Source organism: Macaca thibetana, chromosome 16 (assembly GCF_024542745.1).
Source record: "Macaca thibetana thibetana isolate TM-01 chromosome 16, ASM2454274v1, whole genome shotgun sequence".
Lineage (NCBI taxonomy): Eukaryota > Metazoa > Chordata > Mammalia > Primates > Cercopithecidae > Macaca > Macaca thibetana.
The window spans coordinates 65,302,930-65,372,379 of record NC_065593.1 but is presented as its reverse complement, the minus strand read 5'-3'; the positions used below and the strand labels follow the sequence as shown (position 1 = coordinate 65,372,379).

General features: G+C 52.7%; 2 protein-coding genes and 1 long non-coding RNA gene across 9 annotated transcripts in view; 2 read left to right on the top strand and 1 right to left on the bottom strand.

The window, feature by feature from the left end:
* Window positions 1–28,245: 28,245 nt before the first annotated feature.
* On the bottom strand, window positions 28,246–33,724 carry LOC126939291 (uncharacterized). Of its 2 annotated transcripts, none has more exons than XR_007720330.1 (3): window positions 33,398–33,724; window positions 31,090–31,289; window positions 28,246–30,853 (listed from the first exon to the last, which is right to left on the bottom strand). It is a non-coding gene; the product is annotated as an uncharacterized LOC126939291 (long non-coding RNA). The 2 variants fall into 2 exon arrangements; XR_007720331.1 differs by having other exon boundaries at window positions 28,249–29,492.
* On the top strand, window positions 29,326–53,354 carry GPRC5C (G protein-coupled receptor class C group 5 member C). Of its 5 annotated transcripts, none has more exons than XM_050764298.1 (6): window positions 29,326–29,364; window positions 41,822–42,904; window positions 45,874–45,968; window positions 48,525–48,674; window positions 50,510–50,602; window positions 51,022–52,267. In XM_050764298.1, the coding sequence occupies exons 2-5, from the start codon at window positions 41,854–41,856 to the stop codon at window positions 50,567–50,569; spliced, it is 1,356 nt and encodes a 451-aa protein (XP_050620255.1). In that variant the 5' UTR covers window positions 29,326–29,364; window positions 41,822–41,853; the 3' UTR covers window positions 50,570–50,602; window positions 51,022–52,267. The 5 variants fall into 5 exon arrangements, with proteins under 5 accessions (XP_050620255.1, XP_050620256.1, XP_050620253.1 ...); XM_050764295.1 differs by lacking the exon at window positions 29,326–29,364 and adding an exon at window positions 34,175–34,582; XM_050764296.1 differs by lacking the exons at window positions 29,326–29,364; window positions 50,510–50,602 and adding an exon at window positions 34,147–34,582 and having other exon boundaries at window positions 51,022–53,354.
* A 13,138-nt stretch (window positions 53,355–66,492) lies between these two features.
* Window positions 66,493–69,450, top strand: part of CD300A (CD300a molecule) — a 16,769-nt gene continuing 13,811 nt past the window's right edge. For both annotated transcript variants that reach the window (XM_050764406.1, XM_050764405.1), the window contains exon 1: window positions 66,493–66,845. In XM_050764406.1, coding sequence (XP_050620363.1) covers window positions 66,806–66,845 — 40 coding nt within the window. In that variant the 5' untranslated portion in view covers window positions 66,493–66,805. The remainder of the gene's footprint in view (window positions 66,846–69,450) is intronic.

The window sequence follows — 69,450 nt, the reverse complement described above, 5'->3', positions numbered from 1 at the left end:
TGCTCTCCAGCCTGGGCAACAGAGCGAGACTCCGTCTCAAAATAATAATAAAAGTTAACATTTGAGGAAGGTACGAGGTTTAGGTTGAGGTCCCCCCCTTTTTTAAAATATGGATGTCAATCATTGCAACCATGTGTTGAAAAGATTGCTCTCCTTCGTTAAATTACGTCTTGTCAAAACCGATGGAATTGACATCTTTGTCAAAAATCAGTTGTGTTTACTTGTGCTTGGTCTATTTCTGTGTTCTCTACTCTCTCTCATTGACTGCTGGCCTCTACCCATTTGCCAATACCACATTGTCTTGACGATTGCCACTTTATCATAAGTCTTCAAGCAGAGTAGTGTGATTATAAGTCCTATTGCTTTATTATTCTTCTTTATCAAAATTGTTTGGCTTTTCCAATTCTTTTGCCCTTCCATAGACATTTTAGAATCATCTGTCTGTATCTACAACCTTTCCTTGTTTTTAACTCATTTTTACAAGGCATAGGCTTATGATGACCCAGTTTTACTCTTTGTTCTAAGTAGGATTTTGACACTCAGAGTTCTAGGTAGAACCTTTGGGTAGGTTCCAAGGAAGGGAGAACTGCTGATTTTATAGAAAACTCAAAAAAACAGCCATTCGCCTGCTTCTTGGGAGAGAGAACAGATTGCCTTTTGCCTAAGGAATATGAAGTGTGCAGATTTGCTTTCTTTTCTCACTGTGGAGTTGGTCTGTGCATTTTGTTCTCCACTAGTTTCCGAGGCCAAGTTATATTCACTTTTTTGACGGCAAAATGGTAAGAACACTTCTGACTCGTCCTGGAAGATATGACTTATCCTTTTGAAACATGTTTTTCATCAGGTCAAATAGCTTGCCTGAAACTGCACATACAATTTCTTCTAACGGTGGAGCGAGAGTTCATCTTGTCTTGTTCTGGGATTGTCAGATCTGAACACACTGCCCTCCACTTCTCTGGTTTCTAGAATAGACAAGGCTGCCACTCAACACCAAAGCTAAGAGAAGGACTGAAGTGAGTGGGAATCACTAAGAGAATCCTACTGGCCTTCTTCCTGGGACTGGGGGGCCAGCTGTCCTTTGCCCTTCCACTCCCAGCTCCCTGGTCCTGGGCCTGGGAAGACTCCTCTGCTCCGGCCCTCCCGGCATCCCTGAGAGGCCTGGAGAGCAGAGGCCTCTAGAGCTGGTCACTGTCTTGTTTACTACCTGAAACAAGGCCTCTGAGTTTTCTGTTTGTGGAACGAGATGATCTGCTTGGGGAAGAGAAGTCATGGACCACTCATTAGGACAGCCAGTCCCAGGGGAAAGAGAGATGGGCGAGGCCTGGGATGCAGGAGCTCCCTCTGGCTCTGTGGCTGGCTTGCTGCTCTACCTGGGACAAAGAATGACTTCCTCAAGCCCCTTGTGCTCACCTATAAACTGGCAGCTATGCAATCTGACCTGCTCATCTCATAGAATTGTTGCAAGACTCAAATAATCAAGCAAGTTTTCCAGAAAACTTCTGGAAAGAGGCAGCCCAAACTGTTCAGAATGGCTTCTCTAGGGAAGAGGATATGGGGGCGAATGGAGGGAACTGCGGTTATTCTGTGTTTGTCTTCAATTCATTCTGATCTTGTTTCGAAATGGTTTAACAAATACGGATTCCTTTTGTGATTGAAAAAGTTTGTAGGCCAGGCATGGTGGCTCACACTTGTAATCCCAGCACTTTGGGAGGCCGAGGCAGGAGGATTGTTTGAGCCTAGGAGTTTGAGACCAGCCTGGGCAACATAGCGGGACCCCATCTCTAATTTGAATAATAAAAAAATTGGCCAGCACGGTGGCTAATACCTGTAATTCCAACCCTTTGGGAGGCCAAGGTGAGAGGATCCCTTGAGCCCAGTAGTCTGAGAACAGCCTGGGCAACAGAGTGGAACCCATGTCTATACGTAATTTTAAAAATTAGCTGGGCATGGTGGTGCACACCTGTAGTCCCAGCTACTTGGGAAGCTGAAGTGGGAGGATTGCCTGAGTTCAGGAGGTCAAGACTGCAGTGAGCCATGATTGTATCCCTGCACTCCAGCCTGGGCAGCAGAGCAAGACCCTGTCTCAAAAAAAAAAAAAAAAAAGTTTGTAAATGTTCACATGTATGGTAATGTAATAATGTGTTTTGTAGTCTTCAAAAGTCTCCAGCCCTGCTAAGCTGCCAGTTAGCCTTCTTAGCCTGTGTTGTGAGTTGCTTAGCTCGGAGTCACTCACATTGGTTTCACAGCATGACAGGCTGAGCCCAGGGATATTTGAAACCTGAGGGTGTTGATGAAATCAGCTAGGATGGGGACCTGTGTTGAGGTCCCCTCCATGGCTTCTGTTGACTGCGAGTCTGGCTCCTGCCTCCTCTCTCTGAGCCTCCCAGGGATGGGGCATGTGTTTCTCCCTGGCTATCTGGCCAGCCCAGCCTGCAGGCAGGCACTGTGGTGCCAGAAAGAGCACTGCTGCTGAACAGAATAGAGTCAGCACAAAACACATTAAAAAATCAATCACTGGGGAAGCAGCCCACCAGAGTAAGGGACCTGGGCGCAGAGGCCATCCTCCCAAGGAGCTGGTGCAGCTGGGGGCTCAGGGCATGCCAACGGCTCAGCAGGTGCAGTGGCCAGCCTGTCCAGTATTCCAAGCACAAAGACACAGCCAGGGGCTGGCACAACTTCACCAGGCAGCAAGGGGCAATGGGGTCGCGTGCCTCTATACGTGCTTACTTGCTGTTTGGAAGCCGCTCGCAGGTGGAATGCGTGTTCTGATCCCCCCATGTGGCTGAGATCCGTCCAGGGCAGGCCTTCCTTTCCCCAGAGCCCCTCCCACATCTGAGAAAAGAGCTGCAGATGCCAGGATACCCCAGGAGCAAGGAAAGGCACCCAAGAAAGAGACCACCGCTGTTCCTAATGGGGCAGTCCTGACTGTCACTCTGACCAATGACAGGAGGGCAGAACCCCTAGGACCTCTCTCTGTGGAGTGGGGAGAGAGGGCAGGGAAGGCAGGGAGCCCAGCCTCTCCAGCCAGCCACACCAATCAGGTCGCATTCACAGATGAGCTTGTTAGGGGCGCACTCAGGAATTCACCTCCCGGCCCCAGGCTCTGCAGACATTTTTGGGTATGGTGGGGCTGGGATTCCTTGTGTGCTGAAAACAAGTTCTGTCCTGTCCTCCTGCCACTACCTGGACCTGCAGGGGAGGGGGTACCAGTTGTCCTGCGCTAGTGGCTGTCCCAAGCCTGAGGGGGGCTGCAGCTGTTCAGTGAGCAGGGTGGCCCCTGAGAATCAGTAAGGAGGACCCAGTCCTGAGTCAGCACCACTCCAACCCCAACCCTGCTCCCCTCCCGAACAAGTCCAGTGCGCAGGGTTGGGACACAGACACGAATACCGCATCCAGTGAACTATCTCTGATTGGAAACACAAATCTCTCCCCTCTTCTATCAGGAGCCCAGACAGAAACCATCTCACGCAGAGAACATCCTGAGGCCCCACCGCCTCCCCAGTTCAGGGCTCAGCAAACTTTTTCTATAAAGAGTCAAATAGCAAACATTTTCAACTTCGTTCATGACCACATGGTCTCTATCACTATTCAGCTCTGCCAGTACATCATGAAAGCAGACAGACAACAAGGCAAAGAATGGGGATGGCCGTGTTCCAATAAAACTTTATTTATACAAACAGGTGGCAGGCTGGATTTGGTTTGTGGACTGTAGTTTGCTGACCCAGCTGTAATTTGCCAGGCACCTCCTAGGGCAGGTCTGAGCACTCTTTAGGATCAGCTGTCCTCCGGAGTAGCTGGGACTATAGGTGCCCGCCATCATGCCTGGCTAAGTTTTGTATTTTTGGTAGAGATGGGGCTTCAGCATGTTGGTCAGGCTGGTCTCGAACTCCTGACCTCAAGTGATCTGCCCGCCTCAGCCTCCCAAAGTGCTGGGATTACAGGCGTGAGCCACCGCTCCTGGCTCCGTAGTTTCCTTTTGACTACAGCTAAATCTATGTGCCCTTGGGCAAGTTGTTTCTCTGAGCCTCAGTTTCCTCATCTGTAAAATGGAGATAAAAAGAGCAAACTCAGGCAGGGCCTTAAGGGTCACGCCTATAATCCCAGCCCTTTCAGAGGTTGAGACAGGCAGATAGCTTGAGCTCAGGAGTTTTAGATCAGCCTGGGCAACATGGTAAAACCCCATCTCTACAAAAAGTACAAAAATTAGCCAGGTTTGGTGGCACGTGCTTGTGGTCCCACCTACTCGGCAGACTGAGGCAGGAGAATTGCTTGAGCCTGGGAAGTTGAGGCTGCAGTGAGCAGGGATCATGTCACTGCACTGTAGCTGGGTGACAAAGAAAGACCCTGTCTCAAAAAATAAATAAATAAATAGATAAAACTAAAAAAATGAGGCAGGAGAATTGCTTGAATCTGGGAGGCGGAGGTTGCAGTGAGCCGAGATCGCGCCACTGCACTCCAGTTTAGGCCACAGAACAAGACTGTATCTCAAAAACAAACAAACAAACAAAGGAAAATATGAAAGCCAATATACAAGAATAAAAGGACAGGAGTGGGTGAGGAGCCTTGGGAACCTCCACAGACAAAAGGCAGGTAAGAAGCTTTATTGGGATAACTATGGTTTCATGTTTTGCAGAGGAAGAGGGCAGTGCCTCTGAGCCACCATGGACTCAGCTGGGGGCCTGTCTCTGGTACAGCTGCTGGGCTTTCCCGGGAAGCTAATGGCCCTTGGTGGAAAGGCTCCTCGGGGGTTTATGGGATGAGCATCCCAGTGGCTGCACAAGGGGTTGAGTAGCATCCCTCACTATTTAATAGTCTACCTGGAATCTCAGAATGTGACCGATTTGGAAATAGGGTCTTTACAGATAGAATTAAGGTAAGGACCAGGTGCAGTGCCTCACACCTATAATCCTAGCACTTTGGGAGGCCTAGGTGGGCAGATAGCTTGAGCCCAGGAGTTTGAGACCAGCCTGAGCAACATGGCAAAATCTTGTCTCTACAAAAAATACAAAAATTAGGCAAGTGTGGTGGTGCACACCTGTAGTCCCAGCTACTCAGGAGGCTGAGGCAGGAGCATCACTTGACACCAGGAGGTGGAGGCTGCAGTGAGCTGTGACTGTGTCACTGCACTCCAGACTGGGCAACAGAGTGAGACCCTGTCTCAAAAAAAAAAAAAAAGGAAGAAGAAGGTAAGGACCTAGATAAGATCATACAAGACTAGGATGGGCCCAAAATTCAATGAAAATGTCCCTATAGGAACCAAGAAAGGACATACTGAGACTTACAGGAGAAGGCCCCGTGACAATGGGGCAGAGATTGGAACACTGAGGACTGCTGGGAGTCCCCAAAGCTAGAGGAATGGAACTGGTTCTTCCCCAGAACCTCCAGAAGGAACCCGCCCTACCCACACCTTGATCTTGGACATCTGGCCTGAGAACTGTGAGAGGATAAATATCTCTGAAGTCACCCAGTTTATAGGAATTTCTTTCATCAGTGACAGGAAATGAATACTTTATGTGTGAACTTGGTTTTGTTTAGTTTTGTTTTTCTTTTTGAGACAGGGTCTCACTCTGTCACCCAGGCTGGAGTGCAGCCTCCTGAGTAGCTGGGATTACAGGTGTGGGCCACCACATCCAGCTAAGTTTTGTACTTTTAGTGAAGACAGTGTTTCGCCATGTTGGAGGCTGGTCTCAAACTCCTGACCTCAGGTGATCCACCCGCCTCGGCCTCGCAAAGTGCTGGGATTACAGGCATGAGCCACCGCGCCCAGCACTTATGTGTGAACTCTGGAGGGTGGTTCCCAATGTCCCTGGTCCCCAGCCACTCTGAGGTCCCCAACGATGATTGTAGAATGAGAAAGTGGGCAGATAAACAAAGAAAGACAGAAATCAGCTGGTGAGGCAGGGGATGGCTTGGAAAGCCAGGGAGCAGTGCCAGTTTAAGGGAAGCCACTGCAGGGGGCCAGGAGGAGGGGCGAGGCCAGAAAACACACAGGAGAGGCGAGGCTGGCTGCGCATGGCACCGGCTCCTCTAGGCCTGAGAAATGCAAACAGGCGGAGCTGTGGCCAGAGATAGCCAGTTCAATGAAAAGTTTGTTTGGTCGGCTTTGGCGCCTGTGCCTACACAGCTGCCCACTGGACAATCAGAAGCCACCCCCCATGTAGCCACGCAACTGCCTGGTCAGAGCTGTGGTCAGGATGTGGGAGGGAGGCCAGGCTGGATGGTGGCCAGGGACAGGCCTCTGTATCTTGGCCCTGACCTTGGTGGCCCAGGGCTCTAATTCCCATTGCACCGGGCAACCCAGCAGCACCTGGACAGCTGGGGACGGGCTAAGGTTGCTCAGCGGCTTTTCTTTTCAGGGGTCTCTGCTGCTCCTCACACTCCCCAGCCAAAGCCAGGACCCCTACATTGTCACAGTGACAAAACTTCTAACCTGGGCAGCTGAGGAGGCTTAGAATTGGGACTGGCCCTCATTCCGGGTGATAGTGGGCATCACTTCCTTTCCTCCCTGTCACTGTCCCATTGATGGGTAGAGTCCCTTTCTCCACCACCCCATTTAATCTGGGGTGTCTTGACCAAAAGAATATGGTGGTATCAGCATGTGACTCTGTGCCAGGTATGCCTGGAGCCCTGGAGAGAACTGGCAATATCTACCTGCTCTTGAAGCCAGGAGCTTACATTTAAGAAGCCTGGGGCTGGGTACAGTGGCTTATACCTGTAATCCTACCATTTTGGGAGGCCAAGGCAGGAGGATCATTTGAGTCCAGGAGTTGGAGACCAGTCTGGGCAACAGTGACGCCTCATCTCTACAAAATATAAAATTAGCTGGCTGGGCGCGGTGGCTCAAGCCTGTAATCCCAGCACTTTGGGAGGCCGAGACGGGTGGATCACGAGGTCAGGAGATCGAGACCATCCTGGCAAACACGGTGAAACCCCGTCTCTACTAAAAAGTACAAAAAAAAAAAAAAAACTAGCGGCCGGGCGTGGTGGCTCAAGCCTGTAATCCCAGCACTTTGGGAGGCCGAGACAGGCGGATCACGAGGTCAGGAGATCGAGACCATCCTGGCTAACAAGGTGAAACCCCGTCTCTACTAAAAATACAAAAAACTAGCTGGGCGAGGTGGCGGGCGCCTGTAGTCCCAGCTACTCGGGAGGCTGAGGCAGGAGAGTGGCGTAAACCCGGGAGGCGGAGCTTGCAGTGAGCCAAGATCCGGCCGCTGTACTCCAGCCTGGGCGACAGAGCGAGACTTTGTCTCAAAAAAAAAAAAAAAAAAAAAAAATTAGCTGGGTGTGGTGGTACACACCTGTGTCCCAGTTACTCAGGAAGCTCAGATGGGAGGATTGCTTAGGCCTGGGAGGAGGCTGCAGTGAGCTGAAATTATGTTACTGCACTCCAGCCTGGGCAACAAAGCAAGACCCTTCCCTCCCACAAAAAAAAAAAAAAAAAAAAAGGCAGCAGCAGCCAGGCTGTACTGCTGGAGAGGCCACATGGAGAAGCCCTGAGTCACCATCTTGGACATCCAGCCCGGTTGAGCCTTCAGATGACCACAGCCCCCGCGGCTATCTGCTTGCAGCTACACAGAGATCCCTGAGGAAGAACTGGCCAGTTGAGCCCCATCAACCCACACAACCATGAGAGAGAAAAATAAATTGTTGTATTAAGCCACTAAGTTTTGGGGTAGTGTGTTCACACAGCCGTCTCCTTTCCCAACCTCATTCACTGGCTACTTGGGGGCCACAAGGACCCCCAAGCCCCAAAATCCACAGCCCCTCGTGAATGATTTGACCTAGTGGTATCCCTGGTGAGACCAGCCCAGGTGACAGGGTAGAGTTGCTGGGTGGCACCTCTTCTGGGGTTGATAGGAAATCTTTACATTAAAATCTACAAATATTTGTAAAACAGCTGGATGTTTGCAGCACTCTGAGGAGTAAAACAGCACACAATACCTTTTATTTAAAGAGCAGTAACGAGTGTTCCAAGCACTCTAATATAGTTCATCACATTTCACCCATGATAACCATGAAAGGCAGCCGGGCAGGCATCCTCCCTTTTGTGATTGAGCAGGAAACTACATTAAGGCCACACAAGCAGAAATGGCAAAGCCAGGGCTGGAAGCCAGGTTGTCCGGCTACCGGTCCACAGGCCTCCTTTCATTGCATCCCTGTTGTCTTCCAACCATCTGGAGAGCAGTTTTCTTTTTTTTATTTTTCTTTATTATTTATTTATTTTTCTTTCTTTCTTTTTTCTTTTTCTTTTTCTTTTCTTTTCTTTTTTTTTTTTTTTTTTTTTTTGAGATGGAATCTTGCTCTGTCACCCAGGCTGGAGTGCAGTGGCATGATCTCACTGCAACCTCTACCTCCAGGGTTCAAGCGATTCTCCTGCTTCAGCCTCCTGAGTAGCTGGGATTACAGGCAGGTGTGCCACCACGCCCGGCTAATTTTTTTTGTAATTTTAGTAGAGACGGGGTTTCACCATGTTGGCCAAGCTGGTCACGAACTCTTGACCTCAGGTAATCCATCTACCTTGGCCTCCCAAAGTGCTGGGATTATAGGCGTGAGCCACCACACCCAGCCTATTTATTTATTTTGAGATAAGGTCTCACTCTGTTGCCCAGGCTGGAGTGCAGTGGCACGATCTCGGCTCACTGCAACCTCTGCCTCCCAGATTCAAGTAATTCTCCTGCCTCAGCCTCCTGAGTAGCTGGGATTACAGGTGTGCACCTCCATGCCCAGCTAATTTTTTGTATTTTTAATAGAGATGAGGTTTCACCGCCAGGCTGGTCTCAAACTTCCTAGCCTCAAGCGATCCGCCCACCTCAGCCTCCCAAAGTTCTGGGTTTACAGGCATGAGCCACCACACCTGACCTTATTTTATATTTTAGAGAACGGGGTCTGGCTATATTGCTCAGGCAGGCCTTGAACTCCTGGGCTTAAGCTATCCTCCTGCTTTTGCCTCCCTAACAGCTGGGATCACAAGCGTGAGCTACCACGCCCAGCTGGAGAGCAGTTTTCGACTCGGACAGGCGCCCTTTCCCAGGCTACAGGAAGGACAGGCAGTACCCATGAGCCCTGGAGTCGGCTTCCTGGATCCAGCTGTGGCTCTGCCCTTAGTTAGGATAACTTGGCAGCTAGTTACTGAAGCTGTAAAGGGAGATGCCATTTCTCCAGCTGTAAACGGAGACTTGCTGCTGGAGAGAGCTCTACTGCTGAGACTTGGTGAAAACCCCGGGGGATGACAGGCTTTGGGGGCTGTCTCAACTGATAGAGCACAGCGGAAGTGACCCTCTGTGACGCTGAAAGCCAGATCAAAGAATGCATGCTGTCTGCCTTGCTCTCCGGGAAGCAGTCGGACTTCCCTAAGGCTGCCCCGCTGAGGAAGCCCTAACTACCCACAGGGAGAGGCCCTGAGGCCACATGAAGGAAGGAGGACACACAGATGCCTGCCAGTCCCCTGTTACCTCAGCCCCATGCTGTCCCAGCAGCGTGCACTGCCTGACTGCACCTGTCTGAGAGACCCAGAGCTAGAACCTGATCTCTACAAAAAACAAACAAAGTCAGCTGGGAGTGGTGGTGCACACCTGTAGTCTCAGCTACTCAGGAGGCTGAGACAGGAGGATCATTTAGGCCTGGGAGGAGGCTGCAGGGAGCTACGATCATGCCCAGCCAGGCCCTGCCTGGACTTCTAGCCCAAAGAAAGCATGGGAGGTAATAAGATGGTTGTTGCTGTTTGAAGCCTCTATGTCTGGATGTTATTTGTTCCACAGCAACGTCACACAACGGGGACAAGGTGGCTGGGGCAGAGTGGGTTGAAATGTGTCCCACCTGCTCCCCTAAAAGAAAAAAGAGGGAAAGAGAGAGATGTTCACCTGGAACCTCGGAAAGTGACCTTGGTTGGAGTAAGTGTCTTCACAGATGTAATTAAAATGTGGATCTTGAGATCAGATCATTCTAGTTTAGGATAGGGCCTAAATTCAGTGACCAGTGTTCTTATGAGACAGAAAAGGAGAAGACACGCGGAGACACAGAGATGTGGGAGGCACAGAGATGAGTCCACGGGAGCACAGAGGCAGAGACTGGAGTGATGCAGCCACAAGCCAAGAAACACCTGGAGCCCCCAGCAGCTGGAGGAGGCGAGGAAGGATCCTCCTCTCGAGCCTTCAGTAGCCTGGCTGACACCTTAATTTCAGATTTCTGGCCCCCAGAACGGTGAGAATGAAATTTCTGTTGTTTTCACGACAATTTGAGTTTTTTGGGGTTTTTTTTTTTTTGTTTGGTTTTTTTTTTGGACAGGGTCTCGCTCTGTTGCCCAAGCTGGGGTGCAGTGGCATGATCTTGGTTCACTACAATCTCTGCCACCTGGGTTCAAGCAATTCTCCTGCCTCAGCCTCCCAAGTAGCTGGGATTACAAGTGCCCACCACCACACCCGGCTAATTTTTGTATTTCTAGTAGAGACGGGGCTTCATCATGTTGACCAGGCTGGTCTCAAACTCCTGACCTCAGGTGATTCACCTGCCTCAGCCTCCCGAAGTGCTGGGATTACAGGCATGAGCTACCACACCTGGCCAGTTCATGGTAATTTGTTATGGCAGCCCAGGGGAGTTAGCACAGGGGGCTAGAGGTTTCCGGGCTGCTGTCATCACAGTGACTGTGTTTTACAACTCCTAAGTCAGATGCAGAACTGCAAAACAGGATGCTCCCCAGAGAAATAAGAGGACAGCAGCTTTGTAATCAGGTCTCCTAGGATAATGGAAGATGCCTACCGGCCACAGCTAGAGTGAGGCCCAGAGGGCCAGAAGGTCCAGGGCAAGAAACACACAGGAGAGGCTCGCCATCAGGATGCAGTGTCTCTCACAGCGCCTTACAGAACAGCTCGAATGAAACAAAAATAAGCAAAAACATGATTGACCCATGGTGGGGCTTCAGTTTCTTCATCCTAGAGTTTAGATCATCTCTCTCCAATACCCACAGTGCATCTTTTTGGCAGAATGTAGGTAGCCAAAAACTCTTCCCCCAAATATCTTGTGTGGATTTGGGATTAAATCCCCACCTGGATGGAGTTGGGTTTTTTGGTTTTGTTTTGTTTTAGAGATGGGGGTTTCCCTTTGCTGACCAGGCTGGAGCACAGTGGCATGATGCTAGCTCACTGAAGCCTTGAATTCCTGAGCTCAAGCTATCCTCCTGCCTAAGCCTTCTGAGTAGCTGGGACTGCAGGTGTGCACCACTGCACCTGGCTAATTTTTAAATTTTTTTGTAGAGATGGGGTCTTGCCATCTTGCCCAGGCCATTCTCAAACTCATGGGCTCAAGTGATCCTCTCACCTGGGCCTCCCAAAGTGTTGGGATTACAGGAGTTAGTGAGCCACCGCACCCGGCACTGTGGAGTTGGTTTAACCAAAATACAATTCGTCACAGAAGTATGGACCTCTGCAGTAGCAACAGGTCTTGGAAAAGGAGCTGCACACTTCAGTGCTGACAGGGGCCGGGCAGGCCGCACACATGAAGGAAGAAGGCTGCATGAGACACACTAGGGAATGATGAGGAGTGTGGCGAACTAGACAGCCCCAGCTGACGGCTGTTATGTAGGAGCATGGCCTTGGAGCTGCCACATGTTCTGGTTTTCCACAGGAAGCTAGAAGTCTAGATTTTTGTGTAAAATCTTATTATTAAATTCTAGCAACCAATTCAAATTTAAAACATTGGGTTGATAAAATCAAATGTATATGTAAGCTGGATTGGGCCCCATGCTGTTGTTTGTGATGTCCACATTTGTGATCATCCAAACCAGCCTGGAGCTTGTAGAGGCCTTGCCTGTCTCTCTTCATAGCCTTTGCAGGGGTTCAGCCTCCAATTCGGGAGGTTCCGAGTCTGCCTTGCAGAGAGGTCTTATATCTGACTTTTCCTCTCCACCCTGAGTGCCACTACAGTCTAGCCTTCCCCTCCACTTTCACCTCGACCACCAACCCCAGATCCTAAGAGGCGTCCGCTTCAAGGGCAAGGTCAAGGCCTCCGTGGCCCCGCCCCACCCTCGTTGCCAGCCTGCAATCTTCCTCTCTCCCTCTTTGGTCCCTTTCTGAAGCCACACTGGGTTCCTCACTGCTTTCTGAACCGAGACCTTGCAGCCTCCACGTCCTTTTCACGCCGTTCCCTCTGCTAAGACTTTCTTTCCCTCCCGCCTAGGAATTCCTACTCAGAGACCAAGCCCAGCTCAAATCTCACTTCTCTGACTCTATTCCCCCATTCCGGGCTCACATGGGTCCCCGCCCTCTTGTCTTTGTTTCCATGCACTTTGTGTACAGGAGGTCCCTGACTTAATGATTATTCAACTTAGAATTTTTTTTTTTTTTTTTTTTTGAGACAGAGTCTCGCTGGAGTGCAGTGGGGCAACCTCAGCTCACTGCAACCTCTGCCTCCTGGGTTCAAGCGATCCTCCTGCCTCAGCCTCCCCAGTAGCTGGGATTACAGGTGCCCACCACCACACTCGGCTAATTTTTGTATTTTTAGTAGAGATTGAGTTTCACCATGTTGACCACGCTGGTCTCGAACTCCTGAGCTAAAGGGATCTGCCCACCTTGGCTTCCCAAAGTGCTGGGATTACAGGCGTGAGCCACAGCACCCGGCCTCAACTTAGAATTTTTCAGCTTTAGCCGGGCGCGGTGGCTCAAGCCTGTAATCCCAGCACTTTGGGAGGCCGAGGCGGGCCGATCACAAGGTCAGGAGATCGAGACCACAGTGAAACCCCGTCTCTACTAAAAATACAAAAAATTAGCCGGGCGCGGTGGCGGGCGCCTGTAGTCCCAGCTACTCAGGAGGCTGAGGCAGGAGAATGGCGGGCACCTGGGAGGCAGAGCTTGCAGTGAGCCGAGATCGCGCCACTGCACTCCAGCCTGGGCAACAGCGTGAGACTCCGTCTCAAAAAAAAAAAAAAAAAAAAAAAAAGAATTTTTCAGCTTTACAATGACGTGAAAGCAATGTGCATTCAGTAGAAACCGTCCTTCAAGAATCCATACCACAGTTCTGTTTTTCACTCTCAGTACAGTACTCAGTAAATTATGTGAACTATTTGACACTTCATTATAAAATAGGCCTTGTGTTAGATGACTGTGCTCAACTACAGGCTAAAGTTAAGTGTTTGGAGCATGTTTAAGGTACGCTAGGCTAAGCTATGATGATTGCTAGGTTAGGTTTAACAAACGCATTTTTTTAGAGACAGGGTCACCCAGGCTGGAGTGCAGTGGCATAATCATAGCCCACTGTAACCTTGAACTCCTGGGCTCAGGCGATCCCCCGCCTCAGGCTTCAGGGTAGCTGGGACTACAAGTGCGCTCCACCACACCCAGCTAATTTATTTTTAAGTCTGTATAGAGATGGAGTGTCTTTTTTTTTTTTTTTTTTTTTTTTTTTTTTTGAGGCAGAGTGTTGCTCTGTCACCCAGGCTGGAATGCAGTGGCACGATCTGGGCTCACTGCAACCTCTGCCTCCTGGGTTCAAGCAATTCTCCTGCCTCAGCCTCCTGAGTACCTGGGATTACAGGAGCACACCACCACATCTAGCTAATTTTTTCTGTTTTTGATAGAGACAGGATTTCGTCATGTTGACCAGGCTGGTCTCAAACTCCTGACCTCAAGTGATCTATCCACCTCAGCCTCCCAAAGTGCTGGGATTATAGGCATGAGCCATCGCGCCTGGCTAGGTGTCTCTGTCTTGCTCAGGCTGGTCTCAAATTCCTGGCCTCAGGTGATCCTCCTGCCTTGGCCTCCCAAAGTGCTGGGCTGTGAGCCACCATAAATACATTTTTGACTTAAAGATATTTTCAACTTACGATGGGTTCATTGGACTATAACCTCTTTGTGAGTTGAGGAGCATCTGTTCTTCCCCTGAAACTACAATCCTGTATGTATCTTAATGACTAGTTGACATTTCTGTCTCACTAATTAGATGAGTGTCTAGGGGGCAGAGATGGTGACTCAGTTTCCCTTGTAACTTGTGCCTGGCTTGCTGGGAGTATTCATTTAGTATCTGTAGAAATGGGTCTGACACGTCGGGAAGCTACACTATGAAGGGCCAAAGGGACTTACCTGAGCTTACCTAGCTCACTGGAGGCAGAGCTGGGACTAGCAACCAATCCCCAGTGCAGTCTTTTCCTGGCATGCAAGTGCCTGGTTTGGCGGAGGAGTCAGTGAGCACCAGGAATGAGGGGGCGGGGTGGTGTTCCTTGGAGGGGTGCCAAGGCTCTGCCTAGAAACAGAGATTTCAGAGAAATGGTGGCTTCTGAAACATAGAGGAAGGCATGGGGCATAGAGATGTTTGGGATAGTCAGGTGGGAAAGTTCTGGAGCTGAATCGGCCTTAGGAGGATAAAACATCCAAGGAAGAAATCAATGGAGACAAATTCTGTGGGCAGAATCCAGAATCCACTGAAAGCCATGAGGACCCTCCAGCGAGAGGGCATCCGCAGCTTGGAAAAACGGCCTCGGTATGAAGGACTTTCAAAGTGACTTAAGGAGCTGGGTGTGGTGGCTGGTGTGTGCCTGCGGTCCCAGCTACTCAGGAGGCTGAGGCGGGAGGATTACCTGAGCCCAGGAGTTCAAGTCTGCAGTAAGCTATGATCATGCCATTGCACTCCAGCCTGTGTGACAAAGTGACACCCTGTCTCAAAAAAATAAAAATAAAGGCCAGGCGCGGTGGCTCATGCCTGTAAACCCAACACTTTGGGAGGTTGAGGCGGGTGGGTCACTTGAGGGCAGGAGTTTGAGACCAGCCCGGCCAACGTGGTGAAACCGCGTTTCTACTGAAAATACAAAAATTAGCCGGGTGTGCTGGCGGGAGACTGTAATCCCAGCTACTCAGGAGGCTGAGGCATGAGAATCGCTTGAACTCAGGAGGCGGAGGTTGCAGTGAGCCAAGGTCGCACCACTGCACTCCAGCCTTGGTGACAGAGTGAGACGCTATCTCAAAAAAATAAAATAAAATAAAAACAAATAAATAAATACACAAAGTGACTTAAAAGAATTGCCCGCCTATGCTGCTATCTGCTGATTATGTCACTGACAAGGCAGGCCAGTCTAATCATCACTCTTTCCTCAGCTTGCATGATCGTGATTTCTCCCAGCACCGCAGTAATGAAAGTGACACTGACTCATATGTACACAGGGCTTTTCATATCATAAAGCCTGGGTTGTAGGTTAAATTGTGCTCCTCACCGCCAAAGATACCTGAAGTTCTAACCTCCTGAAACTGTGAACGGAGAAGTTCTAACCCCCTGAAACTGTGAATGTTATCTTATTTGGAAATAGGGTCTTTGCAGATAAAATCAAGTGACAATGAGGTCATAGTCGGATTAGGGTGGACCTAATCCAATAGGACTGGTGTTCTTGTAAGAAGGCCAAGTGAGGAGACACAGGGCATAGGGAGGCCGTGTAACAACAGAAGCAAGCAAGCATGGCGGCTCATGCCTGTAATCCCAGGACTTTGGGAAGCTGAGGCAGGAGGATCGCTTTAGCCCAGGAGTTCGAGAGCAGCCTGGGCAACATGGTGAAATCTCGTCTCTATGAAAAACATAAAAAGCAGCTGGGTGTGGTGGTGTGTGCCTGTGGTACCAGCCACTCGGAAGGCTAAGGCAGGAGGATCACTTGAGCCAGGAGCCTGAGGCTGCAGTGAGCTGTGAATGTACCACTGCACTCCAGCCTGAGCAACAGGGCAAGACTGTTTCAAAAAACAACAGCAAGCCGGGCGCGGTGGCTCATGCCTGTAATCCCAGCACTTTGGGAGGCCGAGGCGGGCGGATCATAAGGTCAGGAGATCGAGACCATCCTGACTAACACAGTGAAACCCCGTCTCTACTAAAAATACAAAAAATTAGCCAGGTATTGTGGTGAGCGCCTGTAGTCCCAGCTACTAGGGAGGCTGAGGCAGGAGAATGGTGTGAACTCGGAAGACGGAGCTTGCAGTGAGCTGAGATTGCGCCACTGCACTCCAGCCTGGGCAACACAGTGAGACGCAGTCTCAAAAAAGAAAAACAACAACAACAACAAAAAGAGACTGGAGTGATGCTACTGCAAGCCAAGAAGTGCCAACCAATTGCCTGCGGCTACCAGAAGCTGGAAGGGACAAGGAAGGATTCTTCCTGAGAGACTTCAGAGGGAACATGGCTTTGCTGACACCTTGATTACTGGAGTTAGCCACCATGCCTGGCCAATAGTTGACTTCTGTTTCTCCTTTTCATTTATTTTTTTGAGGCAGAGTCTTGCTCTATCGCCCAGGCTGGAGTGCAGTGGTACAAACATGGCTCACTGCAGCCTTGACCTCTTGGGTTCAGGTGACTCTCCCAAATAGCTGGAACCACAGGCACATCATGCCTGGCTAATTTTTGTATTTTTAGCAGAGACGGAGTCTCACCATGTTGCCCAGGCTAGTCTTGAACTCCTGAGCTGCTGACATGCGTTAGCCACTGCACCTGGCCAGTTGACATCTTGACTACAGCTTCATGACACCTTCATCCAGAACCCTCACTTAAGCCACTCCCTCATTCCTGATCCACAGAAACTGCATGTTATCCTACATGTTTATTGCTTCACACCACTACACTTTGTGGTAGATAGCTAATACATTTGTCCTATCCCATCAGACACAGCATGCATAGTGGTTAAAAGTCAACTACTGGCTGGGCGCAGTGGCTCACGCCTGTAATCCCAGCACTTTGGGAGGCCAAGGTGGGTGGATCACCTGAGGTCAGGAGCTGATCTGAGACCAGCCTGGCTAACATGGTGAAATCCTGTGTCTACTAAAAATACAAAAAATTAGCCGGGTGTGGTGGCATGCGCCTGTAGTCCCAGCTCCTCGAGAGGTTGAGGTGGGAGAATCACTTGAACCCGGGAGGAGGAGGTTGCAGTGAGCTGAGATCATGCCATTGCACTACAGCTTGGGCAACAAGAGAGAAACTCCATCTCAAAAAAAACAAATCAACTATTGGCTGGATGCAGTGGCTCATGTCTGTAATCTCAGCACTTTGGGAGGCTGGGAGGCAGGAGGATCGCTGGAGGCCAGGAGTTCAGCCTGGGCAACATGGCAAGACCCTATCTCTATAAAAAAATTAAAAATAAAAAATTTAGCCAGGCATGGCATGCCTGTGGTTCCAGATACCCAGGAGGATCACCTGAGCCCAGGAGGTCGAGACTGTAATGAGCCATGTTTGCGCCACTGAGCTCCAGCCTGGGTGACAGAGCAAAACCCTGTCTCAAATATTGGCTGGGCATAGCGGACACCAGTAATCCCAGCACTTCGGGATGCTGAGGCAGGAGGATCACCGGAGGCCAGGAGTTCAAGACCAAGCTGAGCAATACAGTGAAATCTCATTTTTACAAAAGAAAAATCAACTATCACTTACTAGCTATTGACCTTGAGTAAGTTGCTTCAGCCTTCTCTGAGTCTCCTCATGTGAAAGCAGGTAACATAACTGTATCTGCCTTATAAAACTGCTGGAAGGCCAGGTGTGGCAGCTTATGCCTGTAATTCCAGCACTTTGGGAGGCCGAGGTGGGTGGATCACTTGAGGCAAGGAGTTGGAGATCAGCTTGGCCAACATGGCAAAACCCTGTCTCTAATAAAAATACAAAAATTAGCCAGGCCTGGTGGTGCACATCTGTAATCCAGCTACTTGAGAAGCTAAGGCAGGACAATCGCTTGAACCCAGGAGACAGAGGTTGAGTGAGCCACTGCACTCCAGCCTGGGCAACACAGTGAGACTCTGTCTCAAAACAACAACAACAACAAAAGGACTGCTGGGAGGACCAAAGGAGTTAATATTTAACTTCTGATGGTCCCTGTGGCGTAGTAAATGTTAGTCATTATGATTTGCATGGGTGACTAAGGAGATCAAAAGAGGTGAAAAGACAACTCCAGGGCAACACAGCCCGTGACTCATTGGTCAGGCTGAGTCCTGAACCTGGGTCTCCTGGCTCCCTGTACAGAGCTCATGGTTTAACTGAAACCTGGAAGTAGAATGGCCAGTGAAATCCGATGCTCTGCGCGACTGTAACTTCTGTTATTCCCTCCTGTGTGGCAGGCTGTTTCAGCAGCCGTGCACTGTCTCCCATCTAAGTACTAATCAGGCCCAACCCTGCTTAGCTTCCTAGATGAGATGAGATCAGGCGCGTTCAGGGTAGTATGGCCGCAGACGCAGCCATGCACTGTCAACAGCTGGCTATGCACCTGTGCTGCGGTGGGGAGGGCAGCCAGTTGGGTCAGACTGTGGCTCTGGGCCTGACCCTGGGAAGAAAGAGCCCCTTGGCCCCTGCAGGAGGGGTGTTAGGAAGGTGTGCCAGGGCAGGCAGACAGCAGGCTGCATAGCCTCTGAGAGGGGCTTTTCTGGATCACATTTCATTGTCAGAGCAGGTCCAAGGACAGGGAAGGAGCCAAGCTGCTGCTTGTAGCCCTGGTTAGGAAATGGCCAGGAGAGCAGGACAACTGTTTTGAAAAGCAATACAACATTAGGGCGAAAGGGCTGCTGGGAGTAAATCCCTGTGGCACAGGCTGCTTTAGTTTAAGCCGACCAAAATGACCTAGGACAGGCCGGGCACGGGCGCTCATGCCTGTAATCCCAGCACTTTGGGAGGCTGAGGTGGGCGGATCACCTGAAGTCAGGAGTTCAAGACCAGCCTGGCTAACATGGCAAAACCCTGTCTCTACTAAAAATACAAAACTTAGCTGTCCATGGTGGCGGGCACCTGGAATTTCAGCTACTTGGGAGGCTGAGGCAGGAGAATCACTTGAACCTGGGAGGCAGATGTTGTAGTGAGCTGAGATCCCGCCACTGCACTCCAGCCTGGACAACAGAGTGAGCCTTCATCTCGAAAACAAAAAACAAAAAACCCCAAAATGACTTATGACAAGCGGAGGCCCAGGAGCCACAGTTCCCCTGGAAGTATCTACTCCTTTCTTCTAAGTCTGTGGCACCTGCCCCACATCTGAGAGCAAAAAGTAGTGAATGGCCAGAGTGATGCAAAGAAAAAAGAGCAGAAACAAGAAAAGCTAGTGGCCTGTGCAATTCACCTTTGAACGGGCGATAATCTCTATGAAAATTGGATGCAAAGAACCTCCAGGTGTGCTTGTAGCTTTCTAAAGACTCCTCATGGCTAGGTTTTCCTTAACGCAAAACATCAAGGAAGGTTACTGAGTGTGGTTTTTCTGAAATTGCCATCAGGACCTAAAATGTCCCATACCTAGGAGCTCAGATCATTTAGGCTGATTTACTTTTTCTCCGGAGCCTTACCATTTTCTAGAAAGAGGAAGTTAGGAGTGATGGGGCAAGACCAGACAACAGCAGATGAACATTCCATGATAATTGCCTTTGATGTCCGGGAAGAGACAACGTGCAAAGAGTCAGCTCCCAAAATATCTTGATAAAATCTTGCCTTTGGGGTTGGCTCATTTTCTCTGTGCACGCTGCCCCTCCCTCCCTAGGGCCTTCTCTCTGTGTGCAGCTAACCAAGGCTTCTCACAGCAAGCCTCCCCACTAAGGATTCCATGCTCTCTGACTCTCACTGCTTCTCTCCCCATCAAACCTCCCTTCCCAGGAGTTGGTTTAATAGGATTGCCATCCTACCACACACCATCCAATCACAGCTACAGCTCCTCAGCCCCCAGACTCCACTTTAACCCTCCTGGGAAGCATTTGCTTGTTTTGAAAATTGATTTGGGCCAGGTGCGGTGGCTCAGGCCTGTAATCCCAGCACTTTGGGAGGCCGAGGTGGGTGGATCATCTGAGGTTGGGAGTTCGAGATCAGCCTTACCAACGTGGAGAAATCCCATCTCTACTAAAAATACAAAATTAGGCTGGGCGCGGTGGCTCACGCCTGTAATCCCAGCACTTTGGGAGGCGGAGGCGGGTGGATCACGAGGTCAGGAAATCGAGACCATCCTGGCTAACACGGTGAAACCCCGTCTCTACTAAAAAATACAAAAAACTAGCCAGGCGAGGTGGCGGGCGCCTGTAGTCCCAGCTACTCGGGAGGCTGAGGCAGGAGAATGGCGTGAACCCAGGAGGCAGAGCTTGCAGTGAGCTGAGATCCGGCCACTGCACTCCAGCCTGGGCGACAGAGCGAGACTCCGTCTCAAAAAAAATAAAATAAAATAAAATAAAATTAGCCGGGCGTGGTGGCGCATGCCTGTAATCCCAGCTACTTGGGAGGCTAAGGCAGGAGAATCACTTGAACCCGGGAGGCAGAGGTTGCAGTGAGCTGAGATCATGCTCTTGCACACCAGCCTGGGCAACAAGAGTGAAACTCCATCTCAAAAAAAAAAGAAAAGAAAATGGATTTGTATTTCATTGGCTCTCAAACTTTATTAGACGTAACAGTCACCCGGAGAACTTGTTAAAATATAAATTATAAATTCTGGCCGGGCGCGGTGGCTCAAGCCTGTAATCCCAGCACTTTGGGAGGCCGAGACGGGCGGATCACAAGGTCAGGAGATTGAGACCATCCTGGCTAACACGGTGAAACCCCGTCTCTACTAAAAATACAAAAAACTAGCCGGGCGAGGTAGCGGGCGCCTGTAGTCCCAGCTACTTGGGAGGCTGAGGCAGGAGGATGGCATAAACCCGGGAGGCAGAGCTTGCAGTGAGCTGAGATCCGGTCACTGCACTCCAACCTGGGTGACAGAGCAAGACTCCATCTCAAAAAAAAAAAAAAATATATATATATATATATATATATTCTGATAGACAGGTTTGGGTGAGTGTCAAGAACAGTGCAAGGTTAGAGATAACCAAGTACACACGGGCTTATGTCTTTCCACAATGTCAGGCTTTTACTGATGCCATTTCAATCACAAAAGTCATGGGCTACATGGAGTTCCCAAGGAGGCAATTCTCCTTAGTACTTCCTGTTCAGTTCTCCTTAGTACTTCCTGTTCAGTTCTCCTCAGTACTTCCTGTCCACCTGTACTCAGAGCTGCACATAGGCTCAAGCCACTCCACGGTCTATCAATACTGCAAACCATACGTAATAATATACTTAAGCAATATATACATGTTATACATTAACCATTCCACAACAAACAAAGTAGCACTTAACATCCAGAGGAGAGAGATGGGAGAAAGAGTTAACAAACCAGTCCAGCAGGAGCAAAGAAGACAAAAGCAGTCCTGGTCTGGGCCCTGCTCTTCAGTCTTTCAAGGAAGAGTCTTTGATGTGGTAGAGCCTTTGAAGGCAGAGACTGGGTTCTTACTATGAGGCAGTGCAAGGCTGTGCTAGAACCACTAGAAGGTCTGCTCTTTTTTTTTTTTTTTTTGAGATGGAGATTTCGCCCTTGTTGCCCAGGCTGGAGTACAATGGCGCGATCTCGGCTCACTGCAACCTCCACCTCCGGAGTTCAAGCAATTCTCCTGCCTCAGCCTCCCGAGGAGCTGGGATTACAGGCATGCACCACCACACCCAGCTAGTTTTTGTATATTTAGTCAAGACAGGGTTTCTCCATGTTGGTCAGGCTGGTCTCGAACTCCTGACCTCAGGTGATCCACCCACCTCAGCCTCCCAAAGTGCTGGGATTACAGGCGTGAGCCACTGCACCCGGCGGAAGGCCTGCTCTTTTAATGGTTACAGAATCATTTGGTGAGAAGTGATGGTGAGAGTGTGCTTGTTTGTCCATCCTTATCTGGTTGGATGCAGCCGTTGTTTGTTGATTTATTAAGCAAAACTTTTCTAGAGGTTGGGAGACAGGGTCTCACCCTGTTGCCCAGGCTGGAGAGCAGTGGTGGATCTTGGTTCATTGCAACCTCTGCCTCCTACACTAAAGCAATCCTCCTGCGTCAGCCTGCCGAGTAGCTGGGACTACAGGCACACGCCATCACACCCAGCTAATTTTTATATTTTTGGTAGAGACGGGGTTTCGCCATGTTGCCCAGGCTGGTCTTTGAAGGGGTGGCCTGCCCCTCCACACCTGTGGGTGTTTCTCGTTAGGTGGAACGAGAGACTTGAGAAAAGAAATAAGACACAGAGACAAAGTATAGAGAAAGAAAAGCGGGGGCCCAGGGGACCGGCGCTCAGCTTACAGAGGACCCACGCCGGCACCGGCCTCTGAGTTCCCTTAGTATTTATAGATAATTATCTTTACCATCTTAAAGATAAGGGAGTGGCAGGACAATAGGATCATTTTTAGGGAGGAAATTAGCAGTAAGACATAAGAACAAGGATCTCTGTGACATGAATAAGTTTAAAGGAAAATCCCGTGCCTTGAGATAAACCTTTTAGCAACGTTGTTTCATCCTATCACATGGGGATAAACCTTGGACAATACCTAGCTTTTCTAGGAACAAAGACGCACCCTGCACGCCCAAAATCCATTAAACCTTGAGTTACCACAGCACATGTCTCTTGCAAGGACAAGGTTGGAGGTAGGGTCACGATTAACAGCATCTCAAATACAGAACAAAATGGAGTCTCTTACGTCTACTTCTTTCTATATAGACACAGTAACAGGCTGATCTCTTTCTTTTCCCCACAGTCTTAAACTCCCAGGCTCAAGCAATCCATTCTCTGAGGCCTCCCAAAGTGCTGGAATTACAGGCATGAGACACGGCACCTGGCCAAGCAAAACATCTTATTCTCGTTGGGAAGGTACTCTATGAAATATAAAATGAAATGTTTGTCTAAGGTGGAGTTACTTATATTAAGGGTGTTTTGTACAGTGTTTTATACAGGCTTTTTAAAATTCATTCATTTTTTGTTTTTTTGAGACAAGGTCTTGCTCTGTCACCCAGGCTGGAGTGCAGTGGCAGGATCTCGGCTCATTGCAACCTTGACCTCCTGGGCTCAGGCGATCCTCCCCTCTCAGTCTCCCAAGTGACTGGAAACACAGGCATGCACCATTATATCCAGCTTATTTTTGTATTTTTTTTAGAAATGGGGTCTTGCTATGTCACCGAGTCTATTCTCAAACTCCTGAGCTCAAGCAATCCTCCTGCCTTGGCCTCCCAAAGTGCTGGGATTATAGGCATGAGCCACCGCACTGGGCCAGGTTATGGTCTTAATAAAGCTCGCAGGAGATTGTGAAGGAGGGGAACCTGTAACTCCCAGGAACCATGCCCTCACGGGGATGACTTCAGACAGGCACGGGAAGTATTTGGGGAAGGGGGAAAGAGGGCACAAGAAAGGAGGAGATGCCTAATCCTTTAATTACCTTTCAACAGAGGTAGGGCAAAAAACAGGGAAGAATAGAGAAAAAGAAATGTAAGACTCTCGTTTTCTTTTCTTTTCTTTTTTAGATGGAGTCCCACTCACTCACCCAGGCTGGAATGCAGTGGTATGATCTCGGCTCACTGTCACCTCTGCCTCCTGGATTCAAGCGATTCTCCTGCCTCAGCCTCCTGAGTAGCTGGGATTACAGTCACCTGCCACTACGCCCAGCTAATTTTTATATTCTTAGTAGAGACAGGGTTTCACCATGTTGACCAGGCTGGTCTTGAACTCCTGGCCTCAAGCAATCCACCTGCCTTAGCCTCCCAAAGTTCTGGGATTACAAGCGTGAGCCACCACGCCCGGCCGAGGCTCTAATTTTCTTTTCTTTTTTTTTTTTTTTTGAGACAGAGTTTCACTCTGTTGCCCAGGCTGCAGTGCAATAGTTCGACCTCAGTGCACTGTGACCTCCACCTCCCAGGTTCAAGCAATTCTCCTGCCTCAGCCTCCTGAGTAGCTGGGAATTACAGGCATGCACCACCATGCCTGGCTAATTTTGTATTTTTAGTAGAGATGGGATTTCTCCATGTTGGTCAGGCTGGTCTCGAACTCCTGACCTCAGGTGATCCGCCCTCCTCGGCCTCCCAAATTGCTAGGATTACAGGCGGGAGCCACCGCACCCGGCCAAGGCTCTAATTTTCTAGGTTTCATTGTGGACCCCTCTGGGCCACCTCACCTTGGCCCTACCCTATGCTGATTCCTCTTTCTCCAAGCAGCAGCTGACCTGAATTATTCTTTATGGGGCATCCACACTGTTTGTAATGTGGCTGTTTCTCCTTTCATTCCTCATAGTTAACATCCACAATTCTTAAACTTGCCTCCCTCATTCCCAAGGCCAGTGTGCATCACCGCATTAGTCTGTTTTCACGCTGCTGATAAAGACATATCCGAGACTGGGCAATTCACAAAAGAAAGAGGTTTGGCCGGGCGCGGTGGCTCACGCCTGTAATCCCAGCACTGTGGGAGGCCGAGGCGGGCGGATCACAAGGTCAGGAGATCGAGACCATCCTGGCTAACACTGTGAAACCCCGTCTCTACTAAAAATGCAAAAAATTAGCCGGGCGAGGCGGCGGGCGCCTGTAGTCCCAGCTACTCGGGAGGCTGAGGCAGGAGAATGGCGTGAACCCGGGAGGCGGAGCTTGCAGTGAGCCGAGATCGCGCCACTGCACTCCAGCCTGGGCGACTAAGCGAGACTCTGTCTCAAAAAAAAAAAAAAAAAAAAAAAAAGAAAGAGGTTTAATGGACTTACAGTTCCACATGGCTGGGGAGACCTCACAATCATGGTGGAAGGCAAGGAGAAGCAAGTCACACCTTACATGGATGGCAGCAGGCAAAGAAAGAGAGCTTGTGCAGGGAAACTCTGCCTTATAGAGCCATCAGATCTCATGAGACTTATTCACTATCATGAGAACAGCATGGGAAAAACCTGCCCCTATGATTCAATTACCTCCCTCCAGTTCCCTCCAGCAACACTTGGGAATTCAAGATGAGATTTGGGTGGGGACACGGCCAAACCATATCAATCACTAACCACATTTGGGGGATGGGGATGTGAAACAGGCTTGGAGGCTCGTCAGCTAGATTCAGATTCAATGGTCCAGAAAGGGGCCCAGGAATCTGCTGTCTAAACAAACAGTGTAACTGGTTCTGAAGCTGCGCACTGATGCTGGAGGAAGTCGAGGGGCCAGTTTCATTACCATTTTTGCCAGCTGCTTTCCCCTACCACAGAATTGTAGAGCAGAGGATAATGAGCCCAGAGCTAGCAGCACCCAATCACTGAGCTCCGCTACCAGGGGCTCTGGGATCTGTGGTTTCACTTAAGCTCCACAGCAAGTCCCAGAGGCAAGGGTCATTCATTGCCCCGCCTTTTTTTTTTTTTTTTTTTTATACGGAGTCTTGCTCTGTCGCCCAGGCTGGAGTGCAATGGCACAATCTTGGCTCACTGCAACCTCCACCTCCCAGGTTCAAGCGATTCTTCTGCCTCAACCTCCGGAGTAGCTAGGATTACAGGCACCACCACCACGCCCAGCTAATTTTTTTGTATTTGTAGTAGAGACAGGGTTTCACCATGTTGGTCAGGTTGGTCTTGAACTCCTGACCTCAAGCAATCCACCCACCTCAGCCTCCCAAAGTGCTGGAATTACAGGTGTGAGCCACCGCGCCCAACCCATTGCCCCATTTTATAGATAGGCAAGTTCTGTGCTCTTTGGACTCCTCTGCTGCCCCTCTGGCTCTAAAACTGTGATTCCATGCGGGGAAGTCAAAACCCAGGCTTAAGGCCAGGCACAGTGGCTCACACCTGTAATCCCAGCACTTTGGGAGGCAAAGGTGGTTGGATCACCTGAGGTCAGGAGTTCGAGACCAGCCTGGCCAATATGGTGAAACCCCATCTCTACTAAAAATACAAAAATTAGCTGGGCATGGTGGCAGGCACCTGTAATTCCAGCTACTCGGGAGGCTGAGGCAGGAGAATCGCTTGAGCCTAGGAGGCGGAGGTTGCAGTGAGCTGAGATCACGCCACTGCACTCCAGCCTGGGTGACAGAGCAAAACTCTGTCTCAAAACAAACAAACAAAAACCCAGGCTTAAGCTTTATGTCCATCGCCAGGTGACCTTGGTAGGCTCCTCCCATCCTCCCACCCTGGCCTCCAGCTTCCCCAAGAGGATAACGAAGTCAGTCCCATTGTCTGGATGGGGGCGAGGAGGGCTTCTCAGAGGCCAAGCCTGGGGCACTTTGCTTTGCTGGAAGTTGAGATGGATTACACCTCGAATCATTTGTCCTCCAAACTCAACTTTCTTTTATTGCCTACACTGCAGAATCATCCAGTCACAATTAAAAAAAGAGATTCCACATAGTCTAGTGGTTAAAAAAAAACTTTTTTTTTTTAATAGGAAAAAAGACCCTCAGAGGCAATTGGTCACTGGGTTTAACTGGGAGGGATTGTTTCGTGCCTGTGAATGGGTTAATGTACCAGGGTGGGCATGAGGACAAATTATAAAACTAAAGGAAAATGCCGAAAGGCCATGTGAGTGACGGCAAGAATGAAGCCCTTTGCATCCGAGGGTTGAAGTATAGACCCAGGTCCCACTTTAGCATAACCACAGCTGCTATTAAGACCCTCAAACGCACCATCAGTGGTTCTGAATTTTGCATAATGATTGAACTCTGCCGTATCATCAGAGGGGAGGAGAACGGTGTGGAAACCAAAGGGCTGAAATTTCAGCCTCTGCCAAGCCTTCTGGGGCTCCATCACACTCCCAGAATAGTGCGGCTAGGTTCCCGGCAGCCTCGGGCTGAGTCAAGCCCCAAGCACTGCCGGGGACAGCTGGGGCTGGACACCGCCCAGAAGCCAGCTGGCTGGCCCTGCCCTGCCCTGCTGGAAGCGCCATCTCTGGTGAGTGGGAGCATGTCTGGCTCCCCTACGGCTCTCCCACCATTACCTGGGGCCCCAGCTGAATCCAGTTGAGTCTGGGGTGGCCTCAAATCCCAGGCAAGAGGGTGGCATTAGTGAGTGGGTCTCCTGAAGTCTTTGGTGGCAGTGGCTGGAGAAGGTGTTAAAGGGCTGAATGGTCCTGCAGGCAGGGGAGGCTGCAGTGTGTGCCAGGCAGATGTGACCCTAGGAGGCCGGTGGCCACCTGCAGAACAGGGATGGGAAATGAAGATGGGCGGGCAGGGAGACACAGCCCTGCCTCAGGCCAGGCCATTGCCCCGTGCAGCACGGTCTTGAGGCTGGCTTCTGAAGGTGAAGGGATTGTTGGGAGAAGGGAGGGTGGCCAAGCCCATTTTTGACTTGACAACAGTTATGTGTTTTCCAGTGGCCTCCTTCATTCATTTATTCCCTTGCAAGTATTAACTGAGGCAGGGCCCAAGGGTAACACAAAGATGGGTCAAGCACACATCTTCCCTTCCCAAGAGCTTATACCTTGGTTGGGGACATAAAGCATGATAGAAATAACCATCAATAAGGTAGAAAATGTCAGGGCTATATAAGAGATAAGAGAAGTGTACTGGGGAGCACACGATAGAGAGGTGCAAGTCCAGTGGGCTAAAGGAAGATAGTTCTAATCCACAGCTAGCCACTGAGCCTCTATGAACCTCAGTCTTTAAATATAGAAGATGGAGACAATAACATCTGCCTTATGGTGGCTTATAAGGTTGTAAGCATCAAATATATATAAAAGGTGCTTAAAATTGTAGAGCACTATACAGAGGTAAGCTATTATGGCTATTGCATTATCCAACTAGCCAGCATCTCTCTGAACTTCTCCACCTGGAATTCTGGGAGCCACAGGAAGCCCAGGATCTGAGTACTGGTTTCTCATCAGCAGCAAAGCAAAGTCTAGACCCTGAGCCCTTCTTTCCCCTTACAGAAGGCTAACAGCCCCTCTCAGCTCTTGGCCAATCAATCCAATCAACCCACAGATATGTGGTGCCATTTTTTGGATGTATAAAGCACTATGCTAGGGATTTCATGGAGAGGCATGAAATCCAGAGTCTATTCCCTACAGACCTATCATAAGCGGTAAGATCTCTGTTTATAAGATACACGGGGCCGGGCGCCGTGGCTCAAGCCTGTAATCCCAGCATTTTGGGAGGCCGAGACGGGCGGATCACGAGGTCAGGAGATTGAGACCATCCTGGCTAACACAGTGAAACCCCGTCTCTACTAAAAAAAATACAAAAAACTAGCCGGGCGAGGTGGCAGGCGCCTGTAGTCCCAGCTACTCAGGAGGCTGAGGCAGGAGAATGGCATAAACCTGGGAGGCAGAGCTTGCAGTGAGCTGAGATCCGGCCACTGCACTCCAGCCCAGGCGACAGAGCGAGACTCCGTCCCAAAAAAAAAAAAAAAAAAAAGATACACGGGGCCGTGCACGGTGGCTCATGCCTGTAATTCCAGCACTTCGGGAGGCCAACGTGGGCAGATCACCAGAGGTGAGGAGTTCGAGACCAGCCTGGCCAACATAATGAAACCCTGTCTCTACTAAAAATACAAATAAATAAATAAATAAATAAATAAATAAATAAAAATTAGCTGGGTGTGGTGGCGGGCGCCTGTAATCCCAGCAACTCGGGAGGCTGAGGCAGGAGAATCACCTGAACCCAGGAGGCAGAGGTTGCAGTGAGCCAAGATCAAACCACTGTACTCTAGCCTGGGCAACAGAGTAAGACTCCATCTCAAAAAAAAAAAAAAAAAAAAAAAAAAAAAGGCAGAGCCATGTAAGAGTAGCAAATGCACACCAGTGGTGGGATCCCAGGAGAGCAGAGGGAGGAAGAGGACTACGGGGTGGCGGGCACCAGCAAAAGCTTCTGGGAGGAGCCAAGGGTTTTAAAGGGGGATGGAATCAAGGGGCCGAGGGGAGGAGAGAGGCATCCTGGATCGAGAATACAGGACATGTGAGCGAAGTCACAGGAAGGCAAGTGCGGGGGCGAGGCAGACTCACAGCAGGCTTCTCAGGCTGGAGTGACAATTTCCCGTGGGGGAACAGGAAGGAGAGGAGGCTGGAGCCAAGGCTAGGGTACCTACAGGTTGCAGAGGCCTTGAATGCCGGGCAAGGGAGCCTGGACTTTCACATAAAGGCACCAGGAGCCAGTGAAGGTGTTAGGAGTGAAAGGTGTTGGGGTGAAGTCAGTGAAGGTCCTGCCCCGATGGGGGTTTGCAGGGTGACTAGAGGAAGACTGCCACCAGAGGCCGTCAGTCTGGGGGCTGCTGTAGCCACTGCAGCAAGGCAGAAGGAATGCTTCCCCCTGACCTGCTCACGGATTGGGGTGAGATGCTTCCTGAAGGCAGGGGAACGAATTGCAGGGCTGGCTACATGTTTCTGTTTTGATTTTGATAGAGGTGGGCAGACTGAGTGGCCTGGATCCCTGGACCCTTGGCCTTGAGGTCTGGCTCTCAAGATTGGCTCAGTCTGAGGGTGGAGGCTGACCAGATCAAAGCAGCTCAGGAACCCCCGTTCTCTCCTTCCACAGGGAGTTGGTTAGTGGCTACTGAGCCCTGGGCAGGGAGGGGGATGAGGGAGGAGCAGATTTTGCAGCCATGGGGGAGGGTTCAGCATCAGGTGACATTCCGGTGGCCTCTGCCCAAGGCCTGCTTCCGGGTACACTTCCAGAGCGATCACCCATGGGCAGCCGGTTGTGGTGAGTGACTGTTTCACTCGCCTGCTCCCTGGCCCTGGTTTTCTGCTTCTTAACGGGCCCCGATGGGACCAAAGTCCTTTCAAAAAACTGGGCAGTTCCCGCTGCTCCACACAGAAAGTCCTATGAGCCTACGAGAAAAAGAGATTTGGCCAGACACGGCAGTCAGGGCAGTAACCAGTTAATATGAGCCTGGGAGCAAGGAGAGGTGAAATGCTAACTGTTTACCAGCAGCCGGCTGTGGGTTGCAGGGCACCCAGCCACCTAGCACAGGATTCCAGGCCCCAACTTGTCAGGAAGCAGGAGCCCCACCCTCAGCCCCGCGAGGGACTATTCCTCCCCCACTGGGGCCTGGCTGTTCGACCTGGGGCCCTCCACTCACCAGGCAGAGGGAGCAGGCCTTCGACTCTGTGGAGGAGGAAATGGTTCCTGTTGGAGATTCTGCAGGCTGAGACTGCAATCTAGAATTCCTGCTGCCCAGGCAAACTGGGAAGTCCCTCGAAACAACACAACTGACCTTTGGCTCTCTCTGGATAGGCCCCTCCATGCCCCAAGCCGGGGTGCCAGAGCCTCCTACCCTCACCTCTGATGCAGGGCATTGCAGCCCCAGGGGAGGCGACTTCTCCAGTAGGCACTGGGGCTTGCCTGCTTCCCAGAAAGTGGGGTACGGGAGGCAGGGTAGGGGTGGTGCTGTTTGCAAGGCTGCTGGTGTGAGGGGAAGATCAGCCGTGGCCAGCCACAGAATAACGGATATTCTACAAGCATTTACTGAAAACATTTACCCACACCCGTCTGAGTGCCAGATGCCAGGGAAAACAAGATGAGTGAGACGTGTCCCTGGCTCTCTAGAAGGGCACAGTGTAATTGGAGAAAAAACCAATTTAGAAGGCTAATTATGATACACTAGGAGAAATGATAAATAAATGAATGCGTAACAGGCTGTGGGTAAAAAGGGCAACTCACAATGGGTCTTTCGTGGGAAGGTGTGGATTGCTTCGCAAAGGAAGGAACACTGGAGCTAAGCTTTGGGGCAGGGGAGATTTTTAAAAACTTTTTATTCACACAGAAAAAGGAGGGTGAGAGGCATAAAATGTTCGAGGTGGAAGGAACATCACAGGTGAAGCCTCAGAGCATGGCATGGCAAAGCTATTCCAATCACGGTGAAACAGAACAGAAAGAATGCCAGCTTCTGCAAGAGTTGGGGTTAAAAACCATTAGGCCAGGCGCGGTGGCTCATGCCTGTAATCCCAGCACTTTGGGAGGTGAGGGAGGGAGGATTGCTTGAGCCCAGGAGTTCCAGACCAGCCTGGGCAACATAGTGAGACCCCATCTCTACAAAAAATACAAAAATTAGCCATGCATGACGATGCACTCCTATAGTCCCAGCTACTCGAGAGGCTGAGGCAGGAGGGTTACTTGGGCCTGGGAAGTTGAGGCTGCCCTGAGCCGAGATCGCAATACTGCACTCCAGCCGGGGTGACAGAGTGAGATCCTGTTTCAAAAATAATTAATTAATTAATTAAAATTTAAATTATAAATAAAAACTGGTAGACCTGTCAAGGCTTAGAGGGAATGACAATCACACCAGGAAAGCGGAGGCTGATCGCTGGCTCCCTGTGAGCACCTGGCTTGTGTGAGGAACATTCCAGACACAACTTCATTCTGGGGGTGATATCATCCAGTTTTACAGTTGAGGAAAGCAGGGCTCAGAGAGATAAGACCACTCACCCAAGTCACACAGCCGGCAGGTGGCACAGGTGTTCTCACCCCTGGGCCTTGTCAAGACCTCAGACATCTCTGAAGGAAGCTTTCCAACGAACAAAGGTGGTTTCTCACTCTGCCAGTAGGAACCCAACTCAGGTGGGGGGTGGAGGTAGTTGGGTGGTGGACACAGACATGCTTATCCACAATCCAGAATCTTTTTCTTCCTTTTTATTTCATATATTAAAAAAAAAATTAAATAGGCTAAGCACAGTGGCTCATACCTGTAATCCCAGCACTTTGGGAGGCCAAGGCAGAAAGATCGCTTGAGCTCAAGAGTTCGAGACCAGCCTGAGCAACACAGTGAGACCCCATATCATTTTCTTTTTTGTTTGTTTGTTTCAATAGAGATGAAGTCTTTGTTGCCCAGGCTGGTCTCCAACTCCTGGGCTCAAGCGATCCTCCCACCCAGGACTCCCAAAATGCTGGGTTTACAGGCGTGAGTCACTGTGCTGGGCCCCGAGATCTCTTTGAACAGTAGCACTCTTTGAACACTTCTCAGAGTGTAGTTTTTTGGTGAAAACGGAGTTCGCAATGGGTTCTACACCTACTGGGGTATTAAATTAAGGTGAAGGACATTTGGGGGCACAGAGGACCCTGTGGCTGGAGTTTTTCCGAAAGCAAAGCCACCTCCCACGAAACTTTCCTTCTAGCATCACAGGTTCGCTGTGTCCACAGCCCCCACCAGGGTCCGACTCATGGTGGAGGGGTCTCATGCCTTCTCCAACTCTTGCCTCCCCACTCTGAACCAGCACAGGCCCGTGGGATTAGAGCAGAGGCCAACAGGGACCCTGAAGGCTGAAGCCCACGTCATCCGCCCCAAAGGACTTGCTTTGTCCTTTAAAGGCAGATCCTGCCCCAGAAGTGAGATGGATTGAACACAAAAAGAGCAAACAGCTCTCAGGAAACCTCCCTACATTTCCACTGCCATCTACTATGCAGGGCTGGCGGTAGGCGGGCTCCACTGCTGGGGTGCCCAGGCCTCACATGCCCCAGCCTTTTCCCTGCCTGGGTGGGGAGGGAGGGGCCAAGAGTTGCCTTTTTGGAGAATCTAGGTAGGGAAAAGCGAGTCCCCAAGCTTGAAAATAACTTGAAACACACCTGCCAGATGCACAATTCATCTTTGGCTTCTTAAGGTCACAAGCAGTCTCGGAGACTATTTCCTTTCCACCTTCCTCTAGCTCTTATCTGGCTTTTCACATATGCTAATGAGCAGCCCCTCCCAGCACTGGTCGCCTGGTTCATGAGAACTAGTCCCAGCCCAGAGTCATGGATGCCCCTCGCTTAGGTCTGACCCGCCGTTTGCCTTTCTAGCGTGGGCACCCAACTGCTTGGACCCTACAAGCGTTTGCCTCCCTGGCATGGGGGCCTCTGAATCTTAGGGTGGGGGTGTGGAGCTACGGGAGGGAGCCCAAGAGTGAGGAACAAATCAGCAGCAGCACTGCGCCCCTCTTCTTGAAGAGACGTGAAACAATTCAGTCTCCGCCACCGCAGACCAGCCCGTGAAGGCAAGGCCAGGAAGGGATACAGGGTTCTAGAGAACCAGGGCCTCTCTGCCAGCTCCAGCCGCTAAGCAAACATTCCCTCCTGGAGTCAGAGAAGCCGGTGTGCGAGGGGAGGAACCAGCCTGAGGTTTATCGCTCCAGCAACTCCGGGTGATTCATAGAGTTTAGGCTCCCAGTTGTCTTACACCGGGGCAGGCACGCAAACAAGCAGCTCGGGAGATACCCACCCTTTTCCCTGCCCCCGCTCCTCCACCTTGCTACCCCCTAGCCCGCGACCAGCTACCTCCCCTCCCCCTCGCGGGCGCTCGGGGTTGAGCAAACACCGGCCGCCCGCCCCGCCTGCCCCGCCACCAGCTGGCTCCGACCGGCGCGCCGCTGGCGATGCCCCAGGCAACTCGGCGTCATGAGAACAGGCACCCCGAGACTCGGCGCCCTGCCCTCCCTCCGCGTCCCCAGGGGCCCGGCCAGACCTAACAACCTCTCCCTCCTCCGTGCGCCTCGGCCCCTACGAGCCTCTGGCGCGGGCTAACTAGGCCTCGCGGCCGGTCCCTGGGACGGCGCACCCCACCCGCCGCGAGGCCAGCAGCCCCGGGGGAAGGCGGCCGGAAAATCTCCTCTTGTTTACCGGGCTGGAGAAGTCCCAGCCTGGATTCGCTTCCCAATTTCTGCGGTCCACCTTCAGCAGATTCCTGGGGCCGGAGGGGAAAGGGTGGCAACCCACAGATCCACCCCGGGACAGGGAGTGGGGGTGGGGCTGGTGGGAACCTGACCTCTTGGAAAGGTCCCCCGGCTGCTGGAGGGGACGGACTCGGAGTCAGAGCCGACGTGTCCCGGAGCGCAGAGACCGAGGGGGCCGCGCTAAACACTGTACCTCGGGGAACAAAACCGTGAAGGCTAATTAGGACAAGTCGGAGCAGGGAACCGGGACGCTGGGAGGGGAGCGCGCGCTCCGAATTGGGCAGAACATGGAACGGTCTCAGGAAATCCGGGCGCGGGATAGTCGGGCCCAGGGCGACCTTTGCCCACGGTGCGGAGTGGCTCTGGACTCGGCCCACGCGTGAGAGGAGCACTTGGTAACGATCCCACGTACGCTTTGTGACCGGTGGGGGGTCCCAGAGAAGGACCGCGCGTGCAAAAGGCGAACCTCGGTGTGTCCACGTGTGCAAGCTGGGGAGGGGAGGGGACGCAGAAGGCGTGACAAAAAGACGGACTCTGTGTCTTGAGTGTGCGCCTCGCACCGGCCCGCTCCCAGCGAACTGTGCCCTAAGTGTGTCTCACGGGAGGGCCAGGACGAAGGTGACAAAGGCTAGGTGTCCCCCACGGAGACGCGTCAAGGTAGCCCCACGCGTGTCCGTACGCGCGCTCTCTGGGAGACGCGGTGGGGGGTGCGCGGGGCTGCACCCCCACACCGCTTGCCCCGGAGAAGGCCGAGCCCAGAAAGTGAGTGCGCGTGAGTGTGCGCGCGCCCGCGTGCGGGGGCGTGGCAGTCAACAGCAACAAACCACACGCCGGCAGGGCCAGAAACTCCCATCTCCCTCCCTAGCCGGAAAGTGCGAGTCGGCCCAGCCTGGAGGTGAGTCGGGGCGGGGAGGCCCGGGCAGGCTTTGTTCCTGTGTAAACGGAGCGCACGTACCTGGAGCGCGACGGGCGCCCGATAAGCGCCCTGAATGGAGGTGATGTAACGGTGATGCAGGCGCCAGCCCACCCTCGCCGACAGCAAGGAGTCCTGCCTGGGGACAGGCCCGCGCGAGAGCGAGCGACCCAGCGCGCCCGGCTCAGCCTCGGTCCCGGGGAGAGGCAGGCCCTGCGTCCCGGCCCGGGTCCCGCCATCCCAGCCAGGACCGGGCCTGGCCCAGCGCTCCGCGCCGAATCCCTCCCACCCCCGCCCGCCGCCCGCCTGGGGCTGGAGTTGGCCCCAAAGGCTGTGCAGGAGCGGGGCCCGCGGCGAGTCCCAGGTAAGGGCTGCTGCCTTCCCGCTCCGCCCTCCCTCTCCGCGGTCCGGAAGAGTCGGGTCGGGCCGGCGGGGAGTGGGCGAGGGCAGAGGCGGGGGCTGGGACATCCTGCGGGCGGGGGACGCCGCACCAACTCCGCTCGGTCGCTGAAAGTTTTCAGACCCGAGCAGGCTGGGGGCTGGGGCTGGGGAATGGGGGATGGGAGAGCCTGGCGCTGCGGCTCAGGCTGGAGGGAGGGGAAAGGACTCCACGATCGGGGTCTCCAATGGGAAACCCTCCACCGCCTGCCTCTCGGTGGGAGTCCGCGGTCACCCTCTCTTGTGGGTCGGCGTCCTCTCCGCCGCCTGCTACTGTGGATGGGGAGGGCAGGTTTCTATAGCCCTAAAAATGGGAGAGAGAGACTGGTTCCCTTGCTCCCCATTCCAGCCATCCGGGGAGCGCAGGTGTAGACCCCAGTACCGTCGACCCAAGTAGAGACGAGAGGGCTCAGAATCTCCCTGAGGGAAGTTTGGAAATTCAGACTATCAAAGCGCCTCTCCTTCTGGCAGCCTGGCCCCTAGATCCCGAACCCCCACTCCCGGCTGGCTTTTCTAGCGTCCTTTGCACCTCCATCCTCAGGCCCGCAGTGTTAGACGCAGGAAGACCCAATCACTTACAAACTCCACGACCAAGATCCTAAAGTCCAGGGGAGGAGACTGTGTTGAAGTAGGGTATTGTGCTCCCGGAGCGCCGGCCCCCCACCCCTGTGCCTTCAACTGTGACTAGGGGAGGGAGTGCCTTGGGGGCCGGGGCGCATTCCAGAGTAACATTCCAGGGCAGACCCTTGACGATTTCCACGTCTCAGAGTGCTCAGGGCATTTTGGCCCAAATGCCTGGTCTTGGTGCGGGGCAGGGATAGGAGGATAGAGGTGGGCTGTCTAGGCTGAGGTTCGAGCAACCCCTACCCTCCCCCCCGCCCACCAACCTACACACTGAGCCCACTCCTTCCAGGCACAGGCTTCTCCTGTGCGCCTTCTTATTGATGGGGTAAACGCCTGAGCGCCCTGGACAGAGGGGTGAGACCTAACCAGGGACTGGGAGAGAGGGATGGGAATGGAGGTAGGAAGGCTGTCAGTGAGGCCATTCTCTTTCCCGATAGGCTGTACAGTGTGTGGGATGGGAGGAAGGTAGGTGCTCTGTGGTATACCTGGGTGAACCTCCCTGGAGAGTGCCCTGGTTACAGCACCCTTGAAGACAGCCATTGGCCATGTGTCAGTGTTGAGCTTGGTTGGCCCTGTGACACGCTGGAGCTCTCTTTGCAGGGTGGTATCCTTTGCCCTGGTGGGTGGAGGGGGTCTCAGGCTTGTGTGTGGATGATGCTGGAGCGAGAAAGAGGGTTTTGCTCTGGAGAAGTGAGAAGGCCTGGCTGTCTCCCCTGTTACTGGATGAAGCCACTTGTTGCTGGGGGAAACCAGTCAGGGCTGTTGGGCCTCAGCCTCTGAGCCCACCAGGCCTCTGCGCCCCCTGCAGAGAGAAGGAGGGAGGAGGGAGATTCAGCAACTGGACTGGACTGATTCAGAGGAGCGCTGGGGGCCGGGTGGCTGAGCCTGGGGAAAGGCCGATTTCAGAGGCGATTAAAAATATTTGTACGACTGATTCCAGGGAAGGGAAGCAAAAGGCCCTTTTGTCCAGAAAATAATCTGAGGCTGGGGCTGGGCTTCAGCTGTGGGATCGGGGAGACTCAGGGCAGAAGGAGGTTCCCCTCCTACCCCACTCATTGTACCCTCTGAGAATCTTTAAGCAGAAGATGCAACTCCAAAATGGAGGGGGCAGCCCTGGGTACGGATCAATGCACCTGAGACCATCCAGAGGTGACTTCCAAATGCCCAGTGTGTTCAGGCACAGCACCCGCTGTGGCAGTGAATTCTAGAATTCTTGTTCACCAGCTTCAAAGACCTTCCAGCCCTGGAAGGGAGACACGGATATGATTTGAATGTTCAGGGATCAGAAGGCTCAGTCTTAGTGCGGGATCTAGGGACCCACAGGAAGCAGAAGGTTCCTCCAGGGTCCTGAGGAAAAGCCTCTGACCAGAACTGAGTCCATCTTGTCAGTCCCTTAGCCACCATCTTAAAAGTGGCATTGGGCCAGGCACGGTGGCTCACACCTGTAATCCCAGCACTTTGAGAGGCTGAAGTAGGCACATCACCTTAGGTTGGGAGTTCGAGACCAGCCTGGCCAACATAGTAAAACCCTGTCTTTATTAAAAATACAAAAAATTAGCCAGGTGTGGTGGCGGGCGCCTGTAATCCCAGCTACTTGGGAGGCTGAGGACAGGGAATTGCTTGAATTTGGCAGTTGGAGGTTGTAGTGAGCCGAGGTCACCGCCATTGCACTCCAGCCTGGGCGACAAGAGTGAAACTTTGTCTCAAAAAAAAAAAAAAAAAGGTGGCATTGGCTGAATGTGCACTCCCGGCATCAGAGGGCTGGAGCTGTGCTCTTCTGAGCTTCTCTTAACTCTCTGAGGGTCCTTGTCCTAGGCAGTAGATGAGAGCCACGCCCAGAAGGCCCAGCTTTCTCACCTGAGTCCATGAATTTCTGTCTTCCCACCTGCTCTTCCACTTCTGGGGGTACCAGAGAAATAAGGTCTTTCAGGATGGGACCAGGTTGTGTCCTCTGAGGCTATTTAGTTGCTCAGCAACTTCCTAAAAGCAGCAGCCTGGTACCCGGATGCGGTAAGGGGCAGATACAGATTCCTCTCTCATTCCCTGGAAGTTTCTATATTGAGGGGGTTGGCAGGAGAAGCAAGACTTGAAGGGTCAGGTGCAGAAGGAAGTTGCTGGTCACCAACCACAAAGTCGGGGAAATGGGAGGTGGGGGCTTGGGGACAGGGAGCTGTGATGCTTTCCTGACCCTGGCCCAAGTGCCTGTGGGCTTCTGGGAGCTGGCAGGGTACACGCAAGTATTTCTAGGGCAAGATGGATCAAGAAGAATGAGCGATATTGGTCCCTGGCTTGGTTTTCTGTAATGACATGCCTGTTAGATTTGAACTTGTAGTGTGGGCTTTAGCATCCTTTTCCCCCACCTCTGCCCGCCAACAAGTCCTTCGATTGTGTTTTGGAAACGATCTCTCAGAGCTGGCCATAATGGCTTTACCTTTGACCTTGACCTTTAACTGAGATGAATGTGCGGCCCCCCCCCCCCCAACAAACCGATTGCCTGTGCATTTTTCCCAGACTCATTTATTAAAAGTACAGCCCTGGCTATGCCCCCATCATGCTGAAAACAGCCTTCGGTGGCTGACTGTTACCTTTAGAATAATGCCCCCAGCCTTTAGAATAATGCCCCCAGCCCCACCCCTGTAGCATTTCCAATGTGTCAGCCAGCAGCTGCAGCCTCCCTTTGCAAACTCAGCTGATACTTAGCAAACTGAATTCTTTTTTCACTTGCTCTGGACTTGGGCTCAAAAGGGCTTTGATTCACACCGTCTTTTCTGCCTTACACGTCCCTCTCCTTGTTCCCTTCACCTGCTCAGCCGTTCCTCACATTCTTCAGGGCTTAGCTTCTGGGTGTCCCTGTCTCTTGGCGGTGTCTGGGACCTGGTATGTTTTTGATTAGATTCTGAGTAAAACTCTGTGGAACAGTCTTTCTCTGCTCTGCCTGTTTCTCTTCTGTGTTCCTGTAGCCCCTGTCTCTCTCCTACAGGTAAATTCCATTGTGTGGCCCTTAATCATATTCTTCCTTGTGTAATTTTTGTGAGTACCGACCTTATCTCTCCTGATAGATTTTAAATGCCATCAAATCAGGGACTATGTTCATGTTTGTATTTTCCACAGCTCTGGGAACAACAGGGCCTTTCCTTCCCAGGCACACAGTCAATATTTGCTGATTTGGAGTAATTGCCTGCTGTAAACTGGGCCCTGGCCGAGGGAGGTGGGGTGAAAAGCCCTTGTAAGTACAGGTGCCCGGAGGCTAAGTGGCAGTTCTGAGGGTTCTCTTCCCTACGTCCAGCTTCAGGCCCAAGCCCAAGTTCTGGCTGATTGGCTGTGGAGCCCAAGATGAAGTTGAACATTTAGGACCCCACAGAATGTTGTTATCCATAAATTATGTCCCGGGAGTGGCTCCATATTACTCCTTACCTTTTTTTGTTGTTGTTGTTGTTTTGTTTTGTTGAGACAGAGTCTCGCTCTGTTGCCCAGGCTGAGTGCAGTGGCGTAATCTCGGCTCTCTGCAATCTTCTGCCTCCCGGGTTCAAGTGATTCTTCTGCCTCAGCCTCCTAAGTAGCTGGGATTACAGGCACATGCCACCACGCCCGGATAATTTTTGTATTTTTAGTAGAGACGAGGTTTCAGCATGTTGGTCAGGCTGGTCTGGAACTCCTGACCTTGTGATCTGTCCTCCAAAAGTCCTGGGATTACAGGTGTGAGCCACTGTGCCCGGCCTACTCCTTACCTCTTAGCCCTCTCTTACTCCTCTTTCCAGCACTTGTAAATAAAATACAGTTGGTGCTTTATTGATTTCCAAAGTCCCCTACAGAAGCTTATTTAAGTCCTGCATTAGAAGTGAAGAGAAACTAGCTGTTACAATGCCAGTTATTTAGGAAAACAACAGTACATTTGCATGAGATGGTTAATTTTAAGAGTTACTCTTAAGCAAGCTTAATTGAAAGATGAGGTAGCTGAGATGGCTAAGACGACCTAAATATTTTCAAGTGGCCTGCAGACTGTTTGAAGGGACTTTGACAATGGATCCTCTTTATTGTGTCCATTTCACTGAATTTTATGAGTTTCATTGCCCCTGATTTAGTAAGTGTTCTTTCACATATCAATTATGGACAGAATTTTTTTTTTTTTTTTGCTTCTGTGCTGAAAAGAGGGACAATTTCTATCAACTGTGGGATTTAGGGCTTTTGTTTGCCTATTAGAAATTAAGTAGCCAGGAATGGTAGAAAACAGTAAGGAGGTAAATCGTGTATAAACAACCTCACAATCCCCCTAAGAAAGGAAGAAGGGTAGCAGCCTTACAGAATACAGTTAGATAATGCCATTCCCCTGCCAGCCACTAGTGGTCACTGTCAGACCAGGAAAGCTTTGTTGCCGTTTTCCCAGAGAGTTCCTGATGAAGCGGGGTTACAACTAGTTATTTCAACACGGGGTGACTTAAATGTGGACTACCTGCATTCATAGAATTTTGAAATGTATAACCTGCTTCTTAAAGCATTTAAGATTTCTCTCCTTTTCTTTTTTTTTTTTTTTTTTTAGTTTTCTTTCTTTTTTTGGAAACAGTCTCGCTCTGTTGCCCAGGCTGCAGCACAGTGGTGTAATCACAGCTCACTGCAACCTCGATCCCCTGGGCTCAGATGGTCCTCTGACCTCAGCCTCCCAAGTAGCTTAGACTACAGGCGCATGCCACCACACCCTGCTAATTCATATATATATGTTTTGTTTTGTTTTCTTTTGTTTTTATATGGAGTCTCACTCTATTGACCAGGTTGGAGTGCAATGGCACGATCTTGGCTCACTGCAACTTCCACCTCCCAGGCTCAAGTGATTCTCCTGCCTTAGCCTCCTGAATAGCTGGTATTATAGGCGTGCACCTCCACGCCCGGCTAATTTTTGTATTTTTAGTAGAGACAGGGTTTCACCATTTTGGCCATGCTGGTCTCAACCTCCTGACCTCAAATGATCCACCCATCTTGGCCTCCCAAAGTGCTGGGATTACAGGCATGAGCCACTGCGCCCGGCTGCTAATTTTTGTATTTTTTATAGAGATGGGGTTTCACCATGTTGCCCAGACTGGTCTCAAACTCCTGAACTCAAGCAATCTGTTCACTTTGGCCTCCCAAAGTTCTGGGATTATAGGCATGAACCACCGTGCTCAGCAGCATTTAAATTTTCAGTGTTAGGTTCCTGCAAGTGCATTTAAAACTTTCGATTGGAAAAAACTCATTGATTTGGTCTTTAATGTCTCCTAACCTGTTAAATCCATTACCTCTACTTCATGTGGGAAAATCCAATCGGTATTGGGAGCAGGGGTTTGGTTTTCTTCTCTGGCACAGATTTGTGGCATTTGGTAGAGCGGCAGTGAATAGATGGAGTGAAAATTACCTTGCTGGTGTTAATAAAAGCTAACTTTCTTGCCTTCTAGCTACGACGTCTTTTTTTTTTTTTTTTTGAGACAGAGTCTTGCTCTGTCGCCCAGGCTGGAGTGCAGTGGCACAATATCGGCTCACTGCAACCTCCGCCTCCTGGATTCACGCCATTCTCCTGCCTCAGCCTCCGGAGTAGCTGGGACTATAGGCGCTTGCCACTACGCCCAGCTAATTTTTTGTATTCTTTAGTAGAGACGGGATTTCACTGTGTTAGCCAGGATGGTCTCGATCTCCTGACCTTGTAATCCGCACGCCTCGGCCTCCTAAAGTGCTGGGATTACAGGCGTGAGCCACCGCGCCAGGCCACTACGACGTCTTAAAGTCTTCTATTAAAGATTAATTCCTTTGGGTTTTGCATTGCCCTTGCCTGGTTCTTGCTTTTAAAATGTTAATGCTCTGAAGGAAAATTTTGGCATTAAGTCATTAACTCCTTAGCTGGGGACTTTGTTTATTTTATCCTCGACTTCCGCTTCTGAGCTAGGCAAAAAATGTAGGATTCTGAAGTGGAGACTTGGCACTAAAAGTGGGAAAATGACTGTCTCTTCATTTTTCCTGGCTGTCGGTTATGCCTGATGCAGGTGCTTGTTAAGTCCTTATTGAATGAATGAATGAATGAATGAATGAATGAATGAGTGAATGCATGCATAGCTGACTGGCTATGGATTTAGGCCTTACAGGAATGGAGTTTAGGGACATAGCAGCTGACCTCCCGAAGCCTGGAAGTCCCAGGGCAGAGAGGAAGTGCTGGGTGGGTGGTATGCTTAGTCTTGACTTGTTCACAAAGCCCCTTCATCTTCCACCCTAGCCGCCAGAGCTCAGGGAATATCTGAACCCAGGTTATGGTTGGTGGAAGGGAGGGAACTGAAAATTCAATGACAGGTTTTTCCTTTGCCATGGCTAGGAATAGGGCTGACAAATGGGCTTCATCTCATTTGCCTCTCTGGCCAGTTGAAATTCCTCTCAGGAGTTCTGCGTTAAGAAGGATTCTGAGGTCCAGAGAGCCTCATGGTCAGCTAGCACTGTCTGCCTGGGTTTGGGGTGGGGAAAGCAGCACCATGTATATTGGAGTCTGACCTTGGAGGACTAATTTTGTCCCTTTTCCTTCTGTCTCTAGGGACCCAACCAGAGCCTGGCCTGGGAGCCAGGATGGCCATCCACAAAGCCTTGGTGATGTGCCTGGGACTGCCTCTCTTCCTGTTCCCAGGGGCCCGGGCCCAGAGCCATGTCCCACCCGGCTGCAGCCAAGGCCTCAACCCCCTCTACTACAATCTGTGTGACCGCTCTGGGGCGTGGGGCATCGTCCTGGAGGCTGTGGCTGGGGCGGGCGTCGTCACCACGTTTGTGCTCACCATCATCCTGGTGGCCAGCCTCCCCTTTGTGCAGGACACCAAGAAACGCAGCCTGCTGGGGACCCAGGTGTTCTTCCTTCTGGGGACCCTGGGCCTCTTCTGCCTCGTGTTTGCCTGCGTGGTGAAGCCCGACTTCTCCACCTGTGCCTCTCGGCGCTTCCTCTTTGGGGTTCTGTTCGCCATCTGCTTCTCCTGTCTGGCGGCTCACGTCTTCGCCCTCAACTTCCTGGCCCGGAAGAACCATGGGCCCCGGGGCTGGGTGATCTTCACTGTGGCTCTGCTGCTGACCCTGGTGGAGGTCATCATCAATACAGAGTGGCTGATAATCACACTGGTTCGGGGCAATGGCGACGGCGGCCCTCAGGGCAACAGCAGTGCCCACTGGGCCGTGGCCTCCCCCTGCGCCATCGCCAACATGGACTTTGTCATGGCGCTCATCTACGTTATGTTGCTGCTGCTGGGTGCCTTCCTGGGGGCCTGGCCTGCCCTGTGTGGCCACTTCAAGCGCTGGCGTAAGCACGGGATCTTCGTGCTGCTCACCACGGCCACCTCCATTGCCATATGGGTGGTGTGGATCGTCATGTATACCTACGGCAACGAGCAGCGCAACAGCCCCACCTGGGATGACCCCACGCTGGCCATCGCCCTTGCCGCCAATGCCTGGGCCTTTGTCCTCTTCTACGTCATCCCCGAGGTCTCTCAGGTGACCAAGGCCAGCCCAGAGCAAAGCTACCAGGGGGACATGTACCCCACCCGGGGCGTGGGCTATGAGACCATCCTGAAAGAGCAGAAGGGTCAGAGCATGTTTGTGGAGAACAAGGCCTTTTCCATGGATGAGCCGGCTGCAGGTGGGTCTCTGTGGATGCCCCCAGTGGCCCCTTTCTCCATCCCATGTCTTTTACTGCAGGACAGGGATCCAGTCTCTTGAGCAAAATGGAAAATTTTTGAGGTTTTCTGTAGTTTTCTGCCTAAGTGTCTCTAAATTCCATTTAATTTAAAGATCTTTTTTTTTCAGCTGGGCATGGCAGATCATGCCTGTAATCCTAGCACTTTGGGAAGCCAAGGCAGGTGGCTCACTTGAGGTCAGGAGTTTGAGACCAGCCTGACCCATATGGTGAAACCCCATCTCTACTAAAAATCCAAAAAAATTAGCTGGGTGTGCTGGTGCATGCCTGTAATCTCAGCTACTCGGGAGGCTGAGGCAGGAGTATCACTTGAACCCAGGAGGTGGAGGTTGCAATGAGCCAAAATCAAGCCACTATACTCCAGCCTGGGTGACAGAGTGAGACTCCATCTCAAAAAAAAAAAAAAAAGATTTTTTTTCTATATTCATATAATTCATGCATATATTCTCACCTTAAAATTTCAAACATTACAGATAAAATGAAAATTTCCCCAGCTGCCTTCCCAGTCCTACCCATCCCATCCTATTCCACCCCCCGAAGTGAGCGCTATTGACCGATATAATATCTATGTGCCTCCGTTTCTCCATTTGTAAAATGGGGATAATGACAGTGTCTATTTCATAGGGTTCTTGTGAAGATTAAATTCATTAGTGCTGGCTGGGCGCTGTGGCTCATTCCTGTAATCCCAGCACTTTGGGAGGCTGAGGTGAGTGGAGCTTGAGCCCAGGAGTTTGAGACCAGCCTGGACATAGTGAGACCCCGTCTCTACAGATAATTTTAAAAATTAGCCAGGTGTGGTGGTACACTCCTGGGGTCCCAGCTCCTCAGGAGGCTGAGGCAGGAGGATTGCCTGAGCCCAGGAGGTTGAGGCTTCAGTGAACCGTGATTGCACCACCACATACCAGCCTGGATGATCTCAAAAAAAAAAAAATTACTGAGTGCCTGGCCCATGAAAAGCACTCTTGAAGAATTAGCTATTTGCTGTGTGTGCGTGACTATTATTTTACATATTTTACTAATACCATCTCTCCAGAACTTGTTTTTCTATTATGTATGTATCCATAATCACCTTAGTTTTCTTTAAAAGGAAGTATTTTTCAGATAATTTTTTTTCTCTTTTCATTTTTATTTTTATTTTTTGAGACGGAGTCTTGCTCTGTCACCCAGGCTGGAGTGCGGTGGTGCGATCTTGGCTCACTGCAACCTCTGCCTCCCAGGCTCAAGAGATTCTCCTGCCTCAGCCTCCCAAGCAGCAGGGATTACAGGCGTGTACCACCACACCCGGCTAATTTTTGTAGAGACGGGGTTTCATTATGTTAGCCAGGCTGGTCTCGAACTCCTAACCTCAAGTGATCCATCTGCCTGGGCCTCCCAAAGTGCTGGGATTACAGGTTTGAGCCACTGCACCTGGCTTTTTTCTCTTTTTAATAAAAGTACTTGGGGTGCCGCGTAGTGGTCTCAGCAGCCCACTAGCATTTCCTCAGCACCTGCTCTGTGCCAGCTCCGGTGCTAATCCCCTTACCTATGTGGCCCGTTGTGCGCTTCCCACCTGCTCTTCCTCAATCTGCTGGCTGCAGCCCCTCATCTGAAAATGACCTGGAAATCTGGGGGTACCATCTCAAAGGCGTTACCCTGTCCCCAGACTGTGCTGATCTGGAGGCCTGGGGGCTTCAGACTTTCTTAACTGCCCGGTTAACAAGCACCGGCTCTGGGGTCTCTGCCGGGAGGTCAGAGTCAGGCAGTGGAAGTTCCAGAATTAGAGACATTCCTTTCTCTTCTACAAACTCTGAAATCCTCATAATCCCTGCTTTGGGGAAAGAAATGACCGTTGTCCTGCCGGGCACTTGATCTTTGATCTGCCCACCTGGGCTGAGGTGCTGACCGCAGCCCTAGGTGGTCCCTGCCACACGCACAGTGTGCGTAGGAGCACGGAATCGGCAAAACCCACCGGAGAGGCGGGGCTTATGGACAAGTGCTGGGAGGAGCCTCAGGCCCCGCCCCCACACCGAATGCCTGTCAGGGCCAAATGGTTCTCAACCTTCGGGCTGAGTTTTTATTTCCTATTTTCTTTTTTTTCTAAATGGAAAAATCAATAGAGTGAGCCCAGCCTCAGCACTTAGGAAACCCTATATAGGTTGCGGTCCCTCAGAGCTGCGGGACCGTCAGCCTTGCTGGAGCCAGACATCCGCTGTGCCGTCCTCACAGCAGGGCCTGCTCCGAGGCCCCGGGGTGGGTCAGCAGCCCTCCTCAAACACCCTGGGAGTGCCCAGCAGGGCGGAACACATCGGGAAACCAACACCCCAAAGGCACAGGGAAGTATCCCTGGAGCTAAAAATAGTTCTGGAAATTTGCCAGGGGGCTATAGGATGGGACGTGCGTGAAGGCTCCCTGGCCAGGCTCCGGGTTGGTGTAGTGGGGAAGGGGCACCCAGGTCGGCCTTGGGAGGACGTGAAGAGGCTTAGGCTGTGGGGTCTCAGATGTATTTACCCCTGCGCCTGGCAGCTGGCCCATGGTGACAGGCAGAGCTGGAGGCTGGCCATCTTGGAAGGTGGCCGAAGGTCCATGTGTCCTCTTGGCCCCTGGCCCTGGAGGGCGGATGGGGATGTGGAGGTTGCTGACAGAGCATTTTCTCAGGTGTTGGGTCAGGGGCTGGGGGGTCTACAGTGCAGGGAAGCCCAGCAGTGTTGCTCACTCCCATGCATCTGTACAAAGGGGTGCTAGGTTTGGGAGGGGGCCCCTGTGTTCACAACCTCATCCCCAACTTGGCCACTCCTGGGTTAGAGACTATGCCAGGGTTGGCCTGCCCCCTGTACCTCTTCCCTGCCCCCAGAGAGCCTTGCTTGGCTTGTGGGAGGTGGGGAAGGGAGCTGAGAGCCCTGGGATCTTCAAACTGTTCCTGCTTTTCCTTGCAGCTAAGAGGCCGGTGTCACCATACAGCGGGTACAACGGGCAGCTGCTGACCAGTGTTTACCAGCCCACCGAGATGGCCCTGATGCACAAAGTCCCAGTAAGTGGGTTCCCCAGGTCCTCATGACGCAGCTGGGCTACAGACACCAGTCTCAGCAGGCCAGCGGGAGAGGGCCATGTGGCCAGAGCTGGGTTGGGTGGAGATGGTAGGGGGAAGGCAAGCTTCTCCATCTGGTGCTTCTACCTGGGGAATCCAGAGCCCCAGTTCTTCACTTCTTTGTCCTGGAGTCAGCGTACCCACCATCTCCAGCTGCACTGCAGTGGGACCCGCCCTGTGTCACTGGAGCATTGCACACAGGCTCTGTCAGCATGCTTACAGGGAATGCTGGGTGAGCTCTCCCTGGTGGGAGCTGCCAGCTTTACCCTGGAGAGCTTGTGGAGGGACAAAGGAGGGTCTCAGCCAGGTGTTTGCAAAATGGATCAGGGTCCAAATGTTGCAGGTCTGGATAGGTGTTTACTTCTCAACCACAGCTGTGCCAAGGGGGCCCATGACTCCCCTCCCGCTCCGGCAGGGAGCAAGTCTCGACCTTACACCTCCCCTGGGTTCTGGAAACTAGATGCTCCATTAGCCAGGGGAGGGGATGGGAGCAGGAAGACAGTGGGTTGGATTCTACTCGCTCCTGTATGTGTTCCTCCTCCCGGCTGGCAGAGGCTGTGGGGAGAGGTCAGTGACCCGTCTTGGCAGGACACTGGGAACAGGAAGCAAGGAGGTCAGCCGGGTGGCGTTCTCATCCCCCTCCCCGCCCTCTCTGTGAGAGCCGCAGGGCAGGGGGAGGCGAGTGTGGCTGAAGCCTCCAGTCCCAGTGCCTCCCCTCTCCCTGAGCCTGAACCTGAGCCTGGGCAGAGGAGAGTTTCCGGAGGACCAGGAGTGGAGGCTGCGGGCCGCCAGCTCTGGTGGGGAGTGGGCAGCCACAGGAGCTTTTCCTGAGTAGCTTCCCTCACTGTTGTTGTGCGTCACTCCCCAGCACCTTTGGAGTCCGCTTCCTGGGGGATGATCTGGATGAACAGGGATATTTTATCTGACCGGTTCTCAAAACATGGTACCCGGACCACCAGCATTAGCCTCACCTGGGAGCCTGCTAAAAGTGCAAAGGGGGCCAGGTGCAGTGGTTCACATCTGTAATCCCAGCACTTTGGGAGGCTGAGCAGGTGGATCACCTGAGGTCAGGAGTTTGAGACCAGGCTGGCCAACATGCCAAAACTTCATCTCTACTAAAAACACAAAAATTAGCCAGGCATAGTGGCACATGCCTGTGGTCCTAGCTACTGGGGAAGCTGAGGCCAGAGGATCCCTTGAACCCAGGAGGCGGAGGTTGCTGTGAGCCGAGATTGTACCACTGCACTCCAGCCTGGACAACACAGTGAGACTCTGTCTCAAAAAATAAATAAATAAGAAATAAAAAAAATAAAAGTGCAGATGGGACGGGGCCAGAGCTGGGATGTTAGCATCCCTTCAGAGCATCGGCACCATGGGGGTACTACTCAGCACAGATCCGCAAGCCCTGCTTTCAGCACTCCCTCCCCCAGCCCCAGTTGTTGCCAGCTGCGTGGGGCCCACTGTGTAGGGTTCGGCTATGAGTCGGTGAGGCTTATCAAGCAGTGTAGGTGATTCCAGTGCATACTCATTCGTGGATTGGGGCCACGGATGTAGATGTTCCAGGGGCCACGTGGACAGGGGCCACTGCAGACAGGGCTGAGGATCCTCCTGAGCCTGATTGACTTGAAGGCTGGTTTGGGGCCTGGGAGCTACAGAGATTTGGTGGCAGCTCTTTCCCATAGGGCTAAGACAGATGGGGCCAGGAATTCACCTTCCCTCCAGCATGGGAGCCAGAACAGGTACCTCAGGACCCTCTTCACCCCACAGCTGGTGTCTCTCACCCACATGGGAGCAAGACCCAGCGCCAGGCAGAGAATTCAGGTTTCAAGACTCCAAATCAGGGCGGGATGCAGTAGCTCAGGCCTTTAATCCCAGTGCTTTGGGAGAGTGACATGGGAGAACTGCTTGAGGCAAGGGGTTCGAGAGCAGCCCTGGCAACGTAGTGAGACCCCCTCAATCTCTACAAAAAAAAAAAAAAAGACACTAAATCAGACCGGCCAGCCTAGATGCCTAGAGAGATGTGTGGGCACAGCCAGAGCCATGTCCTCGGCCAGGGGAGCCGGCAGCTGTGATGCTGGGGGTATGGTAGTGACAGGCGGTAGACTCGGGGTAAGATTCTTGGAGGAAGGGGCCTGGGAGCTGTACCAGACAGGTAATAGCAGCTCTATGTGGCTGACCCTCCACTGGCCCTAGCATTTCCCTAAACAATTAGAAGCGGGAGGGGGCTTGAGAAGAAGACCCCCCTCTGTGAAGCCCCAGCACCATCCAAGGTCACCAGGGGCCTTGTTCCCATGCCCAGAGGCAGGGCAAGATAAGGGGCTCAGGTCTGGCTGTCCCAGGCCGTCCCTGGGGCCCAGCCAGAGGGGGCAGAGGGGCCGAGGGGGGAGTCGGGGGGGATCTGGCAGGCCCAGCCCTGCAGGAAGTGAGTGTTTGTGCATCCGCCCCGGTGGAACCTGGCTCCTGATCCCCGACTGTGAGACCGCCTGTTCTTCCTTCCAGTCCGAAGGAGCTTACGACGTCATCCTCCCACGGGCCACCGCCAACAGCCAGGTGATGGGCAGTGCCAACTCGACCCTGCGGGCTGAAGACATGTACTCGGCCCAGAGCCACCAGGCGGCCACACCGCTGAAAGACGGCAAGAACTCTCAGGTCTTTAGAAACCCCTATGTGTGGGACTGAGTCAGCAGTGGCCAGGAGAGGCGGGCGGATTTGGGGAGGGCCCTGAGGACCTGGCCCCAGGCAAGGGACTCTTCAGGCTCCTCCTCCCACTGGCAGGCTCAGCAACATGTGCCCCAGAGCTAGAAGGGCCTCCCTCTCTGCCAGTGTTCCGGTGGGTGTCCTGGGTGTCCTCGCCCACTCCTCAGTGTTTGTGGAGTCGAGGAGCCAACCCTGGCCTCCTGCCAGGGTCACCTCCGCGGTCACACTCCAGCCAAATAGTGTTCTCGGGGTGGTGGCCGGGCAGCGCCTATGTTTCTCTGGAGATTCCTGCAACCTCAAGAGACTTCTCAGGCGCTCAGGCCTGGATCATGCTCCTCTGTGAGGAACAAGGGTGCCTAATAAAAACATTTCTGCTTTATTAACTCTCGCTTTGGGATTGTGGTTTCTGAGCTGGGCTCCTGGTTTCTGATGAACTTCTCCTCCTCCATGGCCTGTGGGTGACTTCTCTTTCTTCCCTCCAAATCCAGCTCATATTTAAAGCTGCTGCAGATTTTTCCTGTGCAATTAAGTAGCTGATGCCTCTCCCCAGTGAGGGGTTCTTTAGCAGGTCCTCTGTCTGTATTGTGTGCAATCAGAAGAATGAACACCCAGGCTCAGTGTGTGCCTAGGATGCAGTCCTACACCCGGGCTTGTCTGAGGTCAGGCAGCTTTCCTCTGGGAACCCCCCTTCAGTGGCTGCAGGGACAGGACTGGGAAGGTGGGCCTTGAGCAGGTGGCTCTGCGTATAAGGGAAGATGAACTAATTTCAGCTTCTCCTGGGATGAATAACAGTGAAGATCCCATAGCGGACAAAGTGGAGACTCATTCTGCTCCATGCTTTGAGATCACACCGTGTGATACGTGCAAAGGAATGGCCTAGAGAGGGTTAGGAATTGTTTACAAATGGGTTGACAGAAGTGCAAAGGGTTGGGCCAGGTCCCGGTTGGGTTCAATCCTGAGCGGTCATTAAAATGTCCATTTGTGCAGGGCGGGATGGCTCAAGCCTGTAATTCCAGCACTTTGGGAGGCCAAGGTGGGAGGATCGCTTGAGCCCAGGAGTTCCAGACTAGCCTGGGTAACATAGTGAGACCCTGTTTCTACCAAAAAAAAAAAAAAGTGTTTTAATTAGCCAGGCATTAGTCCCAGCTACTCACGGGGCTGAGGTGGGAGGATCTCCTAAGCCCAGGAGGTCGAGGTTGTAGTGAGCTGTGATTGCACCATTGCACTCCTGTGTGGGCAACAGAGCGAGACTCTGTCTCAAAAAAAGAAAGTCAGTTTGCTCAGTACTTTATACTAAGCAAAAGCCTTTCCTCAGCAGCTCATTTTTTTTTTAATTTAATTTAATTTTTTTTTTTTTTTTTTTTTTTGAGACAGAGTCTTGGTCTGTTGCCCAGGCTGGAGTGCAGTGGCGCAATCTCAGCTCACTGCAACCTCCGCCTCCCAGGTTCAAGTGATTCTCCTGCCTCAGCCTCTTGAGTAGTTGGGATGACAGACATGTGCCACCACTAACTTTTTGTATTTTTAGTAGAGACAGGGTTTCACCATGTTGCCCAGGCTGGTCTTGAATTCCTGGCCTCAAGTGACCTGCCCACCTCAGCCTCCCGAAGTGCTAGGGTTACAGGCACGAGCCACCTCACCCAGCCCATCAGCTCATTTTAATCCCCAAGGCTGCCCTGGAAGGTGGGCAGGACTAGTATGCTCTCCCTTTTCCCGACTCAAAATCGCAGAACTGTACCATTTTGGGGTGAGACAGGGCCTCAGAGTGGTCACACTGCCCCCTTTTACAGGTAAGCGAACTGACCCAGAGAGGTCAGGCCAACCCCAACCAGGTTTTCCTCAGACTCTGACGTCCAGCAGCCTTTCTCCGTGGCCCACCCTGGGTAAGCCAGTCCAGTGGGTGGCACTTCCAGCTGTGAGGATGAGACAGCAGGGTCCGACCTTTGGACGCTGCTCAAGGCCTTGCCGGGGGCTGCCAGGCCTGCCCCGGGGAGCCTGCTCCTCTCAGGCTTGGGAATGTTTCTCCCCAACTAGTCAGAAGCTATTTTCTGATACCGGTTGTAGGGGAAAAACTGTTTTTGTTGAAAGGGAGAGAAAAGTTGCTGGGGGAGAAAAAAAAAACCAACTTGAAAGGGAGAGAAAGGTTGCTGGAAAAAAAAATAAACTTCTCCCAAACTTCTCCTTCTGTGCTCAGATTGCATCAGCCTCCTGGGGACTGAAACACTATTTTTAAGTAAAAACTAGTGCTTGGGCCCTCCGCGGTAGAGTCCCCTTTGACTCTTGTTCTTTCTGGTCACTTTAGGCTCAGTCCCCGCAAAGTAAAACGAGATGGTAGAAGCCCTCTTCCCGGGACCGCACGGCATCCTGATCCTCATTCCTCTGTACCCAGGCTGGGCTGGGCCCAGCACCTTTCCTGTCCTTGTCATTGGAGCTGGGAGGGGCCAGAGGCCACCGACCTGAAGCAGTGGACCAAGTGGGCCCTCATGAAGCCCTGAGTGTGTGACTGGAGCGCCTAGGGCCACCTCCCTTTCCTGCCCAGCCCATCTTCCTGGTTCCCAGGTGGCTGCAGCTGCAAGGAGCTGTCCGCAGGCCCCCAGGCTGCCTCCAACTCCCCTCTTGACACCCCCTGCCCCTCACCAAATCATAGCCCCTGTGTCCCCAGGCTGTGGTTCTTCAGATTGCCATCCTCCCCTCTGTGAACAACGGGCCTCAGTGCGCCGTCTTGACTCTGGACCTTCCTGGCCCTGCCATCTTGGTGTCCGGCACTGGCTTGTCTCGCCCTCTGCCTAGATGGATCTCCTCCATGAGTCTTTGAGGCCAAGCCAGGGCAGCAGTTGGCCCTTGTCCTTCTCACCAGGGCCTCCTGCCACCACCTGGACTGTGGAAGGCCACTGAGATGGGGGCAGAGCTCAGCCCGAGGCTTGGGCACACTGCTTCTCTCCACGGCCTATGGGTCCCGGATCTGAACCCACTTGAGAGCCACTTGAGAGCCCCTGAGCCATCCCCATCTTCCACGAAGCGGGTCCCACCAGCAAGCCAGGGCCAGCCCTGCCTGAGCTCTGCCCCCAGTGCCCCTCACCGTCTGGGACGAGGATGAGCATGCTGGGATGAGGGCTCTCTTTATCCAGCAGTACCTCATGGACAGCTCACTAAGGAGTTGGGAATGGCAGGCCACCCTGGCATCTGGGGTTCAAGGTGGCTCCTGTGGCAGGAACAGGTGTCCGTGACCCTGATTACCTTTATCTCACAGGTTCTGGGAATGCAGTAGGGGCCTGCTGTGGCTATTCCAACATCTCTGGTCAGGGCCTGGAAGTACCCTTAGGACACGTGGGGTTGGGGTTCAGACTGCATTCTCAGGGACCAGTGGAGAGCCCTGGACCAGATGAACTGGAGTCTAGGCCTCTCTCGTGACTGGGACTTGTGGGACGTGGGAGGCCCATGAGACCCAGGACTAAAGATGATGCTATTTCCTGATGGGCAGATATGTAAGTAGGTAAGTGGGATCCTCAGGTAAGTGGGATCCAGGACTAACGACTGCTATTTCCTGATGGGCAGATGTGTTGAGTTTCTACCTCATCTTGAGCAGCACCTGGATGTGCTGGCGCCGGTTCATCACTGGAGGAGCCTCTTCTGTTCTGAGCCCTCAGACATGCTCCAGAGGATCCTGACGGTCACCCAGTGAAGAGGGTGCCTTCTCAGGACCTCCATGGTGCTGGCACCGAGGATGGAGATGGGCACAGCTCCAGGCTTGTGGAAATGAGCTCTCTATAGCATTGTCTTCCTGGGGTTTTTCCTGCCCTTATCCAAGGTGGGCCCTAGAGCTCAGTCCCCAGCCCAGCAGCACCTCTGGGTGCCAGGGTGGAGGGTGACGACCAGAGCAGCTCTCTGGGGGGGGGGTGCCCTGTAGTCCGTCCCACAGCCCTCCGGTGCTACTCCCATCCCCAGCAGCCTGTGCCTTTGTCACTGGCGTACTTTTCCAGAGCTAAATTGGGCGCGCAATCCCTGCAGAGTAGGACTGCAGCCCTGACTGTGGCCCCTGGCCTGTCTTTGTTGCTTGCTGAAGTCCATGAACAGAGTGTTGTTTCCCTCCAGTGGAAGGGAAGCAGGGAGCTCTGTGGACTTCACACTGCGCTTGGTCTAGCTTAGCAGCCCCGAGATCCCTTAGTGAATCGAGGCGCTGTGTTGCTTTCCTATGTGATAATTTCAAAGGAGTCCCTGGCAGTGCCTGTTGCCCAGAGGCTGCAGTCTCCAGTGGACGCAGGTTTGTGTATAGCCTGAGTCCTCTGGGGGCTCAGCTCGTGAGGCTCAGGGTGGGATGGGCTCCTAAAAGATGCAGGCCTGCCTGTATTCAGGAGTACCCACCGGCCCTGCTTACTCCTGCCCGGGCCAAGTGGAGAAGTTGTTAGATGAGTTCTTAGGAGGAGAGAGGTGGCTTCTTTGAGGTGGTCGAGTGGCATCACAAACAAGCATTGAATGGAAGAAAACTGGAAGAGGCAGAGCCTATCGCAGATTCACCATCATCCAGCCAACACCGTGGGAAATCTCACACCCACCACTGTCAAACCGAGGACTTTGGACTTCCTAACTGCTCAGAATTAAATGACCTTACCCTCTGTGGGTGAGGGCTTACTGCCACTGAATTCCTGTGTGTTCATAAATTCTTCTGGGAGTGACTAGTTTTTTAAAAATTATTATTATTTTATTTTTAGAGATAGGGTCTTGCTACGTTGCCCAGGCTGGTCTCAAATTCCTGACCTCAAATGATTCTCCATTTCAGCCTTCCGTGTAGCCGGGATTCCAGGTGCCTGCTCCCCCACCCCCACCCTGCCTCTGGGATTTTTTTCATGTGTATTTCCCTGCTAGTCCTCTTGCTTTTTATACCAACAAAGGCTGTTTGATTCCAACTAACCTTTTTCTCTATTGGGGAAAACCAGGCCTCCAAAAACCACTGAGCTCTCAACCAGTCAAGGCCAGAGAACTCTGACACCTACACAAGATGTGAGTGGGGAGGGGGGCAACCCCAACAGTATCCCTGTTGCTGCCTGGCATGGCTGGAAGAGGCAGCCAGGACACCTATTGGGTGAAATTCTCAGTGCACAGAAAGGCATACCAGAACCAGGGATGGCTGATAAATCCCCTGGGCCATGAAGACCTGCCGAGTGCCATGCCTGACTTTCCAGTTTACTCATGGCCCTGCACTTGTTCGTCAGCCCCTCGCAGCTCATAGAAGAGAGCAAGCAACGGAGGCTAAGTGCCTGTCCCGTGGGGGTGCTGCTCGGAAGGGTCTGTCGGCCCTCCAAGCCATTCTCGCCAAGGCCAGCATTTTCACTAGCCCCAGAGGACGCGCCAAGGTCAGGCACAGGTGCCAGGGACCAGAATGTGTTTCCTGTCTGCTGTCTCCACTCTGGGCCCTCCAGGAAGCTGCAGCCCCTGTTCACAGCAGCTGCATGAATTATTTAGCACCTGCACCAGACCGGGAGTGCTCTGACCTCATCCTCCTTGGGCTCGGGGTGCGGCTCTGACCTCATCCTCCTTGAGAAAAGGTTGCTGATGGGCAGAGGCTGGAGCGGTGTGTCCCTCTGGGGTGCGGGGGATTGAAAGGGAGACATCAGTACCCTCAGAGAAGGAGGTGGGGAGCAGGGACCCATGCCCTTGTAGCAGGAGGCAATTCTGCAGCACGGAGAAAATACGACTTTGGAATCAGAGGCTGTGGGTTCAGATCCTGGCTGTTAGTAGTTCTGTGACCTTCAGCAGCTCCCTTAGTCCTTCCTCAGTCTTCTCATCTGAAAAATGGGGGTACCAGCCTCCTGAGTTTGTGTTTAGCGTTCTGTCCCCTCCAGGTAACCCCCATGAAAGTCACAGCCAAGGCAGAGCATCCAGGCACCATCTGCCCAGTGTTTCCTGCCCAGACAAGCAGGTCTTCCAGCCAGATTTCAGTTTGGCACCTCCTGGTGCCACATCCTCCCTTCCCTCTGCGCTGCCTCATGCCCTGGGTCTCCAGAGTGGGTGGCTTGGCAGGTTGCCGCGATTGGAAGAGGATGCTAAGGAGAGAGACCCTTGGCAGTGCCCGCGCCCTGACTGGCAGGGGAGAAGGGCTAGCAGAGGTGTTAGGAGGGTCACCAGCTGCACAGGAAGTCTAGGAAGCTAGGCTGAAGAGCTGGGACAGAACTGCTTTCTGACAGCAAAGTCCACTGTCTACTGGGTGGACGGGAGGCAGTGGAGATGAGAGGGATCTGGTCCCTGCCCTCCTTTGCCAGGTCAGGCCTTAGGGTTGAAGTGGGAGTGGCCATGTGAGTCCCAGCAAATGCGTTTTGGGATTAAGCAGGCAGGTGCCTTCAGCAAGCTTCCCCGGGCATCCCCTCCTCAAGCGGCACCTTCGTGGCGGGCAGGGCATCTCGGACAGGTCCTGGCTCCAGCTAGCTCTGTGGCCTTGGACAGCTCCCTTGACCCCCACCCCCACCCCCACAAGGGTTTCCTCATCTGTAAAATGCACCCCGATGTCTCCAGCTCTGTCTAAGCCCTGGAGTTGGTGTCCCCAGCAGTGGAGAGGGGACCTAAAGCCACAGATACACCCCTAGGGGTTCGGACTCAAAGTCTGGAGCAGAACCGGGCGGACCCAGGGTCACCGCCTGGCTGTGCTTTGGACAGAGAAGCTGGGTCCCGTCGGGGGTGAGTGGGGCCTGTCCCAGCCCGTTGTCCGCCCCATCCCCCCACCTCTCACCCCCGCAGACTCCTCCAAGCCAGGGGCCTGGAAGTGGCTCCTTCTTCTGATTCACCCAAAGGCGACAGTGGCTTGCCTCATCCCCAACTCCACCGACGGCATGAGAGGACCATGGAGGCCCGGGCCCAGGGAAGGTTTTACGCTCCGTCCTTAACCCAGCGTCATAATCTGACCAGGTTGGGAGAGGGCGCGGGGCCCCGGAACCCCAGCCGCAGACAGCCCACTTCTCCGCACGCACCTGGGTCGGGGGAGGTGGGGGTGGGCCCGAGCAGCAGGCGCGCCCACGTGCCTCTCCCGCGAGGGCCCGGCCACCCCAGCTCCAGCCAACCCAACGCCGCCTCTCGTGCCCCACCTCAAGCCCCGCCCCGGCCCCTGCAACCCGATCTTCGCCGCCGGGCGGCGGCCGGAGCCAGCTGTCCCAGCGCCTGCTGTAGCCTGGGGCCGGGCCGCCGCGCTCCTCCCCTCCCCGCCCTCAGAGCCGGGCCTCGCAGCCGCCGGGGATTGCTGGGGCCGCATTCATCCATGTGTCTCTGAGGCCAGCGCAGAGACGGGGGTGGGGTGGGTTAGGCCAGGGAAGCAGGCCCCTTTTCCCAAGGGAAGAATCCCCTCCCGGAGGCCCGCCGGGTCGTGGAGTTTCCACGGGTGGACGTAGTGGGGCCGAGGGCACGGGGAGCCCTGCCGCTGCCTTATGTCTGGCTCTAGACCGGGGTTCCTCGGCTCCACCAGCGACATTTGGGGCCGGATCGCTGTGTAGTGGAGCTGGCCTGGGCACTGCAGGATATTATCCCTGACACCCTCCACTGGATGCCAGGAGCACAGTCAGCCCCCTAACCGTACAAACACAAACGTCTCTGAACACGGCTAAATGTCCCCTGGGGGCAAACTCTCCGGGTAGAGACCCACTCCCCGAGGGTTTTATGGTGGGCATTTGAGGCAGCCAAACGGCCTGGGGGCTGGGAGCCCGAGGTCCCTGCAGCCAGGACGCTGGTGCTGGCCTCCCCTTCTCCCCGCCACTGCCAGCTGCTTCAGGCCGGCCTAGGGACTGTGACCCTTGACCTGACAGTATTTCGGCAGCATGTGACCTGCCAGGCTTTCTCACCATAGGGTGCCCCCCACCCTGATGTGGGTGCTGGGACAGGGGATGCTGGGGACAAGCCCGTCACTAGCAGTCAGGCCAGCTGGGGCACCAGAAAGAGATTCAGGCGCTGGGTGTCCATGGGCAGCCTGAGTTTCCCCAGGAGAGGCTGGGCTGAGGCTACCGTGTGAGCCCAGGGGCTGTCAGGACTGAAGGTCAGAGGGCATCCTGGCCCACAGGGTCCACCCCTTACACACACACACACACACACACACACACACACACAGACACACAGGGTGGGGCGTGGGAAAGACAAAAGGAGTTGGTCCCAGCCGGGGAGGATCCCGCCCTGTCCCTTCACCAGGCCCATTTGGGGGCGGTCATCAGAGCCAGGAGGGCCGTGAGAGGGCTGGGGCAGGGCACTGTTGGCCCCAACCCCCATCTGCATGCCACCCTGCCATGCAAAGCAGAATTTTCAGAAGAATCCAATTCCAGACTTCACAGGGGAGGTTTTAGTAGTCCCCCTCCCCCTGTGTATTCACAATTGGCTGTATTTGCATAGGAAATCTGGAAAGAGACAAAAGGCACCGTAGCAGATGTTAAAGTGGACCATTGGTGGGGTTGGCCAGGGGCGGCGGAGGGGGGAAAGGGGCTGGGTGTGGGGATGGAAATCCACAGCTACCAAGCAGATGAAGGACAAGAAGATTTTTTGTCTTGTTTTGCTTTTTCTGTCTCTCTTTCCTTTCTCTCTTTTCCATGAAAATAAATTACGTAATTAAAAAAAGTTCATCTGAAAGAAAGAAAAAGGGCCAGAGGTAGCAGTGGCCCTCCATCAGCAGCCGCAGTGGCCTGCGACGTCCCTGCCCTAGCCCACACAAAGACCAGAGTGAGCTACTCTCAGCCACACTCCCCTTCCTCATCTCTCCCCCTGAGAAAGATGGGCCAACTTTTACCCTGCCTGGATTTTCAACTCATTCTCTCCTTGGGAGGGTTTTCAAGGAGGCTGGGGTGGGGAGTGTGTGTTCATTGCATGTATGTGGCCTGGAGCGCCCACCCTCCACCCAGCCTTGCTAAATGATTCTTCGAAGGCGGAATTAGATTTACATTCGTGGAGTAGATTGGTGTGCTGTTTCTCCGAGTGTAGCTCATCGTTATAAAACACGCCTTGTCCCATGGGGCAGACAGCAACAGACATGGGAATAGCATTTGGCTCATTAATTCATTCGTTCATCAGGTTTTCATCCATATTTATCAAAGGCTGCTCCGTGCCATCATTCTAATTAACATCGATTCTCACACTGATCTCTCTCCTAGTATCCCAGTCTGTGTGGCACACAATTCTTTCACCTCCTCAAATCTGAGGCTTCTATCTACCCAGCTCACTGCAGCCGGGTGTGTTGGGTCTCTGAGGGGAACCTCTCACTGTGTGTGACAATTCCTCAGCTACTTGACGGTGTCCATAGATGCTGACCTGCTCTGAGGTCTACAAGGGCAAAGACACCCCCATCCGTGTGTCTGTATTCATGTCCCTGTGTTGGGGATGAGGGTTCACTGATGGGGACTTTGGTCACCTGGGGACAGCTGTGTCCCGGCTCTGAAAGTGAGGCTGGTTGGCCAGGCATGATGGCTCACACCTATAATCCCAACATTTTGGAAGGCCAAGGCAGGGGGATTGTTTGAGGTCGGGAGTTCAAGACCAGCCTGGCCAACATGGTGAAACCCTGTCTCTACTAAAAATACAAAAATAAGCCGGGTGTGGTGGTGCTCACCTGTAATCCCAGCTACTTGGGAGGCTGAGGCAGGAGAATCGCTTGAACCCAGGAGGTGGAGGTTGCAGTGGGCAGAGACTATGTCACTGCATTCCAACCTGGGTGACACATTGAGACTCTGTCTAAAAAAAAAGAAAGAAAAAAGAAAGTAAACCAGGGAGATGGCCTGGGTTGAGGTGGGGGACTCTCTCCTTTGGTCATAGAAAGATTAAGAGGGTACTCTCCTGGGCACCAGTGAAGTGCCAGGTATTCTCATAACCCCTGTGCACTCCAGTTCCTAAACTTGTCTGATTCTAGAAATCATCTGGCAGCGTTTGTTAAATGACAGATTCCCAGTCCCCACTGGAGAGATTCTTGATTCAGCTGGTCCGAGGCAGGCCCCAGAATCTGCATTCTCAGCCAGTACCCCAGGTGTTTGTTACATCAGCCAAACTTGGGCCCCACTACTGTAGGGGAGGCTGAGATGGGTTAATGCTGCCTCCACCACTGCCTGGGGGTGTCGGGAGAAGGAGCTGGGTGATTGAGTGACCGGGAGGCCTTTCAAGCCATCACCTTCTCACTTTTTCAGTGGTGGAGGTGGGACCTTGTGGAGGGACTGTAGTACGGGGTTGGGGTAGGAGAGGGAAGAGTCAAGAGATCTAAGGCTGTGGTTCCCCAGCTTCCCCCACGACTGAGGACCCATTTGAGGACAGGCTGGATGTTTTTCTATATTTTTCAAGGGCTCTGTTCACCCTCCTTCCAGAATTCCTCAAAGGGGAGAGTGAGAAAGTGGGCTGAGAAGGAGGCACGGGGCTGGTGTCCAGGACCCCTGGGCCACTTGTCTCCTGCCATTTCCCTGCGTCTGATAGAAGGGGGCCTTCCTACCTAGGCCCCTGGGATTTCTGCCTCTCACCTTTTAAGGCAATCCTTTGTTTTCCCGTCTTTGTTTACATGTTTTCCACGAAACCATGAGCTCCTGAAAAGGAGATATTGCGGTATTTTTATCTTCATGTCCCCATCTTTGGACCCAGTGCCTGGCTCAACGGGGACAGCCATTAATGTTTGTTGAACAAATTGACAGTGCCTGGGCACCGAGCGCCACCTGGCGGCATCAGCGGGCATGGTGGTGCTTAGATCTCAGTTGGAGCAGCAGACCTTGGGGGATGCGTCCTGGTCCCCTGGTTTGGGGCGGCCCATCCAAGTGTGACGTCATGTAGGGGTGAGGTAGGGGTCCCTGAACAAGGTCTGGTGGGGAGGTGAGGGGTGGGCCTTTGAAAGATGTGACTCTCTCAGGATAACAAGGGGCAGGTGGGAAAGGGAGCCAGGGACACTCAGGGCACGGAAAAAGAAGAGGGAAAGGAGGCTGTGTGATGGATGGGGTGAGGCCAAGGAGGCTCTTCTGCTCCTTCTGGATAGGGAAGAAGAGGCATAGACCGCAGCACCATGCATTCCCCGTGAGCATGGAGGGTGGTGGTGATATAATAAAGACTGCAGATAACAATAATCCCGACATTTATGGAGTGTGGACACTGTGAAGTGGTGTGATTTTTTTCCCATTTTGCAGGTGGAGAAGCTGAGGCTCAGAGAGGTTAGTAACTCAGCCAAGGTCACATAGCTTATCAGAGGCAGGGATGGGATTCAAACCAGGCAGTGAAACCCAGAGTTCATGCTCCTCATCACTCTCGGCATCCATCCATCCATCCATCCATCCATCCATCCATCCATCCATCCATTCATGTATTCACTTTCAGAACCAACTTTATGGGCAGGATTCAGCAGGAGGCTGGGACTTGTCATGCTGAGTCCTCCCTGAAGAGACCCCTTCCTTGTCTGTGGAGAGCTTAGGTAGTCCCGGGGTTGGAGAATATCTCCCTGAGGTGGAATGGCCAGCCGACTTCTGCACTTCCTCCACCCCCTCCTATGCACTGTCTGGTGTCTGAAATCTCTTTTCTCCCACTGCAGTGCCCTCCCACCCTCCCTCTTCCTCGGGGTGTGGAATCTCTGCCAGGGCTCCACTCATGGACTCAGGCATGGATGTTTTTCTGATTCTTCTTTAGAGAGAGGGTCTCCATATGTTGCCCGGCCGGTCTAGGACTCCTGGGCTCAAGCCATCATCCTACCTCAGTCTCCTGATTGGCTGGGATTGCAGGTGTGGGCCACCATGCCCTCCCCCGAAGGTCCCCGAAGAATTTTCATGTGCACCTAGGCTTGAGACTTCCGCCAGAATCTGTGTAAGCAAATGTGGTCAGCGGGACCGGGAAGCTGCATTGGAGTTATGTCTCCTTCTGCTTCACCCCACAGAGCTCTCTCCAGGTCGCTGCTATTTTTGCTACACTCTGAGTCCCCACCCCAACACATACACTCCAACCTCCTGTGATGGTTGATACTGAGTGTCAACTTGATTGGATGGAAGGGTGCGAAGTATTGTTCCTGAGTGTGTCTATGAGGGTGTTGCCAAAGGAGATGAACATTTGGGTCAGTGGACTGGGAGAGGCAGACCCACCCTCAATCTGGGTGAGCACCATAAAAGCAGGTATGAAAAGAGTAGACCGGCTGAGTCTTCTAGCCTCCATCTTTCTGCTGTGCTGGATGCTTCCTACCCTCAAACATTGGACTCCAAGTTCTTCAGCTTTTGGTCTCTTTGACCTACACCAGTGGTTTGCCAGGGGCGTTGGGCCTGTGGCCACAGACTGAAGGCTGCAGCGTCAGCTTCCCTGCTTTTGGGGTTTTGGAACTCAGACTGGCTTCCTGGCTCCTGTGCTTGCAGATGGCCTGTTGTGGGGCCTCACCTTGTGATTGTGTGAGTCCATACTCCTTAATAAACTCCCACTTTATATCTACATCTATGTTAGTCCTGTCCCTCTAGAGAACCCTGACTAATACACCCCCAAAACCGCCCACGATAAAAGTTGACTCTCCTATTCTCTAGAAGCTAGAGATCTCAGCAGTGTTTATTTATTTATTTTTTATTTTTTGAGATGGAGTCTTGCTCCCAGGCTAGAGTGCAGTGGCATGATCTAGGCTCTCTGCAACCTCCGCCTCCTGGTTTCAAGCAATTCTCCTGCCTCAGCCTCCCAAGTACCTGGGATTACAGGCGCTCCCCAACACACCTGGATAATTTTTTTGGAGTTTTTAATAGAGACAGGGTTTCACCATGTTGTCCAGGCTGGTTTCGAACTCCTGACCTCAAGTGATCCACCTGCCTCAGCCTCCAAAGTGCTAGGATTACAGGTGTGAGTCACCACGCCCGGGCCCTCAGCAGTATTTAAAGTCACAACCCTGGGTTCCTGCACCTATGGCCAAAACACATGTTCACAAAGGGGTCACTGCCAGCTGGGAGCCCTGGGGCGGTGTCCCTTGACCCTAGAGCCTTAAGGTAAAGCATGTAACCTTACTCAGGGGAGGGGAGGGAGGCGTGAAACCCAGGTTCCTGCCTTTGCCCTCTCCATCCTAGAGGCAACTCCCCGCCTGCAGCCCAGCCCCTCCCCTCTCCTGGAACAGTCCGTCGGAGGCAGGCAGTGGAGCCACAGTGCTGCAGCCTGCTTACGCTACTGGGGCAGCTGGACAGTCCCAGTTTGGCCTCAGGGCTACAGACCTTCTTGGGCATTGAGAGTCCCCTGGGTCTCCTCGACTGCCAACCAGGAGCCCAAGAGACCACAGAGGCCAACCCACGGCACCCGTGGACCCTCCTGGGTAGCCTGGTCTGAAGGCTGGGCACTGTGCCATTTCCTCCTCTGTGACATCTTTTTAAAACATTTTCATTATTTTTTTAGAGACAGGGTTTCTCTCTGTCTCCCAGGCTGGAGTGCAGTGGCACGATCATAGCTGTCTGCAGCTTCCACCTCCTAGGCTTAAGTGATCTCATGCCTCCGTCTCCCAAGGTGTTGGGATTACAGGCTTGAGCCACTGTGCCCAGGCCACCCCTGTGACTTCTGCCTCTCCCTCTCTTTTCATCCACTCCTCCTCTCCCTTGGAGGGCTTCACCCTCTGGAGCCTTCAGATTCTCCTCCAAAGGGGCTGGAGCCTTCCCCTGTTCCTGGTCTACTGGCTGGGGAGTCTGGAAGGATCCACATACAGACGCCTCTCCACTTCCAGACCTGCAGAGATAAGAACTGATTTGCCTGTCCAAGAAAGCGGGCAGCTCTAGCAGCCACCATCAGATGGCGACAGGGGCTGCTTGTGACTAGCCAGTTCAGACTTCACCAGGGTTCCAAGGAGAGCAGTTTCTTTAGGGGGCTGCAGACTGCACCCCTTCCTGGCTGCTGGGTTCCACTGCCTGATTGGCATCCCCTGGCTCCAGCCACTTTGGGAGTTAGGAGCAGGACTGTGGGACCCCCCTCAAGCACCTCCCCACAACCTGCCTGTTCCAGGGCTAAGTTTCACCATCTGGCCCACCCCAGCTCCACTCTGTCCAGTCTCTGCTCACTCCCCTCCCTGCCACCCTAAGTTTTTAGGGTCACAATGTGTCCCCTTGGGGCCAACCAGTTATGGGACAGACAACCAGGGATGGTTGGGGGGTGGGGACAGAGCCAAGGTGGAGCCAGTGTTCTTTTTTTTTTTTTTTTTTGAGACGGAGTCTCACTCTGTCACCCCAGGCTGGAGTACAGTGGCGCGATCTCGGCTCACTGCAACCTCCGCCTTCCAGGTTCAAGCGATTCTCCTGCCTCAGCCTCCTGAGTAGCCGGGACTACAGGCGTGCTTGGGTTTGGGGCCTGCATGGAGTACTGGCATCGTGGACAGGAAACCTTGTGGGACGCTGAGGCTCCCAGGCCTCTGACTATGATCACCACACATCTGTCTACGGCTTCCTCTTCCTCTTCATCTTGACCACACTACACCCAGGACCAACCAGGAGAGCAGGTTACCAGTCATCGTGACCAGCTGGTGTGGACTATGTATGGCCTGGGGACCGCGGGACGTGCCAGGGCATGAGTTACTGAAGCTGCCTGAGCCTCTGGGGGCTGCAGGAGGGGTGGGGAAGCTTCTCCAGAGATGGGCAGGAGGGCAGGGCGTGGGCTGTCCCCAGGTAGCATCAGGTTCTTGCAGTTGGTCTCACCCAGTCTCCTGGGGAAAGAAAGGAAGCGAGATCTTCCTAGTCCCCAGTCTTTGTCCTTCCCTAATGCCCCTCCCCCTGCAAATCTCATTCAGACCTTGAGTACACAACTCAAAGTACACACAGCAAGAGCACCAAGCGGCAGCAGGTTCCCCCGAGAGGTCAGCCTCCCCCCCTTTCCATCCGGTGCTCAGCAGCTGTCAAGCTGTTCGTCCCAATGGGGGGCCACAGTCACGCCGCCCTGATCCCGCTTCTCAGCTCTGGGTGCCCAGCCTCTGGGCCGCCCTTGAGTGGCACCCATGGGGCTGAGGCCCTCCCAGCTTCAAGCTCAGGGGAGGAAGGAACAGAGTGGATGGGGAACAGCCAGGCTGCCCCAGCAGGAGGGTGGCTCTGAGACTGGGCTGCTTTCAAAAGGGAAGTTCTGCTGGGAAGTGCCGTAGCCCATCCACTCCGCAAATCTTTTCTTAGGATCCTGTGGTTCACAAGGCTCAATGCTGCTGCTGCAGGTCTTCCCAGAAAGCTCCCAACCCCACATCGCCACCAGCACCCCCTCACTGGCCTCTGGGCATGTGTGTCCACACCAGGAAGAGACTCCAGAGCTGATCAGAAGTTTTGTGGCTGCTGTGGGACCACCCCCCACCCCCACCCCTGGGAAATGGGCCTCAGCCCTGTGGCCTCAGCTCATCCTCCCCCTGAGTCATGTTACCTGACGGCTATCGGGACATAGCCAGAATGTGCAGCTTCCTGAATTCTCTCACGTTTTGTGGTTATTTTGCACCATTTTGTTTCTTCCTTTCGGTTTGTGGACAGGGTAGGGTGAGCAGGATGGGCGTGGCACGGTCTAAGGGATCCCCCGATCCCTTTCCTTTGCAGTAAGTCAGGTGTTTCTCTATGTGCCTAAGGAGAATTGCACCTCATCGATTATCTGTGAAGCACACTTCCTGTTGAATCCAATTTTCCTATTACCTTTCACCAAAAGTAGAGATGTATTCCCTCAGAAAAACTGACCTGAGGATGTTAACGAACACCGACATTTCAGTATTTGTATAATCATTATAATATTTATTCCCGGCCGGGCGCGGTGGCTCACGCCTGTAATCCCAGCACTTTGGAAGGCCGAGGCGGGCGGATCACAAGGTCAGCAGATCGAGACCATGGTGAAACCCCGTCTCTACTAAAAATAGAAAAAAAAAATTAGCCGGGCGCAGTGGCGGGCACCTGTAGTCCCAGCTACTCGGGAGGCTGAGGCCGGAGAATGGCGTGAACCCGGGAGGCGGAGCTTGCAGTGAGCTGAGATTGCGCCACTGCACTCCAGCCTGGGCGACAGAGCGAGACTCCGTCTCAAAAAAAAAAAATAATAATAATAATAATAATATTTATTCCCACAGAGAAGCTGTCATTATTGACGTTTTACAGAAGCCACAGGCTTTGCTCAAGGTCATTCAGTGGTAAGTGGACAAGCCACGCCAGAACTTAGCCTTCCGCTTCTCTCTCTGGCCTGGATGTTCAAGACTGCAGCAGCTCCTTTTTGGTCATGGTTAAACCAAAAAATAATTTTTGAGAAACTTTGCAACGATCAGGCCACAAAAACCACCGAATATGACGCATCCCCTGCATTTTTATGTTCAGCTCAACAGTGTCATGATCCAAAGTGTCTTGAATCTTTTTTTTTTTTTTTTTTCGAGATGGAGTCTTGCTCTTGTTACCTAGGCTGGAGGGCAATGGCACGATCTCGGCTCACTGCAACCTTTGCCTGCTGGGTTCAAGCAATTCTTCTGTCTCAGCCTCCCGAGTAGCTGGGATTGCAGGCGCCCACCACATTTTTGTATTTTTAGTAGAGACAGGGTTTCGCCACGTTGGCCAGGCTGGTCTCGAACTCCTGACCTCATGATCCGCCCGCCTCAGCCTCCCAAAGTGCTGGGATTACAGGAGTGAGCCACCGCGGCCGGCCCCAAAGTGTCTTGGATCTTAATGAGCTTTAGTTAATCTATGACTGCATCATCATGGAAATTTCCACAATGTCCCCCAGGCTCTGTCCTTGAATCTTCCAGCAGCAGAGCCCACAGGTCTCCTTGGCTTCCTGACACCTTCCTGGGCAAGGTGCTCCTGGGGCTGGAAGGAAGAGGATAGTGAAAAATTCCAAAAGGAGCAAGAAGGGCATTCTTGGGATCCCATAGCTGGCACAGGGCTCCGTGTGGGTGGACGCTCTGAGCTTAGGGACTGCAAGCTCCCAGGTGATGCATTACACATTAGGAGTGGCATTTCCTGTGCCCACCTGGTCATTCTGTGCAAGCTGGGGCACCTACTCAAGGCACGCGTGTGAGACTGTGTGTGTGAGTTTGCGAGTGTGACTGTGTGTGAATGTGTCAGTGTGTGTGTGAGAGTTTGTGTGTGTGAATGTATATGTGAGTGTATTTCAGTTGTATATGTGTGTAAATGCGTTGTGTGAATGTGAGTGTATGTGTTTCAATGTGTGTGAATGTGCGTTTGTGTGTATCAGTGTGTGTGAATTTGTGTTTGTGTGTGTGAATGTGAGTTTGTGAATGTGTGTGGGTGAGAGGGCCTGTGTGTGTGTGTGTATATATGAGCGTGTGTGTGAGTGTATGTGTGTGTGTGAGTTTGTGAATGTGTTTGTGTGTGTGTGTGAATATGTGTGTGAGTGTGTGTTTATGTATGTGTATGTGAGTTTGTGAATGTGTGGGTGTGAGTGTATGTGTGAATGTATGTTTGTGTGAGTGTGTATGTGAGTGTGAGTGTGTGTGTTTAGAGTCTGAACTCCGTGTGGATCAGGAAAGAAAGGGGTCCTTACAGGCTCACTGAGTCCCTGCTCTGTGCCCAGCCCCGAGCTGGCTCCAACGGGGCTATATAGAAAGGAAGGCATGGCTGGAGGACCTCCGTGTCAAGTTGAATACATTTCCAAGACTAGGAACCATTCAGGGACTCTGGGGTCACGATGACAACTCCCCTTCCCTAAGCCTGGAAGCCCAGGCCTGGACCCCCAAGGGACTCAGGGAAGGGACTCAGGAAAGGGGAGTTCCCCCGGGCAGCCTCCTCGTGGGCACCACCGAGGGTGAGAGGAGCCGGCTCAGCGGGCCCCTCCCCCAGGGTTGCCCATCTTGACTACAAGGAAAGGAGGGAGGAGTTATTGGGCCTTCCACTAGAAGGAGACCCGGGGAGGTGAGAGTCGGGGAGCAGTCCTGCGAGCTACGGAGTCACTACAGGGAGAGGTCTCATCACTAGAAATAGCCGAGGAACCTGCAACCTTAACCTGCGTTAAGGAGGACGCACCGTTCCCAGGGGAGGCTTAGCCGGGGCTCCCCAACTTCCTCCATTTTCTGGCCGGCTCCAGGAATAGAACCAAAAGAAGCTGAACAAGGAAGCAGTGCGGCACCAAGAAAAGCAGAAGTCAGGGCCTTGGAGTCGTGACTGTCCCCTCGGGTCCGCCTGGGACCTGGCGCTGCAAGTGCCGCCTGTGCTGGGGAAGGGACCATGTGGCTGCCTTGGGCTCTGCTGCTTCTCTGGGTCCCAGGTAAGAGGCTCCTGCCCGGGAAAGTCTGCATCAGGGATGGAGGGTGCGAGGGGCAGGGCCGCAGGGCAGGTGTCACAGGAGACACCCCGAGTCTGGACTCGGTGCAGAACGCAGAACGGGTTGCGCTCTGTCCACCATGTAAGATGGACAGATGAAGGGCCACACCCCTGGGAGAGGAAGGAGCCAGAGCCTCTCCCCGCTCTGCACCCAGGTACCTTGGCTGAACCACAGTGGGGTGAGTGATAAGGGGTTGGTGCAGAAAAGGAACCTTTTAGGTTTTCAGTTAAATTCTTACAGGAAGAGGGGCGAGAGGCAGGATGGGTGGAGAGTGGCAGCCACTGACTGCGAGGCGCATGTGGGGAGGATGGGTGAGATGCCCGGCTCACTGGGTGCAGGGCGTGGAGGAGGGGGGTGTGGGGAGGGTAGGGGAGATGCCCAGCTCAACAGGTGCAGGGTGTGGAGGAGGGGGGTTTGGGGAGGGTGGCGGAGATGCCCAGCTCACCAGGTGCAGGGTGTGGAGGAGGGGCGGGGCGGTGGGGGAGGTAGGGTGGGAGTGGGGAGCGGGTCAATAGTCTCTGGAATGTGGAGATTTAACCAGGGCAGTCCAGCGGCTGGAGCCTGAGCAGAGGAAGTCCCGAGGCAGGCCTGGCTACGGTTAGCCCTTGCGTGGGCCTGAGAACCAGGGGTCAGTCCTCTCCAAGAAGGGCATATGGGACAGAGGGGACAGAAAAGGTGGTAGGGAGGGCAAGGAGGGAAAAGGCCGGGCAGAGAAGCGTGGGGTTGAGCCTTCCCTGTCCAAGCGCAGGGCTTCCTCCCGCAGAGTCACCCACTGTGCCTTCAGTCACATCCACTGCTCTTCTCAGACGGGTCCTGTGCAGACTCCTCAGGCCTACTTCTAGGATATTTTACATCTTTTTGGTTGCTTTCCTTACAGATCAGAGGTTTTCTGCAATTATATTTGCTAACTACTTGTCTGTGGGAAGGTTATTACTTTTGGTGTCTTGACTTGGAAACGGGTCATCCTCCCATGACTGGTGCTCCTTCGATTCTCTCGGGTGTTCTTCTGTTTCCATAGGATCGGTGTGCATGGGGAGTTTTCGGTTCCTGTCTGATACCTGTTTCTCTTTCTCCCATTGACTCATTGGCTGGTACAGCCAGAATGAGGCCCAGCGGACGCAGTGGTGGTGGCTGTCCCTGCCCTGTCGCTGACTCAGGGGAAAAGGACCAGAGCTTCTCATTAGTAGGAAGAAGGGATCCACTCACAACTATCCACAAAGCGTTTTCACTTTTATTTATTAAATTTTTTTTCTTTTTTGAGATGGAGTTTTGTTCTTATTGCCCAGGCTGGAGTGCAAGGGCACAATCTCGGCTCACTGCAAACTCCACCTCCCAGGTTCAAGTGATTCTCCTGCCTCAGCCTCCCGAGTAGCTGAGATTACAGGCATGCACCACCATGCCTGGCTAATTTTGTATTTTTAGTAGAGATGGGGTTACTCCATGTTGGTCAGGCTGGTCTCAAACTCCCGACCTCATGTGATCCACCCACCTTGGCCTCCCAAAGTGCTGGGATTGCAGGCATGAACCACCAAGCCTGGCCAGCATTTTTATGTTTTGAGACAGGGTCTCCCACCATCACCCAAACTGGAGTGCAGTGGTGCAATCACGGTTCACTGTAGCCTCCAACTTCCAGGCTCAAGTGATCCTCCCACCTCAACCTCCCCAGTAGCTGAAACTACAGGTGTGTGCCACCACACCCAGCTGGATTCTTAATTTTTTTCAGGGACAGGGTCTTACCATGTTGCCCAGGCTGGCCTCCACCTCCTGGGATCAAGGGATCCTCCCACCTTGTCCTCCCAAACTGCTGGGATTACAGGCTTGAACAACCACACCTGGCTCCTACAAAACATTTTTTATTTTATTTTTATTTATTTATTTTTTTGGAGACAGAATCTCACTCTATCACCCAGTGCTGGAGTGCAGTGGCTTGATCTCTGCTCACTGCAACCTCCACCTCCCAGGTTCAAACAATTCTCCTGCCTCAGCCTCTTGAGTAGCTGGGATTACAGGCACCTGCCACCACTGCTGGCTAATTTTTTGTGTTTTAGTAGAGACGGGGTTTCACCGTGTTGCCCAAGGTGGTCTGGAACTCCTGAGCTCAGGCAATCTGCCAGCCTTGGCCTCCCAAAGTGGTAGGATTATAGGCGTGAACCACTGCTCCAGGCCCCCACAAAATACCATTTTTATTATCTATAGAAATTATTATTTTTATCCTTTCAGCTATGAAGGAGGTGAATTATATTAGGAGATCTGGTCAGATGTTTGTCTTGATATATTATGCTGACTTCATGAAAAGAATTAGGGAGAGCTCCCTGTTTCTGTGTTCTCTGCAAATGTTTAAATAAAACTGAAAGTATTTGTTCCTTGAAGTTTTGAAAGAACTAACTTGTAAAACTGTCTGAGTTTTGCTTCTTTTCTTTTGATGGAAGGGAAATAATTTCTTAATAACAGTCATAATAACGAGCTGGTCTTAATAACTAGCTGGGTACAGTGGCTCACCCCTGTAATCCCAGAATTTTGGGAGGTTGAGGTGGGAGGATAGCTTGAG

Bases quoted from the DNA above. Each gene is read 5' to 3' on its own strand.
- GPRC5C (XM_050764295.1), top strand. From the start codon at position 34,315: ATGCAGGCGCCAGCCCACCCTCGCCGACAGCAAGGAGTCCTGCCTGGG. The intron at 34,583-41,821 runs GTAAGGGCTGCT...TTCTGTCTCTAG, and splicing joins GGGCCCGCGGCGAGTCCCAG to GGACCCAACCAGAGCCTGGC. The intron at 45,969-48,524 runs GTAAGTGGGTTC...TCTTCCTTCCAG, and splicing joins CCCTGATGCACAAAGTCCCA to TCCGAAGGAGCTTACGACGT.